General features: G+C 39.2%; 1 protein-coding gene, 1 long non-coding RNA gene and 1 other non-coding gene across 6 annotated transcripts; 1 reads left to right on the top strand and 2 right to left on the bottom strand.

The window, feature by feature from the left end:
* Positions 1-21,082: 21,082 nt before the first annotated feature.
* On the bottom strand, positions 21,083-22,537 carry LOC141601309 (uncharacterized). The gene is made up of 4 exons (XM_074421578.1): positions 22,087-22,537; positions 21,924-22,020; positions 21,491-21,674; positions 21,083-21,316 (listed from the first exon to the last, which is right to left on the bottom strand). The coding sequence occupies exons 1-4, from the start codon at positions 22,535-22,537 to the stop codon at positions 21,083-21,085; spliced, it is 966 nt and encodes a 321-aa protein (XP_074277679.1).
* Positions 22,538-30,065: 7,528 nt separating this feature from the next.
* Positions 30,066-30,172, bottom strand: LOC141603113 (small nucleolar RNA R71). Its single transcript, XR_012525008.1, has one exon. It is a non-coding gene; the product is annotated as a small nucleolar RNA R71 (small nucleolar RNA).
* A 22,499-nt stretch (positions 30,173-52,671) lies between these two features.
* Positions 52,672-56,475, top strand: LOC141599958 (uncharacterized). 4 transcript variants are annotated; one of them, XR_012524056.1, is made up of 5 exons: positions 52,681-53,125; positions 54,109-54,245; positions 54,435-54,491; positions 55,046-55,189; positions 56,144-56,475. It is a non-coding gene; the product is annotated as an uncharacterized LOC141599958 (long non-coding RNA). The 4 variants fall into 4 exon arrangements; XR_012524055.1 differs by having other exon boundaries at positions 52,677-53,125; positions 54,435-55,189; XR_012524057.1 differs by having other exon boundaries at positions 52,672-53,125; positions 53,240-55,189.
* Positions 56,476-72,089: the final 15,614 nt, after the last annotated feature.

Raw genomic sequence — 72,089 nt, 5'->3', positions numbered from 1 at the left:
TACGCACTAAAACCTCAAAACACGAAAGCGGATTGCCCAGAACACACTCGATCGAGTGCCTAAACATACTCGATCGAGTAAGAGGCTACTCGATCGAGTGCCCACCATACTCGATAGAGTGCCCCGACATCAGACCCCAAACAGACCTTCTGACCTCTAACATACTCGATCGAGTAGCCAGGGTACTCGATCGAGCGACCCCCTACTCGATCGTGTGCCATATGTACTCGATCAAGTACCCAAAAACCACCATTCTGGTTATTAAAACGTCAAATACCCACTCCATCGAGTCAGACCCACTCGACCGAGTACCTCACCTACTCGATCGAGTACCCCCTTACTCGATCGAGTCATGCTGACTCGTATATACTGCCCGCATGTTATCTCACATTTCCCAACATACCATGCAACTTTATAAACTCGACATATAATATAGTTAAGCACGCAATTCTACCAAGCTTTTCATATGATCAACAAAACAACTATATCATATTATCAAACGCCACATAGTAAACAACCAACATGCTTTTTTTTTTAAACAACAGTTCTATATACTTCACCAACCTTTCATGCATAAACTCAACCTTCTACGCCAAACATCCAGCAATTACAGCATACATCACCAAAATCGCACACAAACTAACAAACATCACATACGACCTTGACATATACCCCCCCATGTGACCGGTACAAAATTGTAAGGCGAGTTCGCGACTTTAAGACGTCTCCCAAGCCTTTGCATTAGCTCCTACAACCTTTACCCCGGATTCATTTTAATTGACTCCCTATATTCATTAGATTCATTGGTTACAGGTTTCAGGATCGTCGCTATGATACCATTTTGTAACACCCCCATACTCCAAGTGCCTTACCAGGTCCACTCAGGTATAAGGATGCTACCATCTCGGTTACCCAAGGCAATGATAGTCAAATAGACAATAACGAAACAACATTTAAATAGAAATACTTTAGCAAAAGGTTACAATCCAAAACCAAAACCAAAATACGAATACAAGTTCTCAAAACCAACTGTCTACTGAGTTAACTGAAATGTTTATTAAACTACTAAGCTACAGCGGAAGACTTCTATCATTAGACGGTGGCACATCCCAGCTATCCCAGTAACTCGACTCATACCTGCTCAATAACTGCTCACCATCCCCGAATGGATCACCATATTTTTTAAAACATTAAACGGGGTCAGTACTAATCACACAATTTATATATAAACCAACAATACAGTAAACAAACAGCTCAATCATCACAAATATCCTCCGAACTCCAAACCCAACTCCACAATCCTGACTACACACTAAAGTGTGTAGCCCTGCCAGAGTGCCCATCGCAACAGGTCACTCCTCGCCGCCAGTGTGGGACCGCAGCCGTTCCCACCTAAGCCCCGCTCATCTCCATCGAGCGATAAGCCCAAATCCATTAATGTGCACATCCCTTCTGTGGCGGGTTCCACAGAAGGCGAATCATGGGCATGAAGCCACTCCCGCAAGTCACTCCACTCAGCCAGGGACGCACCCCGAAGAACACGGACAGATACAATCAATCACAACTACTATCAGCAACCAAATCCAGCAATCGTCACAATACGAGTATGATAATATTCAACAACCACAAAACACCACAACACATTATGGGACTAATACTGAGTAGGGAAACCCTACCTGGAAAGCACAACACAATCAGACGATCTCACAACTGATATCAAAACACTTCCTCTACGAATCCTCCTACTAACATACAAACATATAATCACTACCAATCACAAAATGCAACAAAAACCCCAAATCCCAATATTAGGGTTTAAACAACTTTAACGAAATACTATAAAAACGGTACATAGATCTTACCCTCGACGCAAGGATTACAACGGTATAGAGATAGGTAAAATCCGACCTTCCAAGCTCCGGGATTTGCCAACAATGCGATTGATGCGAAGAACGTAGTTTGATTTCTCTCTTTGAAAGTAATTAGGTTTTAAAAGTGTTTAAAGAAAAGTGACGGAAGTTATTATATACTTAATCGCATTATTAACAAAACCCGACAAATCAACCCCCGTAAACCGGCTACTCGATCGAGTAGCTGAGGTACTCGATCGAGTGCCCTCTTACTCGATCAAGTATCTACGTTACTCGATCGAGTACCCAACAGGTCAGAAACTATTTTAAAATGCAACTTACCCTTAATCGACAGAGTAAGGCCTACTCGATAGAGTACCCAGAGACTCATAAATCCGTAGTATTACAATACACTTGTGAGACAACTGGTTCAATCATGTTCAATAAATAGCATGCATGTGAATCTCTAGGTTGTCTCATAGCATCATAGATGTTGTATGTGAGTTTCTTTCCATCAAATTCCATAGTGAGGTTCCCATTAGACACATCAATCTTTGTTTCATATGTTTTCATGAAAGGCTCCCCAAAAGGATGGGAGTGGCCCTCGAGTCGGCTTCCATATCAAGAACATAGAAGTCGGTCGGGAAAGTTAAGTGGTCTACCTCTACCAACACATCCTCCACCATCCCCTTTGGGTAAATATTTGAGCGATACGTGAGTTGGATCACTACGTCGGTTTTGTTCAAAGGTTGAAGTCCTAATGTCTCATAAAGTGTGTAGGATATGACATTGATTGATGAACCTAGATCTAACATAGCATGAGTGAAACTCTTCTTCCCTATTAAGCATGGTATAGTGAACATCCCCGGATCGCCACACATTTTGGCAAGTGATCTTTTAAAAATGGCGGAGACATGGTCACATACCCTTACTTTGTGTGTTCTCTTTTTTGTGTTTCTCCTAGGCGTACAAAGTTCCTTGAGAAACTTTGCATACCTCCGGACACCTTTTAAAATATTGAGTAGGGTAGTGTTTACTTCACAAATCCTAAAGGTTTTATAGAGATTTCCGTCTCTTTCAAACCTTTTGGAGTGTGTGAGAGCGTGAGGAAAAGGTACCTCCACGTCATGCTCTTTCACTATCTCCTCAATATGATCATTGTTGTTGTTGTTTGCTTTCCTTCCTTTGTCCTTGTTCAAAGAAGTCTTCAACTCTTCTCCACTATCCTTAGATTTTGAATCCTTTGCTTTGTCTACCACAATCTCTTTTTCCTCTTGTACCTCAATGTCAATGATCCTCTCATTTGAATTTCCCTTTCTCTTCTTCTCTGGGGCAGATGCTAAGGTTCTCCCCTTCCTGAATGTCATGGCACTAGCATTCTCTTTTGGAGGGAATCTGGTGGAAGGGATTGAAGTGGAGTGCTTTTGGTTGCGCTTGGCAATTTCTTGGGAAATTGGCCAAGTTGGATCACAAGGTTCTTCACCCTTGCATCACTTGAGAGCTTATCCGCATCCATTTTGTCAAACCTCTTGGTTGTCTCGGCTTGCCCTTTCACAAGAATCTTCAACATCTCCTTGGTGGATAAATCGTCATCTCCTTGAGAGGAAGAACTCCCTCCTTGAAAATTCTTGTGGTTGACTTGGTGACCGTGGTTACCTTGATTTCCAAATTGGAAAGTGTAGATACCTCATTTCTGCACCTCCCGCCAAACACTCAGTGATCATTGGGCCGCATGTTTAGCATATGTCGCGATTTTATGATGTTTCGTAAATCGGCTAATACACGGTAGCTCATACACATGTGTCTACCCATTGGTTGTCGTCTAGGTGTCATTACAGTAGTTTTGACAGTAATTAGAGTACATTTGGAGTCCGGGTCAAAAACCACTTCATTTTCCTAAAACCGTCATATCTCGATTCAATAGCAATGTGCTTGTCTACCAAAGGTTAGGATGTCAAAAAATGTTATGAGTATATCTCATTTTGAGTCCCATGTCACTTCTTTGGGCTAAACATAAAGTTTACATTACAAAGTTTGCATTTCATTTAGTTAAAATGATACGTACCAAAAAAAAAAATTTAGTTAAAATGACAAACGACATTTAGGCCCGTTTTACGAGGTGATAACAACTTTTTAGGGTCTGTCCGATTTCACGAAAAGTTCTAGATCTTTCTCTTAGCTTTCCAATGCCACCAAAATCACCGTAATCCCAGTCTTGTGGAGAAAGTTATGCCTAAAATACGACAGGCTGTCAAACGCGTTTTCTCGCGCAGAAGAACCCTACCCGAAAATGGACGCGGTAAGTGTTGCGCCTCTTCTAAGGGACGCAGCACCTGCTGCGCCTTTTCTCAGGACTTTATTTTTGTCCAAGTTTCTGTGTTTCAATCTTAGTCGGTTGTTTCTAGATCTTTCCATCCGTATCCTATTCTTACCATAATTCCTCCGTGTGATTAGTATAAATAGAGGCATTCGCCTCACATATTTTTTTTCTCGCGAGTGTCCGCCCTTCTCTTTTCCCTTTGCATTCTAAGACCACGCTCTTGCTTTTCGACGCCTACGTGCTTGATCAATCGACCACGTAAGCTCAGATAATTTTGAGTACCAGTCACGTTTGCATGACCGACCAATTTGACCACTACACCATAATTAATCAATAATTCAATCTTTTAAATTCCTTTTTCAAGGGTACTTTCATATTTGCATAGATCGAGTCGATTTACCACTAAAAACAGATTTAGTTAAATCTCGCGGCGCTAACATGTAAGTCTGAGGGTATTAAATCCCAATTTTATTTATTGCACTTTTTCTTTTGTAATTAATGTACGAGTTTATGTCATAAGCACGTTCAAAACCGTCTTTTAAAAACCATTCTTTTAAAACCGTATTTACAAATCAGTTGAGATCTGACGTCGAGAAGAAACGCAGCAGCAGCTGCGCCTCTTCCAAAGGCTACCGCAGCTCCTGCTCTTCTTCTTCTTCCTCGATCTTTCTGCAACTTTTCTATTCTTCTTATTTCTTTCGTTTCTTTTGTTCGTTTCAGTATATAATCATATTTTATTAATTCCTTTTAAATTATAACGGTTAATTCGACTTAAATCCCTTATAATTAATATTTGCGGGTTTTCGTCATCTTATTCGAACCCGGGTTTAAGAGGCCCGATTCGTTCATATCAAGTCTCTTGAATTCGTCTTTGATACATGTTTTAAATTTGTTTTCTTCACCAATTCGTAATCTTTTGTTTCCACCATTAACTTCGAGTTTGTATATAAACCAGTTTCCGACATCGTTTCAATACTAACCATGTTAAACTGTTGTATTCTCACTTTTAAATCGTTTTATAACAATATTAGTATGTATGTAATCTGTTAATCATTTCAACTTGAGTTCTAATATCAATAATTGACCTTAAAATTACTAACGAGCGTTAACAACCCACGAGTATGACTTTCATAGTCTAATCTCACATGCTAGGATTAAAACGTTGGATGTTGCATTGTATGCATATAATCGACGACATATCAAATATGAATAATTTTCTTAATCATTAGTAGAGGCCGCTTTCGAGGCGTGCGGGATTAGGTGTTCAGTAAAAGGACTACCTAATACATACCCTCACCCCTTACTCCAGATCTCTGTGAACATCCGTGTTCATTGGCATCCACGAGAGTCATTCTAGACATAGAATGCTAAGGGTGACGAGTTCTTAGTGTCTATGTCACTACTTTGTGTCTTGACATGACGCGAAGTATTCGATCGATTTCCAATTTTCCACAATAAATTAGTGGCGACTCCACAAATGCAAACGCTTCTCCCAAGCACCCCCATGGCCCATGTCCATAGTTTGGCGACTCCACTGGGGATGATACACTTACGTGTTACCCAGGGTGAAACTTGAACAAGGTTAGGGAATAGTTTATACGAGACCGTTTTCGGTTTTCATTAGTCGGCCTTCTTAGGTCGTTTTCTTCGGCCTTCTTAGGCCCAACCTAACCCATTCGACCAATCGTCCCGTCTGGACGGTCCTAATTCTTAGCTGGGCCTAAAGATGGATAGTGATTGACGTCAACCATACCGTGGTACATACTCATGTTCGTATCAAGAGCTATCACTACTCGAGGGAATGGACTAGGAACCGATATTACTCATGTTGGGCACGAACCTCTCCACAGACGAAGGTATGATTGCTTGGTATGGAAACCCACCTTTTAAACCAAAACCCTTTAAGTGCACTCAACATACCGTTATAATGCCCATATGTATGTTCGTATCATGTACGTGATCACCAGTTTGTAAACGAAACTATGACGAAATTTTGTAAAAAATAAAATCTTTTCAAAATGTAAATATTTTCGAAAATGGCCTAAAATAGCGCAAAATAAGCCGAAACTCTGTCCAAATGTCGAAACCATTTCAAAACCCGTGCAAAAAAACAAAAAAACATTTTAAATAAGAATTATTTTCAAACCATGTAAATGTAAATATGTAAATTCAATTGGGCTAAGTTAGAGTCAAAATTCAAACTGGCTATGTCCTAGTCGGAACTTTGTTGAGTCATAAACCCGTATTCCTTTACATTTTGTGTCTTTTCAAATTCAAGTCAAGTACTCAGGCATCACGCCGTCATTTTGGACCCCTACCCAAATTCAGTTAGGATCTAGACATTTCTGACACCTCGACTTACACATTCGAGTCAACACGCCAAATTCTCCTGATGACACGTTCGAGACACAGATACGCGAACCTCGAGTCAAGTCTGTCTTAAACACACGTCTTAGAAACACGTGTCATCAATCCCGTCAATAAGGTCAACCATATAAGGGTCACTCCGTCAAACTCAACACTCGAGTTGAAAATTAAAGTCAAACACCGTGAGTCCAAACACGAGAAGTCGCTCACGACATTTCATGAATTCACAAGTCAAGAGTCTAGCTATCTCGTCTAGTCCTCATATATTTTCTTTAATATATCCCTTGTTTGTCGCCTTAGTATGCGTGATCCCATGTTGAATCAAGTTGTAATGCGCTTCATTTTTTCTTCTCGGTAGGAATTCTGCGATTTCCAATGAAAATGATAAAGGACGATTATCTGTCGTCGTCGGAAAACTAAGTACTGCAGTCGTTAAGCTTCAGGCCACCGTCGAAGACTTGAGCGCTCGTGTCATCAATATGGAAAACCAAATGAGCATAATGAAATCATTACCATCTTCTCATACCCCAAGGCCAGGTCATAGCTTCAACACGACTCACCCATCTAAGAAGGCCCATGAAGACAAGGGAGTCAACCTCTTGGAAACTCCACCCAGAAGGCCGGGACGAGCTCATAGGGATTTCATTGACCTCGAAACCACATATGAAGTAGCTCTACAAAGACTTGTTTCCCAGGGAAAACTTCATCCAATTGGTCCAACCCCAGACCCTGGAAAGATATTGCATAGGTGGAAGGGCAATTCATATTGTCAGTACCATCGAGGTAGGGGACATGATACGGAGGAATGATTTTCTTTAAAGGATATTATTCAAGATATGATCGAAGAGGGCAAGCTTCCTGTGCCACCTTCCGTCAATTAATCTAAGAAGATCGGTCCTCCTGGGTCTAATATCATTAAACATGACCATGAAGAGTCATTCCTAGACTGTTCTCACCTCCCCGCTCCTCATGATAGCGAAGAAATCAATGTCCTTGAAGACGACGATATCCAAAGTGGAATGCTCATGATTTCCATTGCCTTCAACAATAAATTTTCCAAAATAGAGAGAGCCGTTGATAATCTAAACTCTCGGCTTTCCAACATGGAGAACCAATTTACCGAAATAGGTAAGAAGCTTGAGGCCCAACCTCTCAAGATGAAAAGTGTCGAGACAAACCCTCAACCTGACAGTCCTAAGGAGAAAGCAAAAAGTGAGTGATCTATCCCTAGTTCTTCTCATCCAAGAATCAAAATCAACAGAGGCAACCTCATGGAGCCTTCTTCAAAGAAACCTAACAACTCTCCAAGGTCATTCACAAAGGCTTCCAGCAAGAAGGATACACCTCCTAGGAAATTTACCTATATTGGTATTACATACGCCGATGCCCTTCAGAGACTCATGGAGCGACAAATGTTGAAGCCTATCAGTCCTACACTAGATCCGGAAAAAAAGTCCAGGTTCTGGGATGAGAATGCCTACTGCAAGTACCATAGAGGCAAAGGGCATGATACAGATAAATGTTTCAAATTAAAACATGTCATTCAGGATATGATCGAAAGCGGGAAGTTGTCCCTCTTAAACTTTAGCCCACAAGGCAGCTTAGGAAATCCTCATGGATATACCACTTATCAAGAAACTCTTCTTGACTGTTATCCTTCCAGTGTTCCCAATGATGAGGATGAGGTGCTCAAATGGGTGAATGCTCAGAGTCAGATGCCGAAGCCAGTTGCTGGAAAAGAAAATGTTCGAGCATGGGCCGATGATTACGAGTCTGGATCTAAGATCAAGTCCGAGTCCGAGTCCTAGGCTTTCTTTCTCGTTATTTTTCTAGTATCTTTCTTCGTGTCCATTTCCATTCCTAATGACAACCTGGGGGTGTCCCACGAGTCGCATGTCTTCTCAAGTCTATGTTAAATATATTCATTATTCATTTCAATAAAAGTACACTTTTCTATATATATATTCTACCATATCTCCTCCTTTGCCCTTTTCCTGTGACAACAAGAATTGATTCGAAACATTTTAAAACGAATAACAACAACACATGACAATCGATGTGAGTGCACTTAGATGATGTTCCATTCTATGTTGTAGAGGACCCGAAACTCCGTGTTCATTTTCCTTACCTATTCCATGTCTGGAAATAGAGACTCTTTGCTGCAACCCTAGTTTAGTACGAGTATATCACAAGATATTCTAGGACGAATCCAGACTGTCTCCCTTGTTAACGATCTATGACGGAAGGCAAGCCCATTTCCCATAATAAACAACCCGTGTTTACTGAAGACCAACCCTGTTTCACACCAATGGTGCTAGTCTGACCCAAATCAATGGTAGCAAGCAAATCCAAGATGATACGAGCCATGATCAAAGACAAAGGCTCAATCAAGAGAAATTGGTGTCAATATTCAAGGCCGCAATTATGCCCTTAATCCAAGACGAAAGAATCAAAAGAGGAAGGCTCAATCAATCAAAGTCAATGTCAATATCCAAAGTCAAAGTTATCTTCAAAAACCTAAATAAAAAATCTGAGTCTGAATTAAGAACAAGCCTGAAAGTCAAATGCTAAACGGAATACTGCTGAAGTCTATAAAGAATCAAGACATCAGTGAAGATGGTCAGCTAGCACCCTCACTTAGCCTTTCACACATCACACACCCTAAGTCCTTCCCGAGACCGTTATGGGGAGATAGTTAGGAATTTTGAGAATCCTGTCAAATTCGTCAAGTATACCCATCCTTTAGGGCCAAGACATGGAAACTTGATCCCACGTCAATTAACCTACCTTCAGGTGCTCAGGCTACATCAAGTGAAGAGACTCCATTTCCAAGCCATATTACAAGCCAAAATCCCATCGAGCCTCAACTCCACAAAATCAAAGCTCCAAAGATTTGTTCATCAAAGCCTCTTTTTTCCGAGCTCCACATTCCAAATATCCAATCCAGTTTCAACTTGACCCAGGCACGGAGTTTTCAAATACTTTGCTACCCGGGACGAGACATACCCAATTCATCCTTAGGGTCCACTTCTAGGTAAGCTCACATGGTAAGGAAATTTTTACAAAATTAGTTATACCTCTTTGGTCTATGATCAGAGGGAGTTATCTCAAATCAATTCTTCGATTCACCAAAGGAATATACTCTCCTGACCCATGCACTTTAAGGTCCTGATAACATAAGCTTAGGCACACACCTGAACTACGAGCATGGTTTGATTTCACCTCTTCAGGTGGATACGTAGGCAGTCCTTTAATACACAAGAAGGATACAACCGCAACTCCCAAACAAAATTAACAAAGCCACACTCAGAACTACGATCTAGTTTGATTTCACTTCACGTGAATACATAGGCTGTCCTCATAGACACAACCATCCTAACCTTCAACTTTCAACCTCAATTACCATGCTAACCATGAACCTTCAACCTCAATTATCGACACCTATGTTACAACCATCCCTTTTCTTTTCATAACCTTCCAATCACAATTTCCATTTTTATCTCTTTACTGGGGGCTCCTTCTTGTCGCCCAGTCTCTTTTTTACCAAGTTCGAGGGTCATCTTCTCATCCTGGGGGCTTCTCTTCCGAGATGCCACCCTTCCTTTATTCCTCTCTTATTTAAGTCGAGCTAGTTCTCGGTCTGGATAATGACAAAGGTCTTAGATCGATTCTCTAAGTTATCGCGCCTCAGGCCTCAAGAAGGGTCTCTTTTATAACAAACGGTGTCAGAGGACGTCCAAGTAGAGAGTTGATCCATGAGTCATGCCTTTCCTTTATGAGTCCCCATCGTTCTGGCAATTCTTGTACCTTAGGAACTGATACGCGTTGTCACCCATACTTGGCTAGGGGTTGCACATACTTAGGCAAAGTTTGTTAGAGTCATCCCCATGTCGTGTCCAACTAGGTCTACGCCCACATCAGTCATGTGTTTAAAGCCCATTTGAATATGCATAACGCATTACAAACGACAAAGTTTCTTTGAGCAAGTTTTAAACAACTTTTATAAAGAAATAAATTTTGCAAAACCTATGTGTTTCCTCATTCGAGGTCCATGTGATAATTGTTTACGTGCATATGTGTTTATGTGCTATTTTTTCCTATTAGATCGCATTCTTGTGTGGCTACTAACCATGAAGGTAAGTATCAGAAGCAGTGCTCGCTCCAACTAGGGGCTTCGCGGAAGTCTTCATTCTCCCCAACGCAACAGTATTTTGCAGTATTGCTCAAATCGTTATATCTAGCGCAGCAGTACTTTGCAGTATTGCTCACTCAAGATTTCTCCCATGACGATCAAGATGTTCCTAGTCGTCAATATATATGTTCTCCACGGCGGCATTTTACAGTAGTGATGCTCAAGGTTTCTTCCATGACGATTAAGATGTTCCTAATCATCGATGTGTTCCCCAGCGAGATTTCGTTGTCGTTTACAGGCCACATATTTATCAGAAGCACTATTCGCTTAAGACCGATGAAAGCAGATTCAACCTCAAGTTTTTGCCAGAGTTCGCTTGAGACCGACACAAGCAGATTCCCCAGCAATTTCTACCGACGTCCTGCTACCCTCAATATTATTGTTTCCTCATGGAGTTGAGCAAAAGTGTCGTTCTCTAGAAGTTCCCAAACCCAAAGTTAGGATTCATACCCTTTGATTCTTAGATCCCAAAATAGCTTCCCTTAGGTTCGTAAACCTGAAAGCTCTCATACCAAATGTCCTTAGGTTCATAAACCCAAAAATCCTTTTGAAGTTCCCATACCATAGAAAGCTTGGATGCGTGTGTCCGAAACCAAAATTAATATCCCAATAGCTCCTAAACTAACCCTTAGGATCCCATCTCCATTTAGGTTCATAAGCCAGTCTTTTAGGTTCATACACCCCAACCTCCGTAGAGTTCATACACTTCTACCCTTAGGATCATAATCCTTTAGGATCACATTTTCTTAGAGTTCCTAAACCCAAACCTTGGTTACCCCTTAGGTTGAACTTATATTTGGCCTCCTTCCTGTTGATGTTTTCCTTTAGGGCCCTACACCCTAGCACAATCCTTAAATATCTTTTAGGTCTTACCCTCAGCTCCTACGCAACTCCGAAAACATCTCGGGAAAAAGTCTCAGGTAGTCTGATGGACTTTAAACGACCCTCCCTGATAGTCAACAGAATCTAAAATGTTCCCGACGACAGGTCCTTGACTCAGAGCCCTTGAGCCGCCTCGCGTCGCCATAGTCGTCAGGTTGTACTCTTCGATTGACCCGAGGGCTACACTTTGACTTTCACCTTGTCCAAGCCACAGTCAAAGTGGGGGCTCTGTAGATACCTCATTTCTGCACCTCCCTCCAAACACTCAATGATGATTGGGCCGCATGTTTAGCATATGTCGCGATTTTATTACGTTTCATAAATCGTTTAATAAACGGTAACTCATACACTTGTGTCTACCTCTTGGTTGTCGTCTAGGTATCATTACGGTCGTTTTGACAGTAATTAGAGTACATTTGGAGTCCGGGTCACAACCCGCTTCATTTTCCTAAAATCGTCAGATCCCGAGTCAAAAGCAATGTGCTTGTCTACCTATGGTTAGGAGGTCATAAAATGTTATGAGTATATCTCATTTTGAGTCCCATGTCACTTCTTTGGGCTAAACTTAAAGTTTACATTACAAAATGTGCATTTCATTTAGTTAAAATGACAAATAACATTTAGGCCCGTTTTATGAGGTGATAACGACTTTTTTGGGTCTGTCCGATTTCACGGAAGGTTCTAGATCTTTCTCTTAGCTTTCCAACGCCACCGAAATCACCTTAATCCCACTCTTGTGGAGAATCTTATGCCTAAAATACGACATGCTATCAAAGGCGTTTTCTCGCGCAGAAGAATCCTACCTGAGAAAGGACGCGGTAAGTGTTGCGCCTCTTCTAAGGGACGCAACACCTGCTGCGCCTTTTCTCAGGACTTTCTTTTTGTCTAAGTTTTTGTGTTTCAACCTTAGTCGGTTGCCTTCCGTATCCTATTCTTACCATAATTCCTCCGTGTGATTAGTATAAACAGAGGCCTTCGCCTCACATATATTTTTCTCGCGAGTGTCCGCCCTTCTCTTCTCTCTTTGCATTCTAAGACCACGCTCTTGCTTTTCAACGCCTACGCGCTTGATCAATCGACCACGTAAGCTCAGATCATTCTGAGTACCAGTCACGTTTGCATGGCCGACAAATTTGATCACTACACCATAATTAATCAATAATTCAATCTTTTTAATTACTTTTTCCAGGGCACTTTCATATTTGCATAGATCGAGTCGAGTTACCACTAAAAACCGATTTAGTAAAATCTCGCGGCGCTAACATCTAAGTCCAGGGTGTAAAATCCCAATTTCATTTATTGTACTTTTTATTTTGTAATTAATGTACGAGTTTATGTCATAAGCACGTTCAAAACCATCTTTAAAAACCATTCTTTTAAAACCGTATTTACAAATCAGTTGAGATCTGACGTCGAGAAGAAACGCAGCAGCAGCTACTCCTCTTCGAAGAGTCGCAGCATATGTTGCGCCTCTTTCAGAGGTTGCCGCTGCTCCTGCTCTTCTTCTTCTTCCTCGATCTTTCTGCAACTTTTCTATTTTTCTTATTTCTTTCGTTTCTTTTGTTCGTTTTAGTATATAATCATATTTTTTTAATTCCTTTCAAATTATAACGGTTAATTCGACTTAAATCCTTTATAATTAATATTTGCGGGTTTTCGTCATCTTATTCAAACCCGGGTTTAAGAGGCCCGATTCGTTCATATCAAGTATCTTGAATTCATCTTTGATATATGTTTTAAATCTGTTTTCTTCACCAATTCGTAATCTTTTGTTTCCACCATTAACTTCTAGTTTGTATATAAACCCGTTTCTGACATCGTATCAATACTAACCATGTTAAGTTGTTGTATTCTCACTTTTAAATCGTTTTATAACAATATTAGTATGTATGTAATCTGTTAATCAGTTCAACTCGAGTTCTAATATCAATAATCGACCTTAAAATTACTAAAGAGCATTAACAACCCACGAGTATGACTTTCACAGTCAGAATCCAACTGGAGAACAGACGCAGAAGTGCTGCGCCTTTTCCAGAGGACGCAGCAGATGCTACGCCTGCTCTAAGTTGGCTTCTGCCTCTGAACTCTTCTCATTTTGACGTAGGGTTTCTAACTAAGATTTTAATTAACTATTATTCTTATTATCACCATAATTCAACATATTTTCCATATAAATCATATTTTTCATATTCTCTATTTTATTTCTTTATTTTTATTTTCCTACTTTTATATTATTTCCTTATTTTCCAATTTTCCTTATTTTTCAATTTTCCTAATTTTCCAAATTTCCTAATTTTTCAAATTTCCTTATTTTCCAAATTTCCTTATTTTCGAAATTTCCCTTATTTTCCAATTTCCTTATTTTTTCCAATTTTCCTTATTTCATTTATTTTTTCTTTTATTTCTAAAACTCTTTTGGGCTTGTTTATGACGCAAATTCAAGTTTATCAGTTGTAATTTATTTCTTTATTTCGTATTTATTTTGTATGATTTATTTACTTGGTTTTCACATGTAAATTAATCTAAATTCCCACTTCGACATAATTAATTACTAAATTCTTTGTTCACCGACATAGTCTAATCTCACATGCTAGGATTAAAACGTTGGATGTTCCATTGCATGCATATAATCGACGACATATCAAATATGAATAATTTCCCTAATCATTAGTAGAGGCCGCTATCGAGGCAGGCGGGATTAGGTGGTTCAGTAAAAAGACTTCCTAATACGTACCCTCAGCCCTTACTCCAGATCTCTTTGAACATCCGTGTTCATTGGCATCCACGAGAGTCATTCTAGACATAGAATGCTAAGGGTGACGAGTTCTTAGTGTCTATGTCACTACTTTGTGTCTTGACATGACGCGAAGTATTCGAACGGTTTCCAATTTTCCACAATAAATTGGTGGCGACTCCACAAAGGCAAACGCTTGTCCCAAGCGCCCCCGTGGCCCATGTCCACAGAAAGAGCCTCCTTTTCCTTGTTGAAAATTTATGTTTCTTTGGCAATTTGGGTTGGGACCTTGTGAATTTTGGTTCCTCAAATGGTTGAATTGCCCATTTTGGAAACTCTTTGAAGTATCCCCTCCCCAACTAAGGTTTGGGTTGTCTCTCGACCCGATATTGTAAGTGTTGCCACTTGGATCGTATTCATTGTATCCTCCCCCGGTGGGATTTCTAGAATTATAGTTACCATGCATCATGGCACTCACATTCTCCTTGCTTATCCCTTGTTCTTCCATTATGGGACAAGACTCCACCGGGTGTGGACCTTGACAATAACTCCACTCTACATTGGATCCTTGCGCTTCACCTTGATTGTTCCATTAATTGAGCTACCATTTTGGCGAGATCATCCACGGTCTTCTCAGGTTTTTGGTTGGAAGGGGAGGGTGTTTCAATTGAGTGGAAAGTCTTAGACCCTCGGCCCCCTCTCCCATAGCTTCTTGTGCTTGCGGATAACCTCTCATGATTTCATTTGCTTCCGCCACGGAGTAGTTGTCAACCCCACCACTTGTAGCGGCATTCACCATTCTTTGGTCTTGTTGAGTGAGACCGTCACAAAAGTTTACCAATAATTCATCATCACTTATCCCATGGTATGGACATTGGGCAACCAACTTCTTGAACCTTTCCCAATACTCATACAAGCTTTCACTTGGATCTTGTTCCGGAGAAGTGATGGCTTTCTTGGCATGGTTGTCTCTTGAATCGGGGTAGAATTTTTCAAGAACTGCCGATTTCATGGCCTTCCAAGTACGAATTGTACCCGGTGGAAGGTAGAATAGCCAATCCTTTGCCGCATCTAGTAAATAGAATGGAAAAGCTCGCAACTTAAATTGATCTTCCGTGATACCATTTGGTATAGCACCTTCACACATCATATGGAATTCGGAGAGATTATGGTTGGGGTTATCCCCCGCATGCCCATGAAACTTAGGTAGATTGTGGATAAAGTAGCCCATCAACTTAATGTTTGCATTAGCCTCCATGGGTGGGTAGGCAATGCATAGAGGTTGAGTATCATAGTTTCTTACCCAGGGCTCCCGGATGGTTCTTGTATCATTAGCCATTGGTGGATATTCTACTTCTATTGGATCAACTTGTTCTTCCCGTTGTGGTCGTCGTTGATACCAAGGATTGGTGAATAACCAAGAATATGCTCCAAATGCGCCTTCTTCGTTTAGAGTGAAATCACTACCTTATTGGGAACTAGGCATAAACCTTCACACTAAACAAGATGGATTAGAACTACCATTTACTTTTAACAATAACATGGAAATAAAAACAACAAAGAATAAATCACAACTCAAGTTCTAGTCACGTTGCCTTCCCCGGCAATGGTGCCAAAATTTGATATATAAAACTAGGTGTCGTAAATGCTAGAATTAACTATCAAATTAACAATTTATAAAGCCAAACTCAACTCTACATTATGCAATTAAGAATAGTAGTATAGCATAAATAAGGGTCGAACCCAAGAGAAAGTCTAACAACCAAAACTTGAATGGTAAACTACTTACGACACTAAGTAAGATTCTACTACTAATTAAGACCCTAATGACAATTTAAACTTAACAAATATAACTAATAACAAATAATGGATATTAACAATGTTCAACTAGTAGGAAACACAAATGGAAAAGGCATGGGTTTAGAAACAAACATGGAAATTGAGTAAAAATGGAGATTTTCTTATTGAGACAATTCAACAAATAACTTGTATGCAAGATTCAATATAAAGGTGAAACTTGGTGTAACATGGTTCAACATCTACTTCCTAAGCACAATGATTCTCTCTTTTCTTCCCTCAACAATTACTCAACAACTTTTGTAAGATGGTGATTACTTGCTCCTAAGCTAGAGTAGTTAATCCTACTTATATGGTCACCCAATTGAAAACCACAACTAGGCTTACACACAAGAGCATTAAGATCGATTCCAAACAAAAGAAGTCAAGATTAATCCTTTAGGAGGCTTAATCCAACTATCCCAAAGATCAACATGCAAAATCCACTCACAAAGATACAAACTTTAATCCAAATTCATAAAGATGCAAGCTTGCTATAAGCATTGCAATAGTAAGATGATTAACATGCAAGGTTGATCATTGCTAACACAATAACATCCAACATAAACATAAATTTTAAGGAAAATGCAATAATTATTGAGGAAAGATCTAAAGAGTCTTATAAAGCTTAAGGAAAGTAGAGTCTATCCAAATTACACCAAGCAAAAGGTCTAGCCTTCCATAACCATAGATGAATCTAAGGTTAATGGAAAGATTGACATCAAAATCCAACAAAAGATTACAATTTTCTCCAAAATACTAAGTTCTCTTCTCATACTAATTTTTGAGATTCAATAATAAGATGATAATCAAGGTCCTCAAAACTTCAACTATATATAGGGCTGCACTCCCATCTAGGTAAAACATGGATTTGGGCTTCCACGAAAATGATTAAGGATGGATGATCCATGCTTCAAGGCCGTATGGGATGCAAGCTGCATCAACCACCGCAGGCCTGCGTCAATTGGCGCAGGCTATGTTTACAGACGCAGGCTGCGTCCTGGACTAAACTCTACTTCAAAGTTGTTCTCTCTTTTATCGATTCTTTCATCACTTAGCCTCCATGCTTTTCACCAAGGGATGTTAATTCCAATATTAGCTCGTATATCGTCGTCTTCTCTTAATTGCTTGCTTATGAGTGTGGCTAGAGGCTCTTGCTCGGGATTCCGAACTCTCCTCTCAAAACAATGCTCCACACATGCATTAAAACTCATTAATCACGATAATCAATGGGACGGGAAGACTAGCTCATTATTCCGACAAAAAGACCCTTAAATTAAACAAACTAGGCCTAAGAAGGCCTTATTGACTCGACACTTTTGACTCTATCACTCCCCCTTAACAACCTGAAAAGCAACCACGTGAATAACCTAGAGCTTACCCTAAAACTAGGAAACCTCCAAAACAAACCCATTCGTCCATAAAACGAAAAACCATTAGACAAGTCTGGGTTCGAAAAGATCTCATCTTTAGGGTAACTAACGTTAAAGGACCCAACCTTGCTTGGGTACCTAGAAACTGTATCTAATCAATTTGTAGGTTATGGTGAAAGAAAATAATCTATGGTACCTTGATAGCGGTTGTTCAAGTCATATGACTGGAGACATAAATCTATTTCTTTCACTTGAGCTCTTTGATGGAGGTAAGGTTACCTTTGGAGATAACAAGAAAGGTAAAGTAGTTGGTATTGGAAAGGTCGGTATTTCTACTTCTCATGCTACTAGTGATGTATATCTCATTAGAGGACTCAAGCATAATCTACTTAGTATCTCTCAATTATGTGACAAGGGAAATAAAGTCGTTTTTCATTCAGATACGTATCGTATAATAATTGAAGGAACAAGTAGTGTTATTCTTGAAGGTCATCGTAAAAGGAATGTCTATATGATCGATTTGAATGCAATTCCTACTAACTCGTTTACATGCATGAAATCTACTTTAGACAATCCATGTTTGTGGCATAAAAGGTTTGCTCACATTAGTTCGACATTACTGAATAAACTCACGAAATGGGATTTGGTTGAAGGGTTGCCATCAATCAAATTTGATCAAGAGACGCTATGTGACTCATGTCCTCGTTGCAAACAAGTGAGATCGTCATTCAAACCTAAGAGAGTAGTAAGCACCAAAGAACCACTAGCACTAGTACATATGGATCTATGTGGCCCAATGAAAGTAAGAAGTAGAGGCGGATCCAGATATGTTTTTGTTCTAGTAAATGATTATTCCAGGTACGTGTGGCCTCTCTTTTTAAATTCAAAAGATGAAACTTTCAATGAGTTTGTGGTTCTAATGAAGCTCGCCCAAAATAAGTATAAATCAAAATTAGTTTCTATACGTACTGATCACGGCACCAAATTTGATAATCATGCTTTTATGGAATTCTGTAGGGAAAATGGTGTAGGACATAATTTTTCTGAAAAACGAACCCCACAGCAAAACGGCGTTGTTTAGCGTTTGAATAGAACACTAGAGGATATGACACGCACTATACTTTTGTGTAGTGGTCTACCTCGTAATTCTTGGGCTGAAGCTATTAGTACTGCATGCTTTGTTCACAATCGAGCTTTGATTAGACCTATCATTAAGAAGAATCCATATGAGCTTCTTAGAGGACTGTGGACATGGGCCACGGGGGGCGCTTGGGACAAGCGTTGCATTTGTAGAGTCGCCACCAATTTTTATGGGAAATTGGAACCGTTCGAATACCTCGTGTCATGTCAAGTGTAACACCCCCATTTATTTAAGGGCCTGAACTAGGACTCCTCAGATAGAGAAGGGTGTTACCATCTCGGGAATCCGAGGCAGTAGATAACAAAGAGAAAGATAAACAGTACTTTAAATTAAAAGTTTATAATGTTTACAACGGAAATAAAACATGTCTTAAATTGAAAATAAAGTCTGACAACTAAACAAAACAAAAGTGGGCTAGCTCTAAGTCAGGTGACCCATGCTCTCTCCCTGCCAGCTCCCAATGTCTCAACAACCTGTCAATCTGCTCCCCATTAAAAGGATCATCACAGGCATACACAAATACACAGGGTCAACCGCGAGGTTGAGTAGGTAATACGATATAATAAAGAATGCAATGCTATGCTCCTCCATTCAACTCCATCACACACATCCCCGGCACGCCCAGCCATACCGATCCCCGATAGACTATATATATCGACCGTAGTCGATCTGCCAGCTCGCAGCAGAGGACACCAGGGGAAGTCCTGTAGAACCCGCCTGGGCCTTAATCACAATAATCTCATCTCCTCCAACTCCAACTCCGATGCAAATGCAATGTATGAAATATATGAAACAATAATGCTCAATAGGATAAATAAGATAATCAGGTATGTCATATAATCACCAAACATGCCAACTCTTTATAATCGTAAGAATTCAATCAGTGTATTCCCCTACCTCAGTACTGCAGTCAAATAGTCGGGTGCTCAGTAATATTCCACAACAAATTCGCCCTCTGAAAGATAAATAAATAATAAACAATTACTTAAACCATTCCCGTTCCCAAAATAGAAAGTTACTAAAAATAGAAACTTCTTAAAATGGAAAGTTTCCTTAAATGGAAACTTTACCGATCTAACAGTTTTCTATTTTACCAACCTGACTCAAACCCGTCTCTAAACATTTAAATAACTCGGGAATTAATTAGCTAAATAAGAGTACGATATAATAAATGATAAAACAAGTTATACGATTAAAGGAATCGAAACAATACTAATTAACTCTATCAACCCGTCTCCTACAACCCGCACCTTCACCCTCTCTCACACCCCTCACGCGCCGCCTCAAACCACCACGATCACCACCAGGCTTGCTCCCCTCTTCGACCCCACCACCAACAACCGACCCCCACCTGGTCGACTGCCGCCGGTGAGTCGAACCAGAGCCGTCATTTGGCCTGGTTCACCACCGTGCCTCACCAAACACCCCCTGTCCTCGACTCACAACCACCGCAGCCATGCCCTACCCTCTGCCAAACCACCACAGCCCTGCTCGCCGTCAGACCACGCACCCAGACACCGTGACACCACCATATCGACCTCCCCCGAGTCCACGGTGGTGCCACCCCAACCTAAGCATCTACAACCCGCCTGAAAACCCCCTGCTAACACCCGTGTGATCTACCCTGTCAACAACACCTCTCGCCGCCAATTCTGCCGCCAAGAACCTCCCTAACCTCCGCCAATAGAGACGACCCAAACCACCCAATACCATATCCCCGACACCAGCCACCAACACCCCCTCCCTGAGTCACGACACCACAAACAAAAACCCGACAGAAAACGAAAACAAAAGAGAAAGTTGCACCCATACCTTTTTCCGCCACCTCAACAACCACCAGGGTTAACTAAGGACGTCGACAACCACCCTAAGGCCCTCCTTGCTGCTCCGACAACGCCCACACTCACTCTCCCTCTCTCGTTTTGTGTGTTTGATGGGAAATGTGCCGCTGAAAATGAAAGGCGGGTGAGGGAGTGGGGTTTTGTAGGGTTAGGGTAGAATTAGGTTAAACTTAGGTTAGTTGGTTAATTGGGTCATGGGTAAACGGGCTTGGGTCAACGGGTAAATGGGTAAGTGTAGTAAAAGAATTAGTTGACGTGACTTCGTTCAATTAAACCCGTCTTAACATGTTTACGATAACTCGATCTTACGATATCAATACGACTAAACAATTAACTCGACTTAATTAGCGATATAAAATACGGAGTATTACAGTCTTCCCCCCTTAAAATGAACTTCGTCCCGAAGTTCACTCATCTAGCAAACCCCCACACGCATCGATGTGGGCCCCAACAGATTCCCTAAGGTAGATGACACATGGATTTAGGTCGGAAACAAAATGTTACATTCTACCCTCCTAAAAAGAAAGTTACGTCCCGGAACATACCTCATGCAAATAGGTGTGGATAGGTTTCCCTCATGGAAGCCTCAGTCTCCCATGTAGCTTCCTCAACATTGTGGTTAGTCCAAAAGACTTTCACCAAAGCTGTCTCCCCATTCCTGGTCTTCCTCATCTTCCTGTCCAGAATCTCCTTGGGTGTCTCCAGATAGGACAACTGCTCATCCACCCCGATCACCTCAGGACTCAACACATGTGATGGATCGCTCAGATACCTTCGCAACTGGGAAACATGAAAGACATTGTGAACTCTGGCTAACGCTGGTGGCAAAGCTAAACGATAGGCCACCTCTCCCACTCTGTCCAAAATCTCATAAGGTCCGATGAATTTCTGACTCAGCTTCCCTCTCTTCCCGAACCTCACAAATCCCTTCATTGGCGACACTTTGAGTAGTACATTCTCTCCCACCTCGAAAGAAATCTCACTTCTCCTAGTGTCAGCATAGCTTTTCTGTCTGTCCTGAGAAGCTCTCATCTTTTGCCTGATAATCTGTACCTGTTCAACCATCTCCTGAATCATCTCTGGCCCCAAAATGACAGCGTCTGATCGATCATCCCAACACATAGGACTCCTGCATTTCCTACCATAAAGTGCATTAAAAGGTGCCATCCCAATGCTAGTATGATAACTGTTGTTGTAAGAAACCTCGATCAATCCCAGCCTGTCCTCCCAAGATCCGCCAAACTCTAGGACACAAGCTCTCAATATATCCTCGAGGGTCTGAATGGTCCTCTCTGTCTGACCGTCAGTAGCAGGATGAAAAGCGGTGCTCATCTTCAGTTGAGTACCCATCAATAACTGCAATTCCTGCCAGAACTTGGATAGAAACCTGGAATCTCTGTCGGAGACGACATCCTTAGGCACACCGTGCAACTTATCTACGTACTGAACATAAGCCTTAGCCAACTCAGCCTTACTCCAAGTATCTTTCATGGGAATAAAGTGAGCTGACTTGGTCAATCTGTCGACGATCACCCAAATCATGTTGTTACCTCTTTGAGTCCGAGGCAACCCGACGATGAAATCCATGGAGATACTCTCCCACTTCCACTCTGCCACGTCTAGTGGCTGAACTTTCCCTTGTGGTCTCTTGTGCTCACTCTTCACCCTCTGGCATGTCAAACATCGAGATACGAACTCGGCGACTTCCTTCTTCATATTAGGCCACCAAAACGTCTTCTTGAGGTCCTTGTATAACTTATCCCCTCCAGGGTGTACAGAATACGGAGTAGCATGTGCTTCCGTGAGAATTTTCTTCTTCAGTTCCTCATTAGCTGGCACACACCACCTCTGCCCAAACCTCAAGCTCCCATTTGAATGGATACTGAATTTAGAGTAAGGCTCCGCACCGGCCTTCTCTACCTCATTGCGCCATTTCTGGATTCTAGCATCCTCTTTCTGTAGCTCTCGGATCTCCTCGTACAACTCCGGCTCAACTGTCATATCTCCAACGGTCTCACCTCGTCGGATCATGTAAATCCCCATCTGACTTAGCTCGCCGAACATTCTCACCCCGGATCCGCACTTTGGTTAGGGCATGGATAGACTTCCGACTTAAAGCATCGGCTACGACATTCGCCTTCCCTTCATGATAGAGTAAGTCCATGTCATAGTCGCCAATCAATTCGATCCATCTCCTTTGTCTCATGTTCAGCTCCTTCTGAGTATAGATATACTTCAGGCTCTTATGGTCAGAAAATACCTTGAAGGTCGCTCCATAGAGATAATGTCGCCACAATTTAAGAGCAAAAACCACGGCCCCCAACTCTAGATCATGGGTAGGGTAATTCTCCTCATAGGTCTTCAGTTGTCGCGAAGCGTACGCGATTACCTTCCCGTTCTGCATCAACACACACCCCAACCCTTTCTTGGAAGCATCAGTATACACTTCGAAGTTATCATTCCCATCTGGCAAAGCAAGGATAGGAGCTGTGGTTAGGCGCTCTTTGAGTGTTAAGAAAGCCTTCTCACAACTCTCGTCCCAAACAAACCGGTTCTCCTTCATCATTAGAGACGTCAATGGTTTTGCTATCTTCGAAAAATCTTTGACAAATCTCCTGTAGTACCCAGCTAGTCCCAAGAAGCTTCGAATTTCGCCCACATTCTTTGGGCTCTGCCATCTAGTCACGGCCTCGATCTTGCTAGGATCCACTGATGCCCCTTCCTTGGAAATCACATGCCCCGGAAAGGCAACTTTCTTCAACCAGAACTCGCACTTACTCAACTTGGCATACAACTGATTCTCTGCCAGAGTTCTTAACACTATCCTGAGATGCTCCTCGTGCTCTTCCTCATTCTTGGAGTAAACCAAAATATCATCGATGAATACAACCACGAACTTGTCCAGGTACGGACTGAACACCCGATTCATCAGGTCCATAAACACAGCTGGCGCATTGGTCAATCCGAAGGGCATGACCACGAATTCATAGTGTCCATATCTGGTTCTGAAAGCAGTCTTAGGGATATCCTCGTTCTTTATCCTCAGTTGATGATAACCCGAGCTCAGGTCGATCTTCGAGAATACTCCAGCCCCACTCAATTGGTCAAACAAATCATCGATCCTTGGCAATGGATATCGGTTCTTGATAGTCACGCTATTCAACTCTCGGTAATCCACACACAGCCTCAAACTCCCATCCTTTTTCTTGACGAATAGGACAGGTGCTCCCCAAGGTGAAACACTGGGTCGAATATAACCCTTCTCAGCCAACTCATCCAATTGCTTCTTTAATTCTTCCATCTCTTTTGGTCCCATACGGTACGGTGGTTTAGAAATAGGTCCAGCTCCCGGCTTTAGATCAATGGAGAAGTCCACGTCGCGCTTAGGTGGTAGCCCAGGGATCTCTTCCGGAAATACCCGCTCAAAGTCTCTCACCACAGGTATGTCAGAAATCCTAGGGGTCTCAGACTCTCTATCCCACATCTGGCACAAGATCAACTGGTCTCCCTTCCTCAGACTCGATTTTAGGGTGTTTACAGAGATAAATTTGACTTTGGGTTTGATCATGTATCCCTTGTAGGTTACACTGACTCCCTTAGGTCCTCTCAGAGATATCTTCTTTTGGTAACAGTCAATGAAAGCTTTGTACTTCCCCAACCAATCCATCCCTAAAATCACCTCGAACCCACCCAAGGGAAACTCCATAAGGTCACAGTGAAAGACAACCTCCCCAATCTGAATAGGTACACGGGTATAGATTCTATCACAAGGCACAGACTCTCCCGAGGGTACTATAACAGAATCGACCACTGTATCATATGTAGTAAGGGTCAAGGCTCTAACATGCTCCCTAGATATGAATGAATGTGTGGCACCAGAATCGAATAACACAAAGGTGGGTTTAGAGTTGACAAGAAATGTACCAGTCACGACATGCGCATCCTCCTTTGCTGCTTCCTTCCCCATGGCAAAGAGCTTGCCACTGGACTTAGCTCCAGACTGACTCGATGAAGCGGTATTGGGTTGCTTGGTCCCCTCGTTCTGGTTCCTCTGGAAATTACCACCCCCGCTGGACTGGTTTTGCTGGCTACGGTTCTGGTAGTTGTTGTAGCTTCCTTGATAATCGTTACTTGCCCCCGGATCGGGCACCTCCTCCATAGCCGTGTTAGGAGTACGGTAGTTGCTTTATATCGATCCCGCTTGTCCGAGACCCACTCGAACCCAGATGTAGGTGTTCGGAATCCCCCATTGGTTTCCTCCGAACTTCGACACTCAAATTTCCCGTGTCCCAACTTCCCACACCCGAAACAAGTGACCCCGGACGCATTACCTCCAATACTAGCACCTCTCGAAACCGCCTCCGCTTTGGTTCCTCATCCCCCCAGAGCACTATTGGTGGAGTATCCACCGAACTTGCCTGACCGGCTTCTTGGCCCCAAATATTATCACTGATAGTTTCCGACTTACTCTTCTCAGCTTTTCCTTTCTTATCCTCCTTGATCTGCTCGGAGAGCCTTTCAGCAGCACCAGCCCTCAGATAGATGTCCTGAACGGTGGTAGGTGGAGTTGCCGTGAGTCTCTTTTTGATATCCACCGTCAATCCCCTCTCAAACCTCATAGCCAGCATGGTCTCGTTCTTTGCAAACTCATCGATATATGAAGCCAACAATCGGAACTTGCTATGGTATGTGTCCACTGTCATGTCCTCTGTCATCTTAAACGTATCGAACTCCTCCCTCAGCTTAGCTTTCCTGAACTCTGGCATGAACTGGTCCATTAATATCACTTGAAACTCTAACCAAGACACATATCCTTCCTCCACATCCCTAGCAACATGTCGAATCTCCGCCTTGTTCCTATTCCACCACTCCCCAACTGTAGCCCTGAGGTAATGTGCAGCTTGGTCTACTTGCAGCTCTTCAGGACAAGCTATCAGCTCGAATAGGTTGGTGAACTCCCGACACCAATCTCCCAGCAAGTGAGGTTCCCCTTCTCCAGTGAAGATGGTAGGGTTATGCCTCGCCACTATTGTACTCATCTTAGCAGGGTTCATTCTTTTAGCCTTTAGGGCCTCATTCTCAGCCAGTAGTCGGTCTAACTCTTCCTGGGTGATGTTTACAGCCGTGTTCCTTTTTGGAGGCATGACTACAAGAGAATTTTAGGAATTAGCTGCAACACAAAATCACCTTGGCAATTCTAGCCAATTCTATCACTCTTATCCTACTTGTCTATCTAGCATGGTTTATGGGTCACATAACCGCATATCACTAGACATAGCCTTCTAACACAACTTTATAGAGGTATAAGTATAAATCAACCTTAAAACATGCAAAGTATTATGCCACAACATCCTACCAACTCTTCATGCAACAATTAACATATCAATCAGTTAACACTTAGGCAACGATATATGAAGTTATGCTCAACATCATGCAGCTTCTCTACCCTTCCTCTCATTTGCACTCAGGGTTCCCGGGTCAAACTGAGAGGGCCAATGGTTCGGTGTGAGGGGGCCCCTAACTCATCCCTTACCTTTAGTGTGCTCCTAACAGTTTTGTCCCGAGGTTCATTTTATTTAGACTCTTCCTATATTCATTGGATTCATTGGTTTAGGCCTGAGGATCGTTCTCTCTGATACCACTTTGTAACACCCCCATTTATTTAAGGGCCTGGACTAGGACTCCTCAGATAAAGAAGGGTGTTACCATCTCGGGAATCCGAGGCAGTAGATAACAAAGAGAAAGATAAACAGTACTTTAAATTAAAAGTTTATAATGTTTACAACGGAAATAAAACATGTCTTAAATTGAAAATAAAGTCTGACAACTAAACAAAACAAAAGTGGGCTAGCTCTAAGTCAGGTGACCCATGCTCTCTCCCTGCCAGCTCCCAATGTCTCAACAACCTGTCAATCTGCTCCCCATTAAAAGGATCATCACAGGCATACACGAATACACAGGGTCAACCGCGAGGTTGAGTAGGTAATACGATATAATAAAGAATGCAATGCTATGCTCCTCCATTCAACTCCATCACACACATCCCCAGCACGCCCAGCCATACCGATCCCCGGTAGACTATATATATCGACCGTAGTCGATCTGCCAGCTCGCAGCTGAGGATACCAGGGCAAGTCCTGCAGAACCTGCCTGGGCCTTAATCACAATAATCTCATCTCCTCCAACTCCAACTCCGATGCAAATGCAATGTATGAAATATATGAAACAATAATGCTCAACAGGATAAATAAGATAATCAGGTATGTCATATAATCACCAAACATGCCAACTCTTTATAATCGTAAGAATTCAATCAGTGTATTCCCCTACCTCAGTACTGCAGTCAAATAGTCGGGTGCTCAGTAATATTCCACAACAAATTCGCCCTCTGAAAGATAAATAAATAATAAACAATTACTTAAACCATTCCCGTTCCCAAAATAGAAAGTTACTAAAAATAGAAACTTCTTAAAATGGAAAGTTTCCTTAAATGGAAACTTTCCCGATCTAACAGTTTTCTATTTTACCAACCCGTCTCTAAACATTTAAATAACTCGGGAATTAATTAGCTAAATAAGAGTACGATATAATAAATGATAAAACAAGTTATACGATTAAAGGAATCGAAACAATACTAATTAACTCTATCAACCCGTCTCCTATAACCCGCACCTTCACCCTCTCTCACACCCCTCACGCGCCGCCTAAAACCACCACGAACACCACCAGGCTTGCTCCCCTCTTCGACCCCACCACTAACAACCGACCCACACCTGGTCGACTGCCGTCGGTGAGTCGAACCAGAGCCGTCATTTGGCTGGTTCACCACCGTGCCACACCAAACACCCCCCTGTCCTCGACTCACAACCACCGCAGCCATGCCCTACCCTCTGCCAAACCACCACAGCCCTGCTCGCCGTCAGACCACGCACCCAGACACCGTGACACCACCATTTCGACCTCCCCCGAGTCCACGGTGGTGCCACCCCAACCTAAGCATCTACAACCCGCCTGAAAACCCCCTGCTAACACCCGTGTGATCTACCCTGTTGATGCGACCATAATTGGCGCATATTTAGCCCCCGAATTACCATTGTTTCCATGCTTTTTAGTGCCTATTTGGGTCATTTCTTATCTTTAGTTCTTTGTTTTGCATATTCTTTGAGAATTTGATCCCTTGGTAGGAAAGGAGTAAGAATCTTGCATTTTCATGGCAAAACGAGGCTAAATTGATCGTATTCAATGACCAAGCATCAAGGAGAGACAAGACTAAAAGGCCTTTGTACATATTATAGTAGAAGAGCATTGTTGAGAAAAGGATCCTTGAGTCCCCAAGGAAGTCCCCAAGGAAATCCCCAAGGAATTCATGAAGAAAAGGGAAGAAAAGAAGAAGAAAACCTGCTGCCAGACAATCCGAACGGATTGTACACAATCCGTCCGTCCGCCCTCACCAATCCGAGCGTCCTTCAAAGGAATCCGCTCGAATTCCCCGTCGCCAATCCGAGCGTCTTGACCAAGAATCCGCTCGGATTCTCCAGCCAAGATCCGGCCGTCCCGACTCCCATCCGCACGGATTTCGAAGACAAAGACGTTTCGTTCTTCAAGCCACGATAAGAGAAGCCCTTCTCTCGGACAATACCGGAGTCTCCTTGCTCAACTTAAAAAGTGTAATTACTAGTTTAGCCCTTAGTTAACCCTAATGCATCCTCCCTAATTTTCACTATAAATACCCCATTAGTCTAATTAGAGGAGCATGTTCTTCTTATCAATAATTAGTGTAGTTAATATCAATCAAATCTCTCTTCAATATTGTAATCAAGTATTAATCAAGTTTTAATCCAAGTTTTAGTTCTTTAATCTCTCTCTTGTTCTTCCTTTATTTTGGGTAATTAGAAGATTATTGGGTTTATTGGGAGATTGACAACCTTCCATCAATCATCAAGTTCTTCTATTATTCTTTGCATCTTTATTATTGGAATCATTAGTAGGTATAATCTCTTAATCCCTTTTTAATTATTGCTAATTACTTTCATTTATTCATCATGTTTCATTATGTTAGTATGATTGACAACCTTTCTAGCATGATCAATATGATAATGAGTGAGTAGTCTCTTAGCTAGGGTTTAATGGGTGATTAGAGGAAACCAACATGGGGAATGATTCATGCTTAAATTAATATGCTTTCATATCTTATTTGCTTGCTTGTTTTGATCTTAATACATGCACATGTTTTATTTGATGAAATGCTAAGCCTATGAATCCTTGCTTTTACTATCATCTTCTATCCTTTCAACTTGACTTGTAAGACATAACCCAACTCGAGTCTTGTTAGACCATGCATGTGTTGAGTAGGAAAGATTAAGTCGACTTGTAGGTGTTGTACAATCTAATCGATTCAGCTCCGGGACCCAAACTTTCCTAGGATTGTAAGATATAACCCAACTCAATCCATCACAACAATAATTGCTTGCTTATAATTTGAGAACATGTTTGTATGATCATATCCCATGAATCCCCTATGAACCCATGACACCCTAGTGCCTTTAATCAATTGTTTACACCCCTTATTTTATTCATCTTGCTAGTTTATTTTCATTGTTATTTTAGTTTAGTAACCTTCTACATCAACACAATTTGTGACACCCCTAGACACTACTAGTTACAATAGAATTCTCATTTCAATACCCGTCCCTTGGGATCCGACCTTTACTTGCCTCTTTACTAATTGTAGAGTTGCTCGTGGAGTATAAATTGTATTTTGTATCGACCATTGACCAACGACCACATATGCTTAATTGTGAACACCAAATGGCTCCGATCAAAAATGGCGCCGTTGCTTGGACGGTGTTTAATTGATTTAAGATTTCTTTTATTGTTTTTAGTTGTGTCTTTTTCACCTTGGGGAAGTAAAACTCCTCAAGGTTTGTTCTAATTTTTTTCGAGTTGTTTGATATTTTGCATGTCTAGAAGGTTACAAAGAAATTTGTTACCTTTTGACCGTGAAATCGAAAGAACCTTGACGAATAATAGGAGACTTGTTAGGAGGAATTTGGGAGGTGTTGGTGAAGTTGTTCAACCCACTAGTGAGTTTGTCAATCCTTTCGCAATAGAAGGAGAAGAGAACCGATTAAACAATACCCCACAAAATCCACCTACAATGCCTAAATTCTCGTCACACTCTATACCCACCGAGGAGGATTTACCAAATGGTACTCCTACCCCACAACATCTTACCGGAAACTTTATTGCCAAGTCCGCCTTCATCCAACTAGTTGAGAGGAGCCAATTCGGGGGAATGCCTAGTGAGGACCCTCATTCTCACATGGAAACCTTTTGCGATTATTGTGAAGCTATCTCTCAAACGGGCGTGACTCAAGACCAAATAAGATGGGTCTTATTTCCTTTTTCGTTAATCGGCACCGCAAAGCAATGGTTGAAGGGCCTTGATAAGGCCACCCTTGGAATAGATTCTTGGAAGAAGTTAGCTCTAGCTTTCTACAAAAAATTCTACCCACCGGAAAAGACTAACATGCTAAGAGCTCAAATTACGGGTTTTAAGCAAAGGGATGAAAAATCTTTGTATGAAGCTTGGGAGCGGTTCAAAGGTATTTGTCGCTCATGTCCTCACCATGGACTTAGCGAATGGTTTTTAGTGCAACAATTTTGGAATGGTTTATATGAAGATTCAAGGAACATTCTCAATATGGGATCAAATGGAATGTTCACCGAAGTTGATGACAATCAAACATGGAACAAGATTGAGGAAATGGCGGTCCATAATTCACAATATAGTAGGCCTCGCAAGGCTACTAGAGGAGGAAAGTATGAAGTGGACACCGTTACTCAATTAGGTGCTCAACTTAGTGCTCACATTGACACAATCAACTTGAAGTTTGAACAAGCTATTGCTAGGCTTGAGGAAAAATCAAAAACATCAAAGCATCATGTCAATGCCATGACGGCATCCTCATCAATCCCAAGCGGGATATGTGAGAATTGTGGAACTTTGGGTCATGACTCAAGTGAATGTAGGGGAACAACCGAACAAGTTAATGCTTTCCAAGCTTACAAAAGTGGTACCCCTTATTCAAATTTTTACAATGAAAACACCAAGTTCCATCCAAATCTCTCATACAAAAGCCAAAATGTTCAAAACCCTCAAACAACATACACTCCACCACCCATGAGAAATCAAAATCAAAGACCCTTTTACAATCAAAACCAAGGTTACCAAAATCAAAATCCATACAATCACCAAAATGACCAAGGTTTTGATGTCCAAAAAGCGGTCCTCCAAATGCAAAAGAATCAACAAGAATTTTTCACTCAAATGCAAAAAGATAGCCAAGCAAAAGATACCACCATCAACAACATTCTAGCTCACACCAAGATGTTGGAAACACAATTGACTCAACTAGCATCTTCAAGCTCACAAAGACAAAAGGGGCAATTACCACCTCAAAGTAATCCCCTAGACATGAAACGGTTAGTGCCATTCACTTGAGAAGTGGTACAAGATATGAAGCACCAAAGGAGCAAGTTGAGAATGAAGTTGTAAAAGCTAGTGAGAAGGAAGAAATTGTGCAAAGTCCCAAAGAAGGGGAATCATCAAAAGAAGAAAGTTCAAAGAAAAATGAAGACAAAGCCAAAGAGAAGGAGCCCATTGTGGTTAGACTTCCTTTTCCAAGTCGTCAAGCCAAGCCCAAATTTGATGATCAACTTGGAAAGTTCATGGAAATTGTGAAGAACTTAGAAGTCTCAATTCCTTTCACGGAATTAATCAATCACGTTTCGGCCTATGCAAAGTACATGAAAGATATCCTCACAAAGAAGAAGTCGATCCGGAAACTTGAGACTATCGCTTTCACTAAGGTGAGTAGTGCAATACTTCAAGGGAGTTCACCTCCAAAGTTAAAGGATCCGGGAAGCTTCTCAATACCGTGTACCATTGGCGACACAACGATCAACAAAGCCTTATGTGATCTAGGGGCTAGTGTGAGTGTCATGCCGTACTCGGTGAGTAAAAGGTTGGGAATGGGAGAGCTTAAATGCACCAAAATCACTCTTCAAATGGCCGATAGATCGACGAAGACACCATTAGGGATATGGGAAGATGTCCCCGTGCGAATTGGGAAGTTTTTCATCCCGGTGGACTTTGTCATTGTTGATATGGAGGAAGATTCCAACATTCCAATAATCTTAGGAAGACCTTTCCTACACACCGCGGGTGCGGTGATTGATGTGAAACATGGAGAGATCACTCTAGAAGTGGGAGATGAAAGCATAACTTTTAATCTTGACAAGACCATGAGAGCTCCTCGTTTGCATGAGCCATGTTTCATGATTGATCATTATAGCCGGAAAGATGAAAGGAAGAAATCGGAACTCCAATGGAGGAAGAAAGTTGAAGATGCTCCATTCAAAGAGCAAGTGAATTATGACAAGGAGAGCTTGCAAAACTCATCAAAATCAACCAAGGAAGAAGATGATGGCCTCATTGGCCAAGAGAAGAAATTGGGAGAGTTGTCTCCATCTAAGCAAGAGATTTTCAATGATCAACTCAATGAAGTTTGTGGTCTTTGGGACGACGAATTTGAAGGGATCTTTAATCCCTACATTGGGCATGCCATCGATCATGATCAACAACAAGGGCCACGGTCTATTGAGGACCTCTACCACAACAATGAACAAGCTTTTGATTACTTCTTCAAGGTGTTGAGCAACATCAACAACACCTTGAACATGCCCCCTTGACATCTCATCAAGAATGAGAGTTTGGTGGAGTCCTCCCTAAACCACCACTTGTAAATATTTCTAACTCCCTAACTTGCTTTTCAATTTTTGTATTGCATTTTTGTCATTTTTGGATTTTATTTACTTTGATCAAAATAATTGTCATGAAAAGAGAGAAGTGAGGGAGGGATTAACAATTTTAATTGATGTGTAGTGCTTTATATTAGTGTGGGGATGGCAATTGCCTAGGCTATTCATACCTTAGTAGTGCCCCCACAATGAAGAACACAAGAGTTGAAAGAAAGAAAGAAAGAATGATAAGGGAATGCGTTTGTGCACGGATGGAACTGAATCCGTGTACACAAGGACCAATCCGAGCGGATTCCTGAGAATCCGCCCGTCTGATGAAGATCCGAGCGTCCTGCTGAGAAGACGCCCGTCTTGGGCTGAGCTGAATTTGCAAAATTCTTGACTGTCAAAGAATCCGAGCGGATTTCTGGAAAGACGCCCGTCTCACAGAATCTGTCCGTCTTGTGAACAATCCGCCCGTCTTGCAGCTGAGAAAAACAAGGAAAAATCTCTGGATAGAAATCCGTCCGTCCTGCACGAAATCCGCCCGTCCCACAAAAAGAATCCGAGCGGATTCCCCAGAATCCGCCCGTCTCTAGGCGGGATTTTGAAAATTTTGAAGCTGAAGAATCCGCACGGATTGCGCCCAATCCGCACGAATTGCCCCTGCGTTTTGAAAAATCTCGAGCTCTTTAAATACCCATCCCACCTTCTTTCATTCATTCATTCATTCATAAACACTACCCATAACATCAAAACCCTCATCCTCTCCATCTCAAAAACAAAAACCCTCAACAAAACTCACCAAAATCAAATCAAACCATCCTTCAAACAACAAATCAATCACTCCATCTTCAATAACAATCAAAACCAAGAACAAAATCTTCACCTTTGAGTCGATTTTTGATTTCATAAAGGCAAAGCCTTTCACCTCCAAATCGATTTGGGCATTCTACAAATTGAAGATTTTTGACTCTTTACTTGGTTAGTTCATCAAATGGCAAGAACAAAGGGAGCAACAAAGGAAGCAAAGGCTCTCTCTCAAAGGCAAAAAGCTCTACAAACAAAGAAAGCTTTGGCAATGGTGGTAGCAACACCAAGCTTGGAAGTGCAACAACAACAAATTTCTATGGGAGCATCACCTTCTACTCCGGTAATCGATCAACTCTTACATTATCCGGAGGTAACTTTCATCTCCGATACCCATAGGAATACATTTGTCAAGTTTGCTATGAAACAAATCCAATCCACCAAATTCATATGTCAAGATGCTTTAGAGAAGTTAGGTGTTCTTGAACAAACAAGAGTCTTTTTCAATGCCATGGGTTTGAAGAAATTGTTTGAAATGAAGGAAGTAACATACCCCTCCCTTGTCTTGGAATTCTTAAGTTCTTTAAAAGTGACAAAAGTTGAGAATAGGGAAAATATTGAGTTTCGTCTAGCTAACACTAGTAGACGCATTACCTTTCCGGAATTGGGTGGAATTTTGGGTCTTAGTGATGAACATAAATATTATAAGCAATATGGTAAGTATGACCCCGAGCCTCTTTGGGAGGCAATCTCCGGGAAGAAATTTGAAGATTTTCATGCTTGTCGTTCTCTTTTGGTCCATCATCCGGGCATAAGAGTATGGCACAAAGTTGTGGGAAATACCATAATTGCTAGGAAAGACACCAATCATTTCACGGGGCTCGATTTTATTCTCCTTGAATCAACTTTGAATATTGGAAGAATTCACACCAAGCCTTACAATTCTTTGAGGCTATTGGTTGATAGATGGCTCCATGTAGATAGTGGGAAGAAGGGTCAAACCGTTATTGTTAATGGCGGCCTTGTCACGGTCCTAGCCAAGCACTTTGATCCTAATTTAAATAAGGATAGCAAGTACAAGGCAAAGGAAGGTGGCCATCTTATTGATATGTCCATCATGATTAACAAGTTTAAGTGGGTTGCTCACAATCCCCTTGACAACAAGTATGGGTGGCTTACTAGTGAGGCTCGATCATTCACTTTACCCGCCAAGATTTGCCGTCTTAGTGTCCACCGGGCCAACTATTTACTTCCCCTATCCAAGGAAGCCGAGTACATCATTCAACAACAAAAGGGTGATCATGAGACTCCCTCCTCTTCCATTGTTATACCGCCTTACCCCTATGAATATGAAGAGTTCAAACCGCAAGGAGTTGAAATTGGAAAAGACTATGTCACTCTTCTTATGCAAGCCATGCACAAGCAAGCTTATGAAGATCGGAAGAATGCTTATTTGGCTCAATATCCTCCCCTCTTACATCTAGCTAGGCAAGGACTCCTTGATCCATCTTGTCCTTTGCCTAGTTGGGCGGATAAAGAAGCCTTATTTCCGGGTGCATCTAGGGACGTGGTGGAAGACAATGAGGTTGTTGGAAATGGTGAAGAATTTGATGATAACATTGAGGAAGAAGCAAGTGGAGATGAAGAAGGAGATGGTGAAGATGATGATGAGGAAAGTGATGAAGAAAGTGCCAAGGAAAGTGGCAATGTGACCACTTCTCATGAGGGAAGTGGTGATGATGATAGCATGATGGAAGACTAGCCTTGGAGACTCCTACACTCCCATGGTTTGTCTATATCTCTTTGTATTTTATTTCATTTTGATCATTGTTGTTTTAGTCCTAGCAACATCAAAGGACTCACACCTCGGTACCATTGAGGTGTTCTTTATTGTTCCTATTTTTGAAAATCCAAAATGACAATCTAGTTTCATGCATAGCATAGTGTGTGCATGAACTACCCCAATGCTTTGACATTAGCAATAGTGTCTCATTTGGTTTGGGGAAGTTAATGCATACACAACGGGAGGTAATCTAAATTATCCTCTCCGTCATAACAAAAACCATGCATCATGTAGTGTAGCTTAGTGTAGAATTGCATTTAGTATAGAAATCATGCATTATTTTGCATAATTTCCATCATTTTGGCCATTGAGGACAATGCCCATATTAGTGTGGGGATGGGAATTCTAACACTTAACTTTTATTCAAAACCCATAAAAATTGAAAATTTTCAAAAAATCAAAAAAATCAAAAAAATTGAAAAACCAAAAACAAGTTCATTTCCTTTGTATATATTGTATTGTATATATTGTGTACGTTTATCCTTGTTCACTTTGATCGACTACGCCACATCCGAGACATGAGGATATTGAAGACCGCATGGTATGATCTTTCCAATCTCCTTTTTCCTCTTTATGTTAATGACTATGTGGCTTTATTTTGATTGATGCGGTAAAAACAATGTGAACCTAGGACTTGCATTTAGTCTATATGTCATACTAGTTGGTAGAAGCATATGCATTAGGATGTTTATATGTTAGTTGCATCATGGCATGTAGTTTGCATGTTAGAAAAATTTTGCGAAACCGTCTACTTGGGAAGCTTGACAAGTGTATATAGGCCCTAGTAGATGCTTTATATTCTTAAGACTTTGCTTGTTAGAATACTTGTAAAACACCCTAGGATGTGTCATGCTAGTATCCTTTGACCCATGGTTTAAGGCCTAGTCAAGAGTACCTTGTGGTGTGATAACTCCTTGGCTACCGTTTATTCCAAGGTGACCCTTGAAACCATGCATACTTCCATCATTCATCCATGTTCTACCACATTTTTGTCATCAAAGGGAATGGGCACAAAAAGAAATCAATTTGAGTTCAATGAAATGAAAAGTGAAAGAAAGTTTGCAAAAATGCATCAAATGAAAAGAGGAGCAAAAATAGAACTCCTATGCTTCAAATACAAGGCACCCTCGTTACTAATTGGGGTGACTTTGAAAATGTTCAAAAAGAAATGCAAAAAGTTGTCAAGTATTGAAATGCCAAAAATCAAAAGAAATGGCAAAGAAAGTGTTCTCAAATGTCAAATGCCACAAGAAATTGGGGGGAAAAACAAAAATAAAAGCAAACTCCCAAAATGAAACTCAATTACTATCGATCCCTTTATCCATCATATCCATTTTTATGCATGGTAGAGAGGGGACGACCCTTCTTCTTGTCTAGGCAAGAGGGGGAATTCCGCGATCCTCCAGTGTTTCTAACACCATAGGGAGTCTACTCTTGACAAAAGCATTTAACGATTGAGGACAAAGGTACCCTAGCTTGACACCTTTTGGAGGTGATTTATTGGTATCCTTCTAGGCTTAGTAGTTTGAACAAATTGTATCTATGAAGGATTGTGTACCCTTGAATTGCTTCCCTAGTAGATAATTTCCGCCACTTAGATGAGGAAAGTGGCTATTCTTTTTGTAGATGCATCCATTATATGTTTTTGTGTGCTTAATGTTTGGATGTGTCGCCATTTTGGCAAGACCCACCTTGCCTTGCAAGAAGGCATCCTACCTCATGGTTGTCTTGTTGTGAGTTGAAGGGGCGGAGTGAGACCCGCTAATTGTCTCATATCGGCTATTATTATTAGGTTAGGTTAGTATTGGTCCTAGTCTTTGTCACCTCTTTACTCGGGACGAGCAACGGTTCGGTTTGGGGATATTTGATGCGACCATAATTGGCGCATATTTAGCCCCCGAATTACCATTGTTTCCATGCTTTTTAGTGCCTATTTGGGTCATTTCTTATCTTTAGTTCTTTGTTTTGCATATTCTTTGAGATTTTGATCCCTTGGTAGGAAAGGAGTAAGAATCTTGCATTTTCATGGCAAAACGAGGCTAAATTGATCGTATTCAATGACCAAGCATCAAGGAGAGACAAGACTAGAAGGCCTTTGTACATATTATAGTAGAAGAGCATTGTTGAGAAAAGGATCCTTGAGTCCCCAAGGAAGTCCCCAAGGAAATCCCCAAGGAATTCATGAAGAAAAGGGAAGAAAAGAAGAAGAAAAGCTGCTGCCAGACAATCCGAACGGATTGTACACAATCCGTCCGTCCGCCCTCGCCAATCCGAGCGTCCTTCAAAGGAATCCGCTCGGATTCCCCGTCGCCAATCCGAGCGTCTTGACCAAGAATCCGCTCGGATTCTCCAGCCAAGATCCGGCCGTCCCGACTTTCCCATCCGCACGGATTTCGATGACAAAGACGTTTTCGTTCTTCAAGCCACGATAAGAGAAGCCCTTCTCTCGGACAATACCGGAGTCTCCTTGCTCAACTTAAAAAGTGTAATTACTAGTTTAGCCCTTAGTTAACCCTAATGCATCCTCCCTAATTTTCACTATAAATACCCCATTAGTCTAATTAGAGGAGCATGTTCTTCTTATCAATAATTAGTGTAGTTAATATCAATCAAATCTCTCTTCAATATTGTAATCAAGTATTAATCAAGTTTTAATCCAAGTTTTAGTTCTTTAATCTCTCTCTTGTTCTTCCTTTATTTTGGGTAATTAGAAGATTATTGGGTTTATTGGGAGATTGACAACCTTCCATCAATCATCAAGTTCTTCTATTATTCTTTGCATCTTTATTATTGGAATCATTAGTAGGTATAATCTCTTAATCCCTTTTTAATTATTGCTAATTACTTTCATTTATTCATCATGTTTCATTATGTTAGTATGATTGACAACCTTTCTAGCATGATCAATATGATAATGAGTGAGTAGTCTCTTAGCTAGGGTTTAATGGGTGATTAGGGGAAACCAACATGGGGAATGATTCATGCTTAAATTAATATGCTTTCATATCTTATTTGCTTGCTTGTTTTGATCTTAATACATGCACATGTTATATTTGATGAAATGCTAAGCCTATGAATCCTTGCATTTACTATCATCTTCTATCCTTTCAACTTGACTTGTAAGACATAACCCAACTCGAGTCTTGTTAGACCATGCATGTGTTGAGTAGGAAAGATTAAGTCGACTTGTAGGTGTTGTACAATCAAAACGATTCGGCTCCGGGACCCAAACTTTCCTAGGATTGTAAGATATAACCCAACTCAATCCATCACAACAATAATTGCTTGCTTATAATTTGAGAACATGTTTGTATGATCATATCCCATGAATCCCCTATGAACCCATGACACCCTAGTGCCTTTAATCAATTGTTTACACCCCTTATTTTATTCATCTTGCTAGTTTATTTTCATTGTTATTTTAGTTTAGTAACCTTCTACATCAACCCAATTTGTGACACCCCTAGACACTACTAGTTACAATAGAATTCTCATTTCAATACCCGTCCCTTGGGATCCGACCTTTACTTGCCTATTTACTAATTGTAGAGTTGCTCGTGGAGTATAAATTGTGTTTTGTATCGACCATTGACCAACGACCACATATGCTTAATTGTGAACACCAAATGGCTCCGATCACCTGTCAACAACACCTCTCGCCGCCAATTCTGCCGCCAAGAACCTCCCTAACCTCCGCCAATAGAGACGACCCAAACCACCCAATACCATATCCCCGACACCAGCCACCAACACCCCCTCCCTGAGTCACGACACCACAAACAAAAACCCGACAGAAAACGAAAACAAAAGAGAAAGTTGCACCCATAGCTTTTTCCGCCACCTCAACAGCCACCAGGGTTAACTAAGGACGTCGACAACCACCCTAAGGCCCTCCTTGCTGCTCCGACAACACCCACACTCACTCTCCCTCTCTCGTTTTGTGTGTTTGTTGGGAAATGTGCCGCTGAAAATGATAGGCGGGTGAGGGAGTGGGGTTTTGTAGGGTTAGGGTAGAATTAGGTTAAACTTAGGTTAGTTGGTTAATTGGGTCATGGGTAAACGGGCTTGGGTCAACGGGTAAATGGGTAAGTGTAGTAAAAGAATTAGTTGACGTGACTTCGTTCAATTAAACCCGTCTTAACATGTTTACGATAACTCGATCTTACGATATCTATACGACTAAACAATTAACTCGACTCAATTAGCGATATAAAATACGGAGTATTACATCAAGACACAATGTAGTGACATGAACACTAAGAACTCGTTATCCTTAGCATTTTATGTCTAGAATGACTCTCGTGGATGCCAATGAACAAGGATGTTCACAGAGATCCGAAGTCAGGGGTGAGGGTACGTATAAGGAAGTCCTTTTACTGAACACCTAATCTCGCCCGCCTCGATAGCGGCCTGTACTAATGATTGGAGAAATCATTAATATTTGATATGTCGTCGATTATATGCATGCAATGCAACAAACAACTTTTTAATCCTAGTATGTGAAATAGACTATATCGGTGAACACGTAATTTAGCACTTAATTGGGTCGAAATAGATGTTAGATTAAATTACATCTGAAAACCAAGTAAATAAATCATGCATAATAATAATGAAATAAAGAAATAAATTACAATTGATAAACTACGTGTTCACTGATATAGTAGTTGATTAGAATCCTAATTAGAAAAACTATGTCAAAACGAAAAGAGTTCAGGGGCAGAAACCACCCCAGAATAGGCGCAGCACTGCTGCGTCCCTTGGAAGAGGTGCGGCTATCACTGCGTCTGTTCCTGGGTTGAGCTCTGAATGTGAAGTCAGAACTGCGGGTTTGTTAATATTTGTTTGTATGTTTTATGATTGATTATCGATATTCGACTCAAGTGAAAGTGATTTAATATTTTAATTACATACGAAACCGTCATAAAAGCGTTAAACAAGAATCAAAACGGATCGAAACGAGTTAGAAACGAATTATAAACGGATTAAAACGAATTAGGTTTATTTACGAAGACGGAAAGTAACTCGAAAGAACGTAATAAACTGGAAAGAAGAAATGGAAGCTTGTACAATGGTTGAATTCCAGAAGCTTGACATGAACAAATCGAGTTTCTAAAATCCGGGTTTGATTTAATGACGAACACCCGCAAATATTGATTATAAGGGATTAAGTCTTACATAAAACGTGATAATTTGAAAGATAAACATTAAAATTTATTTTATAAACAAAGAAAAGAAAGAAAGTAAGAATCAAAACAAAAGGAACGAAACAAGAGAAAAAACCGTGGAAGAAGAAGACAAGCAGAAGTAGCGGTAGCCTCTGGAAGAGGCGCAACAGATGCTGCGACCCTTCAAAGAGGCGCAGCAGCTGCTGCGTTACTTCTCGACGTCTGGTTGCTGCTGATCCGTAAAAACGATTTGATAAAAGGGTTTTTAGAAGTCGGTTTTGAATATATTTTTGACGTAAATCTTACAATAATGAGTACAAAAATAAAATACAATAAAAATATGGGATTTACACCCTTAGACTTAAATGATTGACGAAACGAGATTGCCTAAGTAAATGTTTAGTGATTGCTCGACTCGAATGTATGAAGAAAGTGCCCTCATTAGAGGATTTAGATTAAGTTGATTGATGAGTAGTGATCAAATTGGTCAGTCATGCAACGTGACTGGAACTCAGAATGATCTGAGCTTGCGTGGTCGATTGATCAAGCATGTAGGCGTCGAAAGCTTGCAGCATGGTCTTAGAATGCAAAGGGAGAAGAGAAGGGCGGACACTCGTGTGAAAAATATGTGGAACGAAGGTCCTTCTTTGTACTAAAAAATGTGAAAAGTTATGGAATAACTCAAACTTTGAAAACAAATCACGGAAAAATCTGAAAACAGGCATAAACGAGCTGGAGAAGGGGCGCAGCAGCTGCTGCGATCCTTCCAAGAGGCGCAGCATCTGTTGCGTCATTTCCCCAGTGGTTTCCTCCTGCGGAAGAAAGATTTCCGCGTTTCTTTTATGGAATTGCGGTGGATCTCTACTTCCTTATTCCTCAAAATATAATTTACGATATATATTTTACCAAAAGACATAAAATTAATTTATGGAATAAATATCCGGATTATTCTAGATCATTTCGACTAGGCATTTTAAAAGGTTTCTTAGAAAATGAAGCGGTTTTTGACCCGGACTCCTAATGAACTCTAATCACTGTCAAAATGATCGTATCGGCGCGTAGATGACGACCAAGGGGTAGACACAACTATTTGAGCTATCTCTTGACGATAAACTTACGGACTGTCATAAATTATTCCGCGTACCAAACATGCGGCCTAATCATCACTGGGTGGTTGGCGGGAGGTGTAGAAATGAGGTATCTACAGAGCCCCCTCTTTGACTGAGGCTTGGTCAAGGCGAAAGGCAAAGTATAGCCATCAGGTCAATTGATGATTACAACCTGACGACCATGGCGACGCGAGGTGGCTCAAGGGGTCTGAGCCAAGGACTTGTCGTCGGGAACAATTTAGAGATTGTCGACTATTGGGGAGGGTTGTTTAAAGTTCATTAGACTACCTAAGGAGGCTCGCCAGCGATAAGAAGAAATCATAACTGGGGAACCTGCCTGTCTTTGTCCTCAAGCAAACTCTCATTGGGGAACGTATTGATGACTCTAGGAATCTGCTTGTCTTTGTCCTTAAGTAAACTCTCGTTGGGTGAAAAATATCCATGACTCTGGGAATCTGCCTGTCTCTGTCCTCAAGCAAACTCTCGTTGGTTGAGCAATACTGCAAATTATTGCTGCGCTGGAGAGAAATGACGATTAGCAACATCTTGATCGTCATGGAAAAAACCTTGGGTGAGCAATACTGCAAAATACTATTGCGCTGGATATAACGATTTGAGCAATACTGCAAAATACTGCTGCGCTGGGGAGAATGAAGAATTGAGCAATACTACAAAAATACTGTTGCGCTGTCGAGAAATGAATACTCGAGCGAAGCCCCTAGTTGGAGTGATAGCTAAAAGACTAGGTGATGTAATACTTGAATTAACTACCAAATTAACAATTTATAAGCCAAACTATACTCTAGATTACTCTAATGGATAAAGCAATATAGTGCAACTAAGGGTCGATCCCAAGAGAAGGACTTTTAAACTAAAGACTTGAATTGTAAACTATTGAATACTAATTAAGACTCTAACTACCAATTAAGACACTAATGACAATTTGAACTCAACAATTTGAACTAGTCACAAACAATGGATATTAACAATGTTCAACTTGTAGTAAACATAAAAGGATAATTCTTTGGTTGGAAAAACAACATGAGAAAGAGTAACAATGGAAACTTTGCTATTGTGGCAATACAACAAACACTTAATAGGAAACAATCAATAATGTGAGAGAACTTGGTGTAATCTCTTCTTAGTAACTAACAAATGATAAAGCTTGACTCTCCTTTACTCTCTTAATGTTATCCACCCAATACCACAATATCAAGATAATAGCACACACAAATTAAACCATCTATGTGTCCCCTTCAAGTTTAGTCAACAATTCATTAAATCATGAATGACAACTAAACATGAGCATTAAGAACTTTACCAAGATATTCAAGCTAGGATCGATTCTCACAAGATTAAATCATAAAAATGAGAAAAAGACATAAACTTTCCTACTTATTATGTGAATCCATTAAACCAAATCAACACACAACAAGTTTGCTTCAAACAATCCTAGATAGATTAAACCATTTCTCTAGAATTTTTAATAGTCAAGTAAGCAAGATGCAAGGGTGATCAAACCATGCAGTCATTCACTTAACATAAGAAATTAAGCACAAGAAAAGAGTATTTGGTAACATTAAAAGACATTAGAGAGAACTTTGAATGAAATTACACCAAGAGGAAAGATTTGGCGTTGCATCGATACGAGGTCTAGAACTCTAGATATTCTCGTTTGAAGTTGACCCTTGTGAAACCGAGTTTTGAATTCTTCATTTTGGCTCTTGTTTGCGCATTCCAAGGCTTCATCTTCCTTTTGTTTGCTTCTCTTGACTTTGCACTTATTCTCTTGGCTTACTCTTGGCTCTCCTTCTTCACTTTGGTTGACCGTGACTCGGGTTTGACCCCTAATTCGGCTTGTACAAAAACGATTTCTTCACCTCAACTTATCATCATGAAACACTTCAAATACCCTTGAGATTAAAATGCCAAAAACAAGTTCAATTGACCCAAGTTACAACCAAAGTGGATTGGCCGGTAAATAAAACGATTAACACTCAAAACTGGCTTTGTGACAAGTTTATTCACTTTAAATTACCTAATTAGACGGACACTATTTGACTCTATTAAATACCCCCACACTTAGACTTTTGCTCGTCCCGAGCAAAACCCAAGACAAACAATTGAACAAGTCTACAAGCGAGCATGAGTGTAAATGATCACTCTTCCTTAACCTCTTCCTTCTTATACCTCCCTCTTGACAAACCACCAATAAAAGAGAAAATCTAGACTGAAAGTTGACACAAACTCTTCTCTCACTCACCCTCCTTATACCATCCCTCACACAAGACACGACACAACTCCAACACCGATTCATCACGCAACTCCACCCTTCTTTTATCACCAAAGAAGTACTAATGGTCACTCTTGCCTTATCCCATGGAAATAGCAAAGTGACCCATCAAAATCCTCCTATCAATCACAACTCATCACTACTTATAACACCCCCTTATCACTCCATACAAATGCAAGTCATGGTTACTAAGTTGGACAACACCACAACATTCACAACCTAGCAACCCAAGAAGAAACCACCAATATGGGATATATTTTTGTGACTCAAAAAGAAATTAAGTCCTAAAGCTAACCTTCTTCCAAGACCCTCCTTATCACTCCCTTCTTATCCCTCCATCTTTTTGGTGTTACATTTTTTAATTTTTCAATTTTTTTTTTTCCGAAAATCCCTCATTTTGCCTAAGGTACCCTTTCGGGTTTTCACCTTAGCTTTTTCCTTACCTCTCATGGTGGCTCCCACTCGTTTCTTCATTTTGCCCGGAATGCCCTTTCGGGTTTTCATTCCATCCTCGGCCACCTTCCCAATCTTGCCTTAGGTGCCCACCCTTGTGTGTTTTCACCTAGCCGGGATTTTCGTTTTTTTTTTCTTTATTTTCTTTTTTATTTTTTTTTTCAAAAATATGCATCAAAACATGAAATAAAGCTTACATATGTTACAACCAAGCTCCTCCCCCATACTTAGTTTCCACATTGTCCTCAATGTGGAGGAGAGTACTAAAAATGCAAAGGAGAGTAAAGAAATGTGAAAGGAGTACAGGTTGCCTCCCGTAAAGCGCTTTTGGTTTTCGTCTTTTGCTCGACGCCTTTTCAACATTTTTCTTCTTCAAGAATCAAGAGCAGAACAACGCAACGCTCTTAGTAACTTGTCATACACACTAGCCCATAAACAAGAAGCATGACCATAGCATAGATCGCCCACATAGCAAGCATAAGTAAGGAAATAGTAAACACAAGACAAGTGTCTGAAGTTTTCATGGTTAATCAATGGTTTCTTGTCACGATATGGTTCCTTTAAGGATGGAATGGACTTGATGAAAACCAAGCAAGAGTGAGGTGGCTCGTGAGCTTCTTTGGGGAATAAATTGGATGGCACTTCAAATAAAATTTGAGAAGGTTCCTCCTTAAGGGGGTACACCTCTACAAACTCATTTTTCGTTTCTTCTTTAAAATCTTCCTTGACCCCCACACTTACAAGTTTCATAGGTTTTGGAGGTTCCCAAATCACGTCTTCAAGAGCCTTCACCTTCTCTTTTTCTATCCCAACCATCTCAAAAATCATTGCTCCTTGGTCATTCTTCTCAAACACTTCACTCCCCGATTCTTTAAAGGTCAATTTCGGGCAAGAGTTACTACGAACCAAAGAGTTGTTTCCAGGATGTGAGTCGTCAACTTCGGTACAAGGAATGTGAATAGGGATCTCAATGGATGGCAAGGCCAAAGAAGGTTTCAAGTCACACATATCATCTTCCTCATTAAATAGACCCTCAAAATAAGAGTTGTCAAATGTGCAAACAACCTCTTCCTCAACCTTACTTCCCTCATGTTCATATTTTTCAACAATATGACCCAATGACTCCTCACACGACAATCCCTTACCAAGGCCACTAAGGACCGAGGAGTTGTCCTCATCCACATGACTATTACTCGAGTAACCATCATCACTAGTGCACAAGGTGTCGGTAGATAGCACAACGGGGGAGTGGCATGGAAGTGTGGTGAAAACATAAGCATCCATCTCATCATCCCAAAAACAATACTCTTCATAAGAGTAGCTCGTATCAAGATTAAGGGGAGGAGGGTTTTCAACCTAAAGATCATTCTCTTAATCATAGGAACCATCATCAACACACTCATTGTCTAAAGTGTGAATAACCTCTTTATGTTCTACTTCATTAACTAATTCACTCAACGATCTCTCAAGAGTAGAATGCTCACTCACATAACTAAGAATCGGAGAATCATCACAAGGAGGGTCACTAGAAACACAAGTGGGTTGTAAGGGAGGTGAAGTAGTCAAGTCACAACTATAACTCTTACCCATGGGGCACCAGTCATCCTCAATTTGAGGCTCCTCACTATGAATAGCCTCACATGCTACACTAAGGGGTGAATTTCTCAACTCCAATTGTTTACACGCAAGAGCCAACATAAGGAAAAATTTCCACTTCTCTTCATAGTTATAGGTATTGCCAAAAAAATCTTGATTAGTCAATTTATCGGTAAGGAACAAAGTTTCTTTATTCAACCCATTATATACCACATTACAAAGCTTTCTCGTCTCATAAGGGTATTCACGTAGAGAGTTAAACTCTTTCATTCTATTAAAAAACTTGTAAAATGGTTCACCATGAGTTTGGAGACAATAACGAGTAGCCATCAAATCAAAGAAGTAAACTAACTAAGGCAAGTAAAGGAGCCCTATATTTACAAAGAATAACTACACTAATTAAAGACCAATAGTTCAAAAACAAGCTTTAGCTATGTTGCCTTCCCCGGCAACCGCGCCAAAATTTGATAGCTAAAAGACTAGGTGACGTAATACTAGAATTAACTACCAAATTAACAATTTATAAGCCAAACTATACTCTAGATTACTCTAATGGATAAAACAATATAGTGCAAGTAAAGGTCGATAACAAGAGAAGGACTTTTAAACTATAGACTTGAATTGTAAACTATTGAATACTAATTAAGACTCTAACTACCAATTAAGACACTAAAGAAAATTTGAACTCAACAATTTGAACTAGTCACAAACAATGGATATTAACAATGTTCAACTTGTAGTAAACATAAAAGGAGAATTCTTTGGTTGGAAAAACAACATGAGAAAGAGTAACAATGGAAACTTTGCTATTGTGGCAATACAACAAACACTTAATAGGCAACAATCAATAATGAGAAAGAACTTGGTGTAATCTCTTCTTAGTAACCAACAAATGATAAAGCTTGACTCTCTTTTACTCTCTTAATGTTATCCACCCAATACCACAATATCAAGATATTAGCACACACAAATTAAACCATCTATGTGTCCCCTTAAAGTTTGGTCAACAATTCATAAAATCATGAAACACAACTAAACATGAGCATTAAGAACTTTACCAAAATATTCAAGCTAGGATCAATTCTCATAAGATTAAATCATAAAAATGAGAAAAAGACATAAACTTTTCTACTTATTATGTGAATCCTTTAAACCAAATCAACACACAACAAGTTTGCTTCAAACAATCCTAGATAGATTAAACCATTTCTCTAGAATTTTCAATAGTCAAGTAAGCAAGATGCAATGGTGATCAATGTTGGAATATATGTCCTCCGACAATAATGCGATCACGACTGTTGATCATGACGATCACATGTTTAAGTCTCATTAAAATGAATGCAATTGGGAAGTAATATTGTTACTGTCAACTGGTCAACATATATCGGTAATGATTGGCTGACTAGAGTTTGACATTATTCTTGTCGTGTGACGACGGTGGTGATCAGTTGACCCCTAGGTCATACCTAAAGGGCAATACTCTTAATTGATTATTTAATTAATCGTATAACGTTACGAGTTAATTAAATTACTTGAAAATTGACGGACGATTTTGGAAGTAAAATTTACGTATCATATTGAAATGTGATTAAATGAGATACGGTCTGAGTAATCGAATTGTTTCATTACTCGAATGAAATTATTGTTTAAGGAAACAATCGGAATTGAATGAATTTTTGTAAATGCGATTTATAAATTGGTAAAAATATTTCGGCACAAGTAATTATGAAATTACTAAATCGATTTTTGTATATGACGTATTTTTATTAATACGTTGATTTTTAATATGTTAAAAATACATAACAAATTATGTTATATGTGACATGTTACATATTGAGAAATTGACAAAAATAATATGGACACCATATTATGATTATACCGAAATAATGGGGTATTGGGTTAATATTGTGTTGATTAATTTATTAAGTAAACATAATAATTACCTAATGGTCTAGCCATGCAAGCCTATGAACATTGTTAAGAGCAACAACTTCATGCATTGGCTCACCCAAAAGCCCCCCCTACCACCCGGTTTTTGAGAAGAGAAAACCATGATGGTTTTCTCATATTTTTACCTAATTATATACAAAATGTTTTGTATCATATTCATTCACTTGTTCTTCCAAAAATAACAATCCTAGAGAGAATAAATCCTCCTAATCATCTCTCATAAAAACCGAAAATATTCAAGTGTTACAATTTATTTTTGGTTCAATTTTCTACCTAGATTAATATTATACTAGCTCAAAATAATATTAATTAGATTAAGAGAAAGCCTTGGGTATAAAGCTTAGGGAGAGATCTTATACTTAGATCTTGTTCATCCATAAGGAAAGCTCAAGAACAAAAGAAAAGGAGATTTCTTTTGTGCCCAATAAAACCGAAACATCAATGTAAGGATGTGATTTCTCTTCTATTTATATTTTGTTTGCATGCATAAAATCCGTTTTAATTTTATGACAAATTAATTAGACATATATGAGTATGTTAGTATGTATATGAATCTACATTTCCTTCAATCGGTATCAAGAGTCACGGTTATTTGCATGCAAATTGGTTAAAAGTTTTTCCGAGTTATAAGAATAACAAATAAAACTTGTAAAATTTGTGTTATTATGATATACCACGAAATTATTACATGCATGTTAATATTTCTGGTCCTAAAATTTTTTAGGATATTTTGGTTAATTTTTCGGATTTTTATTGTTCATAATTTACAATAATGGCATTTAAATGTGATTTTATGAGTAAAAATGTCAATTTTGGTCTAAAAATAGCTATACTTCGAATTTTCACTTGGTTTTTTGATATGTTGTCGCATATATTATTTTGAGATAACCTGTAAATTTTCATAATTTTTGGACTTGTTATGCTCGAAAATTGAATTTTTCTTTATTAATTTCGGATTTAAGTAAAAAATAGTTTAATATGAGTTAAATTTCGAATCTGGTCATAGAAAATTAATATGTTGTCACATGCAATTTTACAAGATGTGTGTAAAATAATTGGCTATAAAGAAGTCTTTTTGCATGATTTATGGATTTTTGAAGAAAAATAGCATAAATAGTGACATTATTAGTTGAAAATTAATAAAACATAATCTATGACTTAGGAAAAACGTCTAATGTTGCATTTTATTATATTTTTCAGATCTAAAATTGAAAAGTTAATGAAAATAATTTTTCCATGTTTTTATGATTATTTTATTAAAATCTATAAACCGCAACATTGTTTTTCCGGAAAATTTTCGAACTTTTTTTTTAACCTAAGATTTTGAACATTATGAGTGTCATGGAATTTTTCCAGAATGTTCATGAGTTTAAATTTCAAATTTTGAATTTATTTGAAATTTTGTGATTTATTTGAAGTTTAATAGCTTATTTTTGTAATTTTTAGTCCATTTATGAACAATTTTATAAAATATGGGTTAATTATGATCAAATTATTAGTGAAGACTAAATTTTGAGTCCTAAGAGGTTAGGGTAATTAACTTATGCATAAATATGAGTTTATGTATTTTTGTGATTGTAAAATGTTGAAATCACGCAAATCTGTAAAAACCGAGTAATATACGATATTGGCAATTTAAAGGCGATTTAGCATAAATTGAGCATGTTCATACATATTATAATGCTGCATTTTCTTTATGATTGTCATAATTTTAATTTATGTAATTTTTGAATTATGTAATTTTACTTAGTATGGCCTTAGATTTAATTGGTATTTCCCGAAATGTATGGGAATATCGATTCGGTTGTAATTTTTATTGTGATCTCGTATCATCGTTTTGTAATTTAATAGATTTATTTTATTTTAGTTACAAATGTATAATAGGAAATTATGTAATTTGTTTTGTAATTTTAATCCTTCCGGAGTTCCAAAAGACGGATTTCTTCAAGAATGGCGATACATAAAGACGGTGTTACCTCGAGATGTGTGCCACAACCGAAGTTCAAGGGACCAATGGAGTTGGTTTCCGAATATGTAATAGTTAAATAGTTTTTCTATTTTAGGAAGGCCATACTAGGATTTATTTATCTTTTTGCTTGCATTTTATTTTATGTCACATGCATCGCTAAATCGCCATAACTAAACATGCATTGTCTTTTTATCGAGTTTATCGACCGTGTCAATTAGAATTATCGTAGTTCACCGCTTTAGTTCACTTAAAACGTGATAGATAATAAATTGACATGACCTCTCGCTAAAACTATCAATTGAGACATAGCCTTACCAAATAGTAGAAACCATGAAAACCTATTTCGTGAGGGAGTGCACTCGGCCACACCGGGGTACAAACCTTGTTACGTAGGGGAAGTGGGTGATGAATGTTAATCCACCGAATTCATGTTGATGAGGGATGTATCGGCCCCACCGTGCCCAAGTTAATGTGGGTTTGGATCATGGACACATTTATTCGAAATTTGGATTGAACTCAACAAAAGTATTTGATAAGGGATGTATCGGCCCCACCGTGCCCTTGTCGATGTGTTTTGGGCTATAGATAATTGTTAATGTAATATTATCGACAAAGAGTTCTAAAAGTAGAATCGATTAAACGTTAATCCACCGAGTTATATTGATAAAGGATGTATCGGCCCCACCGTGCCTAAGTCGATATGAATTTGGGTCTTGGAATCATTTATTATAGTTGGGTAGAGGTCACTATATAAATGTTCATATCTTGTTAATATTTTACAAGTATGATTTTTAAAAGACAAATGTTAATATTTCCTTTTCCTCCATATTTGTAGTTCTAAAACAATGAATCCATCAAATGCTACCGCACCAATTACTATTGATTCTTATCACAATGTTCTTGACGACATTTGCTCCAACAACGATTTCGATACAACTAGAGAACTTCATTTCGGGATAGGTTCGGATGGAAACCTTAATTTCATCACCTCTTCTAAACCACCCACTACTACTAGACCTCGTGTGAGTCCGTCTCAGGAAGACTACCTCATGCAAGCTATAGGGTCTTTGTCTCTGGAAGATAAAGATACCAAAGCTAGTGGGAGCTCTAGCAATCAAGTTCTTGCTACAAAGGGCAAGAGGTTCAAGAAGAAAGGAAAGAAAATCAAAAACTTCAAACAAGTTAATGATGAGTGCCATTATTGCTATGGCATGGGACATTGGCTTAGGAATTGCCCTATGTATTTGCGAAATATAAGGGAAGGACTCATTACTCCAAAAGGTACAATTCCTAAAGAAATTTATGTTATTGATATAAATTATACTTCCACTACGACATGGGTACTAGATACCGGTTGTGGTTCTCACCTTTGTAATCATTTACAGGGTTTAAGAGATGTGGAGAGGCTTAGCAAGGGAGATGTGGATCTACGCCTTGGAAATGGAGCTCGGGTAGCGGCCGAATCCAAGGGAACTTATGTTTTAGCTTTGCCAAGTGGATTTGAGTTGTATTTGCATAATTGTTTTTATGTACCTACACTCTCTAAAAATATTATTTCAATCGCCATGCTAGACATGGACGGTTTTTGTTTTGCCATTAAGAACAATTGTTGTACTATTTCTAGGAATGATTTGGTTATTGGCCAAGCTACTTCCATCAATGGCATTTACATTTTAGAGACCTCAAATCCGACAAAAGATATTTATAACATTCAATCAAAGAAACTCAAAACAAGTGACCCAAGTGAAGCGTTCATTTGGCATTGTCGATTAGGTCACATAAACGAGAATCGCATCAAAAGATTAATTTCAACTAATGTGATTACACCATTTGATTATCAATCATATGGTACATGCGAATATTGCCTAATTGGCAAAATGACTCGTAATCCTTTTAGTGGTAAAGGGACACGAGCTAGTGAGCTATTGGGACTCATACACACCGATGTATGTGGACCATTGACTATCACCGCTCGTGGTAATTATGACTACTTCATAACCTTCACCGATGATTTAAGTAGATATGGGTATATCTATTTAATTAAACATAAGAGTGAAGCGTTTGAGAAATTCAAGGAATTTCAAAACGAAGTAGAGAACCAATTGAATAAAAGGATTAAGGCACTACGATCCGATCGTGGTGGGGAATACCTTAGCCTTGAATTTGATTCACACTTGAAAAGTCGTGGTATTATATCACAACTTTCTCCACCCGGAACACCTCAACTTAATGGTGTTGCCGAAAGGAGAAATCGAACCTTACTTGATATGGTTCGATCCATGATGAGTCAAACCGAGTTACCGAACTCGTTTTGGGGATTTGCGATACAAACCGCAATTCGATCTTTGAATAATAGTCCCACAAAGTCCACCGAAAAGACTCCGTGTGAGATGTGGACGGGTAAGATCCCAAATATATCCTATATGAAGATTTGGGGATGTGATGCTTACGTCAAAACTAAGAACGACAACAAGCTTGCCCCAAGATCCGAAAAATGCACCTTTGTAGGTTACCCCTCGACCTCTCGAGGATATTACTTCTACAAACCTCAAGATCATAAAGTGTTTGTGTCTTGCGAGGCTGTCTTCTTAGAAAAAGAATTTATTTCTAAGAGACAGAGTGGGAGAAATTTTGAACTTGATGAAGTTCAAGAGCCACAAACCGAGGTAGAGACGCAAGAAGATGTTCCTTCGTCCTCTAACGCGGTTGTACCTCCTCCACTAAGAAGGACGGGCCGAGTAATTCGCCATCCCGATCGATATGTGGGACTTATCGAGGAAGATGGAACACTCGATGTGTTGCTTATGGAAAGTGACGAGCCCGCCACCTACAAGGCCGCAATCTCTAGTCCTAATTCCACCTTATGGCTTGAAGCCATGAAGTCCGAAATGGATTCTATGCTTGAAAACCAAGTTTGGGACTTGGTAGAATTGCCTAAAGGGGCAAGACCCCTCCAATGCAAATGGATATTCAAGGTCAAAAATGGCATAGAAGGACATGACGATGTCTACAAAGCTAGGCTAGTGGCAAAAGGATTTACCCAAGTCCAAGGTCTCCATTATGATGAGACCTTCGCCCCCGTAGCCATGCTAAGATCCATACGGACACTACTACAAATCCCTTGTATTTATGACGTTTCACTATTGACGCTTTAATAGAGTGTCAACCACATAATTAGGCGCAATTATTAAAAAATTGAAAATTCACCAAAATTCCTTGCGCCTAGGATATTCCGCCTAAATTAATTTGCTTGTTCAATAATGTTCATCTTCTTCTAGCCGTCTCCCATTTTCTATTTTCATTGAACAAAACCCTTAATAAATTAATGCAACACAATAACCAAAACACTCTCAGCAATAACCAAAAATTTATCTTCTCAACAATAATAAAAAATCTCCCAACAATAATCGATTAGAAACATAAATTGAAATTGAAATTGAAAGATTGAAACCCTAGAAAATCCAGGATAATGTCGGAATCCGCGACTTCAATGGAGGTCGAACAATCATCTGATAAGAGCAAAATCACGCCATGGGTAGAAAAATACCGTCCTCACTCTCTCGCCGACGCCAAGGCGCACCGCGACATTATCGACACTAGTAAGTATTCAATTCAATTCAGTTCAATTTCGTATGTTTAATTCAAATTAAGTAGTAAATTGATGGCGATATGACATGTTGGATGTAAACGACTAATGTAAATGTGTGGCGTAGTTGATAGGCTGACTAGTGAGAACAGGCTGCCACATGTACTACTTTATGGTCCTCCTGGGAGAATTCTGGCACCAAATATGGGTTTTTGAGCACGTATTGATTCGGTTGCGTCTCTTATACTAGTACGCTATCGGTCTCATTTTTTTCCCTTTCAATTAATCTATGAAACTGTGAGTTAACTTTGTCATATACGGATAGCAAATCTGGAGTAGTAACTGAACTATAATCATTCGTTAAAATTAACAGAACTGTGGTGTTTGGGATTTCATAGTCTGTTTTTTTTTCTTTTTTTCCTTCTAACGAATCCCGCTTCCTTTGCAAGTGAGCTTAATTTAGAGTGCTTCTTCCCTCCAAGCAAATGTGTCAAAATCTCAAGTAAGGAACCACTTTGTAATTCCGATGCTTTATCATCTAACTTAACATATTTTCCATCTTTTAAGATGACAACAGAAGCGATTTTTTCTTTTCGATTGTCAACTGATTTTAGTTTAATATGAATTTGTTTTTCTTATTTTCATGTGGACGATTGTTGGAATTAATCCATGGTTCCAGTTTTTGTTGTAAAAAAGTTTTTGATTGTTTTTGTTTTGGTTCTATGTTTTTCTACAATTAATCCATGATTTGTGTGTGGTTATTATCAACTTTGGATCCAAAAGCGGGGGTTTTGTTATCTTCTGATTCATGAACATTGTCATCTTTTAAACAATATGTGATTCCATAAATGGTGTGGGTTTATCAGTTAATATCCCATCTATGCCGTGGTATCTATAGTGTGGAGTTGATTCATTTATTCAAGGGTTGTTTTTGTCTTAATTGACATGAGAATAATTCTTAACAGTTTTAGTTTTTTGGTTGTTTGTGATGTGAAGATCGATTAATTCATGCGAGAAGATGATTTTTGGGTGGAATATCATAGCATTCCATAGGTAAATTACTAAATTGGCTCTACTGGTAGAAAAATGAGTGCTTTTTCGGTGTAGGACTCGAGTTTTTAGAGTGAAGTCAGGTAATAACTCTTTCCTAATCATTTGTTTACCTTTAATTAAATTACTTCTCATAAAGAACTAGTGAGGTAAACGAAATGACTTAAGACAAATGGAGTTTTTAACTGCGTTTAATTGTAAAAGTTTGGCGTTAATTGTATAAGTTTGGGAGTACAATATGACTATATTGTTTGCCTCTGAATCTATGATAGGCAAACGGGTCAGCAAGAATCAAGATACGAGAAACTGATGTTATTGCAAGTGTGAAGGTAGCGTATATTACTTTTCTTTGGGACTCCCTCCCTCCGTCGAAATCATTTGTTTGACTTAGGTGTCGGCATCAAGGTATTACTCACTTGCCTTTCTACTGATGCACTAGATTCTGCCACCCTCTGTCAGATTTTGGCATTTCGGTTTCTCACACTGTATGTCAGACAAAGCCTTTTATCAATTTGGCCATGTTTTAGGGGCTTGTGTAGAAATGGTTATAATTGTAAAAGTCTTTAGGTGATTTAATTCCAAAAATTGTTCTGTTTCTCAAACCGCTATCCTCGTATCCCACTCCTACGGTGACGTAATACTGATTTGCTTCTAGTTGATAACCAACTCTTTTTTTGTCAGTCTGTCTTTTCCACTATCTCAGACCTCAAGTTTTCACTATTTAGATGCATGGTAGGTTGGGAACTAGAATTATTATACAATGTGCCGAATCCAATGCAGTTGTCATTGTGAAACTAATCCTAACACTATTGTTACACATCTAGTCAAGTATTAGATCTTAGTGGAGCATCTGCTTACAGATTGAACTTCGGTGTTTGTGCAGACAGCTCTGAGCGGTACAGGAGTACCATGAGTTCAGGTGACGCTAGTTCTTCAATTGATCAGCCGACAATTGATGTCAGTGATGAATAATTTCTACAGTCTTGACACATCCGCAGTCCCTGCCATGATTATTACATTGACTAAGGTACGCTTAATTTTTTTACTACTCTGTTTTATTTGATAGGGGGTTTATTACTTGTGTCATCTATTTCTATTTTCCTGTTTGGTGCTGGATTGATGCTCTGATGAGTTTCGTTTCAGATGACATGTTGAGTATTAAATCACAGTTCTATTGTCAGGTTCTAAGATGGAAAAAATGTAGTTTTATTTTCTTTTCTTGTAGCGCTGGACCAATATTCAGTAACTAACTTAGAAAATGACGAGTATTGTTGTGCAGTTAAGACTATAATGTGGTTGTTTTGAATTTCTGCTGGTTAATGAGATTTTTGACGAATGCCAATTTACGGGTAGTGCTGCCATTTCTGATTTGATGAGATGTCAATTTTGTATACTTATATTGCTGTGTAGTTAAGAGTATAATGTGGTTGTTTTGGATTTTCTGCTGGTTAATGAGATTTTTTAATGTGTATTATCAGTGGAGTAGAGCCTAATTATGGGTAGTACTGCCATTAAGAGTTATGTGTAGCTTTGCATAATGATTGTTAGACGTGAGACTCGAGATTCGACTAGTACAGCACTTGAGCTTCAGGTTTAGTTTACCAAATGCCTTTAGTCCATAGCTTAATACTACCTTACTTGTCAAATGATAATAGTGGAGTATGATGATGAAACATCAGTTTTCTTTCTTGTTATGAATCATACGGATGTATATCAATGCATTAGGTAAATGAGTTGATTTCTATATGTTTGTATGTCTAATAGCATCATAAACCCAAAGTCCTAGCAATAGTAGCATCATAAACCCAAAATCTTTAAACATTTACTTTTGCTTCCATCAGAGTTGGGTTTTCCTGCTGGAATTTTGATGTAAATCAAATATATTCATGTAAATTATTGTTTTATGTTATTCCTGGCTTCAGTGTATATGTACTAATCAAATATATATTCATATAAATTATATTTTGTTTGCCCGTTATAGGTTTCAAATTCGCAAGATGGTGACGATGCGCCTTCATATGTTGATTGAAGCCCCTTTTGACATTGCGCCTATACGATTGAAGCCCCTACGACATTCAAACTACCAAGCGTCCTTGTCTAGCTAGTTACATAGAATTTTTATAATTTTTTTGGACAACTTTATGTTAGATTTTACTATCAACCGGATCCCTATTACTATTTTTGATTTTGCCGTACTACAGAGTACTAGTTTATATTAATTAAATTGTCAATTCTAGTATTTGTGATGGAGACGATATATGTATCAGACGTATGATTATTTATAAAAGTACGTGGGTACTACTTCATTATATATATTGCATTATGTTTGTTCATGATTTAGTAATAGCGCTAGTAGTACTACTACATTATAGGTCTATTTAATCTCTACGATTTTATCAGGAAATTAAATTCTTTAAAATCTAAAAGTCGAAATTATACTGTGACAATAAGAAGCGTCAATATATAAATAGTTGACGCCTAATTCTGTCTCATCAGGTGACACATAAAAGCGTCAATAATCACTGTAGACGCTTAAAAGCGTCAAATTTGTTGACAAAAGAAAGCGTCAATAATCACTGAAGACGCTTAAAAGCGTCAAATTTGTTGACAAAAGAAAGCGTCAATAATCACTGTAGACGCTTAAAAGCGTCAAATTTGTTGACAATAAAAAACGTCAATAATGACTGAAGACGCTTAAAAGCGTCAAATTTGTTGACAAAAAAAAGCGTATAAAAAAACTGACGGCCCAAAAATTGACGCTTTTGTAAAGCGTCGATAAACAAAAAACTGACGCATTAAAGCGTCAAAAAACGCTTGAAAAAGCGTCATCAATGTAAGGGATTTGTAGTAGTGGGATTTTGTTAGCGATCGCCGCATTTCATGATTATGAAATATGGCAAATGGATGTCAAAACCGCTTTTCTAAATGGGCATTTAGAAAAGGAGGTGTACATGATACAACCCGAAGGTTTTGTTGATTCTAAAAATCCTAACAAAGTGTGCAAGCTTAAGAGATCCATATATGGTCTTAAGCAAGCATCTAGAAGTTGGAATCATCGATTCAATCATGTTATAAAGGAAAATGGTTTCACTCGAAATATTGAGGAACCATGTTTATACATGAAATTCAGTGGGAGCAATGTTGTGTTCCTAATCTTGTATGTCGATGACATACTACTCATTGGAAATGATATTCCAATGTTATCTTCTGTTAAGAAGTGGTTAGGTAACCACTTCCAAATGAAGGATTTAGGAGAGGCACAACGCATATTAGGTATCCGGATCTATAGAGATAGATCCAAGAGGATATTGGCACTAAGTCAAGAGTCTTATGTTGATAAGATTCTTCGACGATTCAAAGATGGACAAATCCAAAAGGGGTTTGGTACCTATGGTAACCGGGACGATATTGAGCAAGACTCAATGTCCCTCCGAACCCCATGATGTTGAACGCATGAAGTTGATCCCTTACGCTTCCGCTGTTGGATCAATCATGTATGCCATGATATGCACGCGTCCTGATGTCTCGTATTCCTTGAGCATGACGAGTAGATATCAAGGAAATCCGGTGAGAGTCAACTGGATTCTTTGTCAAGAACATCCTTAAGTACTTAAGAAGAACTAAGGACTCTATCCTTGTGTTTGGAGGAGACACCGAGTTGCGTGTTAATGGATACACGGACTCAAGTTTTCAAACAGATAGAGATGACATGAAATCACAAGTCGGTTTTGTTTTCATGCTCAATGGTGGTGCCGTAAATGGAGAAGCTTCAAGGAAGTCAGAATCATGCGGATTCTACTACGGTGGTGAGTACATAGCAAAGATCGAAGTCGCCAAGGAAGCTATGTGGATCAAGCAATTCACGGAAGGTCTAAAAGTAGTACCTACCGCCGATGATCCCATCACTCTCTATTGTGATAATAGTGGGACGATCTTCCAAGCTAAGGAGCCAAAGTCTAGTAATAGATCTAGACATGTACTTAGAAAGTATCATGTAATAAGAGATTTCATTGAAAGAAAGGAAATTGTGATTTGTAAGGTTGGGACGGATGACAACATAGCCGATCCGCTAACCAAGCCTTTATCGCAGGCTAAGCATGATGGACATGTTACGTCCATGGGACTTAAACGTGTCCCAAATTTTTGTTAGATTTGAAATGAAATAAAAGTGTTGTTTTTGTTCATGTTCATAATCACATTTGTCTTTTATCTTTAATTTATACTTTGTTACATCCAAACGGGTTGTAGAGACAATTGAACCCCGTTAAAGTGAACACGGATTAACATAGTATTTGCCCATAGTCACTTGTATGAGGTGACGTCTCGAAGTGACTAGAGTGTGAGGCGATTGATGGCAAGTTCAAGTGCCATAGAGTCATATGAGATGACTAGTCGATCACATAGGCAATCTGTTAGGAACACTTTGTCGGGCCTTATGACCGCTTATAGAGTTCGGCAAATTTATATAGCCTGGTCGTGGCGAGAGCTACTATAGTATTCAAATGAGTCGATTCTTTTGACTAAAGACTATTCTCCTAAGATGGCACAGTTTCAGATTAACTTTGATTTGTGTTACTACGACCTTCGTAGATGGGGTCAAATGGGCATATTTTGGGTTATGATGGCTGTGGCTAGTCGAAGGGAATGAGTGCGATAGGAATTGTCCATCCCTATTCAGGGTTATAACAATATCTCAGGGCCACTCGAGGAGTAATGAACTGGAAATGCGTGGCCACGCTCGGAAAGTATCTATGATAGATAAGTCCGGTCAATCAGTTATTCTCCAGATCGAGGAAACCACTCTCGATATGATCACTTGCAAGTACGACCTGAAAGACACCTTGCATTGAGTGGGAGATAGTAATAGGACAAGAGAATTGGTGACGCACACTTGTCGAGGACAAGTGGGAGATTGTTGGAATATATGTCCTCCGACAATAATGCGATCACGACTGTTGATCATGACGATCACATGTTTAAGTCTCATTAAAATGAATGCAATTGGGAAGTAATATTGTTATTCACAAATCGGTCAACATATATCGGTAATGATTGGTGACTAGAGTTTGACATTAACTTGTCGTGTGACGGTGGTGATCATTGACCCCTAGGTCATTCCTAAAGGGCAATACTCTTAATTGATTATTTAATTAATCGTATAACGTTACGAGTTAATTAAATTACTTGAAAATTGACGGACGATTTTGGAAGTAAAATTTACGTATCATATTGAAATGTGATTAAATGAGATACGGTCTGAGTAATCGAATTGTTTCATTACTCGGATGAAATTATTGTTTAAGGAAACAATCGGAATTGAATGAATTTTTGTAAATGCGATTTATAAATTGGTAAAAATATTTCGGCACAAGTAATTATGAAATTACTAAATCGATTTTTGTATATGACGTATTTTTATTAATACGTTGATTTTTAATATGTTAAAAATACATAACAAATTATGTTACATGTGACATGTTACATATTGAGAAATTGACAAAAATAATATGGACACCATATTATGATTATACCGAAATAATGGGGTATTGGGTTAATATTGTGTTGATTAATTTATTAAGTAAACATAATAATTACCTAATGGTCTAGCCATGCAAGCCTATGAACATTGTTAAGAGCAACAACTTCATGCATTGGCTCACCCAAAAGCCCCCCCTACCACCCGGTTTTTGAGAAGAGAAAACCATGATGGTTTTCTCATATTTTTACCTAATTATATACAAAATGTTTTGTATCATATTCATTCACTTGTTCTTCCAAAAATAACAATCCTAGAAAGAATAAATCCTCCTAATCTTCTCTCATAAAAACCGAAAATATTCAAGTGTTACAATTTATTTTTGGTTCAATTTTCTACCTAGATTAATATTATACTAGCTCAAAATAATATTAATTAGATTAAGAGAAAGCCTTGGGTATAAAGCTTAGGGAGAGATCTTATACTTAGATCTTGTTCATCCATAAGGAAAGCTCAAGAACAAAAGAAAAGGAGATTTCTTTTGTGCCCAATAAAACCGAAACATCAATGTAAGGATGTGATGTCTCTTCTATTTATATTTTGTTTGCATGCATAAAATCCGTTTTAATTTTATGACAAATTAATTAGACATGTATGAGTATGTTAGTATGTATATGAATCTACATTTCCTTCAATCAAACCACACATTCATTCACTTAACATAAGAAATTAAGCACAAGAAAAGAGTATTTGGTAACTTTAAAAGAGATTAGAGAGTATTATAATACCAAAGTTGAGAACTTTGAATGAAATTACACCAAGAGGAAAGACTTAGCCAACCATAGTTTGATTACAACCCAAAACATTAAGAGAAATCAACATGGAAATTGAAAGATTAAGTCTTGAATTATTGGATGATAGATGATGTTAATTGGTGGTATGGAGGTGGTTTTTAGATCTCAAAACATGTGGGTATTTATACCCTTGAGCCTCCTTTTTAGGTCACAAACAAATGGGTTTTCGAAAATAGGAAAAAAGGAAAACTCGTCGTAATGATCAGGGGAAAACCGCAGGCTCCGGTGTGGGCTGCGGGCTCTGGTTTCAGCCTGCACCACAATCTTACGAAAGCCATATCTGTCTCGTTTCTTGGTCAAATACGTCAAGTGACCTACCGTTGGAAAGCTAAAATCAAAAGCTTTAACCTTCACTTGGCGTTGCATCGATACAAGGGCTAGAACTCTAGATATTCTCGTTTGAAGTTGACCCTTGTGAAACCGAGTTTTGAATTCTTCATTTTGGCTCTTGTTTGCGCATTCCAAGGCTTCATCTTCCTGTTGTTTGCTTCTCTTGACTTTGCACTTATTCTCTTGGCTTACTCTTGGCTCTCCTTCTTCACCTTGGTTGACCGTGACTTGGGTTTGACCCCTAATTCGGCTTGTACAAAAACAATTTCTTCACCTCAACTTATCATCATGAAACACTTCAACTACCCTTGGGATGCAAATGCCAAAAACAAATTCAATTGACCCAAGTTACAACCAAAGTGGATTGGCCGGTAAATAAAACGATTAACACTCAAAACCGGCTTTGTGACAAGTTTATTCACTTTAAATTACCTATTTAGACGGACACTATTTGACTCTATCATGGAGTGAGCCCTGCTTCTGACACTTACCTGCATGGTTAGTAGCCACAAAATAATGCGATCTAATAGGAAAAAAATAGCACATACACACATATGCACGTAATAAATTATGACATGGACCTTGAATGAGGAAACACATAGGGTTTGCAAAAGTTGTTTCTTTATAAAAGTTGTTTAAAACATTCTCAAAGAAATTTGTCGTTTGTAATGCGTTATACATATTCAAATGGGCTTTAAACACGTGACTTACGCGGACGTAGGCCTACTAGGATGCGACACGGGGATGACTCCGCAACGACGCATGGATAACTTTGCCTAAATATGCATAACCTCAAGCCAAGCATGGGCGACAACGCGTATCAGTTCCCAAGGTAGAAGAATTATTGCAAGAATGATGGGGACATATAAAGGCAAGGCATGAGCCATGGATCAACTGTCTACTTGGACACCCTTTACCGCCGCTTGCTGTAAAAGAGACCCCTCTTGAGGCACGATAACTTGGAGAATCGATCTAAGACCTTTGTCAGTGTCCAGACCGAGCACTAGCTTAACTCAAATGAGAAAAGAGGATGAAGGAAGGGTGGCATCTCGGAAGAGAAGCCCCCAGGATGAGAAGATGACTCTAGACTTTGGTAAAAAGGAGACTGGGCGACAAGAAGGAGCCCCCAGTAAAGAGGTAGAAATGGAAATTGTGGTTAGAAAGTTCTGAAATAGAAAGGGATGGTTGTAAAATGGGTGCCGATAATTGAGGTTGATGGTTGGTGGTTGTGTCGTTGAGGACTGTCTACGTATTCACGTGAAGTGAAATCAGACAAGATCGTAGTTCTGAGGTGGTGTGGGAATTTTTTTTTTTTTTTTTTTTTTTTTTGCAAAAAAATTAATCATTTCATTCATATAAAAAGAAATTACAAGAGGAATTTTTGCAAAGACTATCCACTAGACAAAAAAAAAGATCATAAGCTAGCTACAATTAGCTGATAATGCTTGTGATGTGACCACATTAGCATGCGCGTAGATACAAGAAATTTAATCTTACAAACCATATTCGTAACTGTAGCCTTCCTGCCACAGAATAGACGAGAATTACGCTCAGTCCAGATCTGGTGCACAGCAGCCGCTAGAGAAGTACAAAACCAGGCCATCTTCCAATTATGTTTGCTTCCTGTACCTGCCAGTTCCAGTTCAGCTAGTAAACAAGTACCAGCTCGAGTAAAACCCATCCACTGCAGAAGTTGATCCTAAAGTTCCTTAGAAAAGGAACAAGTGAAGAACAAATGTGTATGATCCTCAAGAGTAGCCTCACAAAGAGAACATCTATTCACCATATGAAATCCTCTATGCCGCATATTATCCACAGTGGACAACTTCTTTTGAACTGCCAGAGAGCAAATAATTCTATGACTAGGGACAATGCGAGGGTGAACCAAAGCTTTAGCCCAATGACCAGCCATTACATCACATCTTAAATAGCTATATGCTGCTTTAACACTAAATTTACCATGAGAATACCAACTGTTTAACAGAAACATGGCATTAGTAACATTGCCAGCAAGAGCAACCAACATATCTCTCACAGTCAAGATTCCCTTAAGACTAGAGCAGAAACTATCATGGGATTGCATTAACAAGTTTGATGCTGCAGGACATAAGCATGGTGCCAGGTAGCCCAGCTCCCCGCATTAGCATGAGACAACAGATGAATCCATCTGCACTGTAGAGCAGCATTCCAAGTTGAGAGGTCCTTAATGTTGAAACCTCCTGCATCCCAGGGCAAACAAATATCCTGCCATTTTTTAAACACCAGTCTCCTACCTTCAAAAGGAATGCCCCAAAAATTCTTTACAAAGTTTGTTGATCTTTTTCAGAACCTCTTGAGGTAAAAGAGTACATGAGCACAAAAATGTTTCAATACCAAAGATCATAGAGTTAATCAACTGTACCCTACCAGTATAGGTAAGAAGATTAGTGGACCAATGCTGAATGGCACGTTTAATCTTGAGAATTAGGGAATCAAACATAGTAACTAAAATTCTAGAGGTGGATAATGGTACTCCTAGATATCTGAAGGGAAACTGGCCATCAGAAAATCCTGTAGCAGCTAAAATAGCCTCCTTCACATCGGGATGATCCCCCCAAAAAAAAAAAAAAATTAAAAATAAATGTTGGTCTTCTCAATATTAGCATGAAGACCAGAAAGCCCAGCAAAGTGACTAAGGATGAGTTTAACAGCTTCAACAGAGGGAACATCCCCCTGGTAAAAATCGTCAAATCATCAGCAAAGATCAGATGATTAAGATTGAGCCTAGAGCACTTAGGGTTATAGGAGACAATAGGCTCATCACAAAGTTTTCTGAGATATCTAGATAAGACTTCCATGCTGAGAACAAATAAGTAAGGGGAAAGGGGATCACCTTGCCTGATCCCACTATGCCCTTGAAACAAACCAGACAACTCACCATTGATTTTCAAAGAATACCAAGGACTTTGAATGCAGCCTAGCCCCCAACCAATAAATTGTTGAGGAAAGCCTAAACCAACTAATATATTAGCGACAAAATCCCATTGGAGAGAATCAAAAGCCTTCCTTATGTCCACTTTGATCATGCATCTAGGGGAAATATTAGCCCTATTATATCCTTTAACCAATGTTTGAGATAACATAATATTTTCAAAGATACTTCTACCTTTGATAAAAGCAGCTTGTCCAGCACCAACAATAGAAGGGAGGATACTTTGGAGCCTGTTAGCTAAAATCTTACTAACTGTCTTATAGAAGACAGTACAACAAGAAATGGGTCTGTAGTCAATGATAGCATTAGCAATGGCCTTCTTGGGAATTAAAGAGATAATAGTAGAGTTATCTTGCTTTGACATATGACCAGAGTGAAAAAACTAATTCACAGCTTTGCAGAAATCCTAGGCAATAATTTGCCAGACAGATTTAAAAAAACCAGCAGAAAATCCATCAGTACCAAGACTGCTGTTAGAATCCATACCAAAGAGGGCATCTCTGATTTCAGTAGGTGTAATCTCTCTAGTCAGGAAGATGCTATAAGAAGGATTGACCATAGCACCAGTAAAAATAAAAGTAGTATCTAAAGTAGTAGGTTTGGAAAATTTTGTTTGGGTGTTGTGGTTGTATCCTTCTTGTGTAAGAAAGGACTGCCTACGTATCCACCTGAAGAGGTGAAATCAAACCATGCTCGTAGTTCAGGTGATGTGCCTAAGCTATGTTGTCAGGGCCTTAATGTGCATGGGTCATGAGGGTAATATTCCTCTGGTGACTCAAAGAATCGATTTGAGATAACCCCCTCTGATCATAGACCAAAGAGGTGTAATTAAGTTTGTAAAAATTTCCTTGTCGTGTGAGCACACCTAAAAGTAGACCCTAAGGATGATATGGTTATGTTCTGTCCTAGGTAGCAAAGAATATGAAGACTCCGTGCCTGGGTCAAGTTGAAACTGGATTGGATATTTGGAATGTGGAGATCGAAAATAAGAGGCTTTGATGAACAAATCTCTGGAGCTTGATTTTGTGGTGATAAGGCTTTTTGGGGTTATGGCTTGTAATATGGCTTGGAAATGGAGTCTCCTGGCTTAATGTAGCCTGAGCATATAAAGGTAGGTGAATTGATGCGGGATCAAGTTTCCATGTCTTGGCCCTAAAGGATGGGTATGCTCGACGAGTTTGCGAGGTTCCTCAAAATTCCTAACTATCTCCCTGCAACGGTCTCGAGAAGGACTTAGGGTATGTGAAGCGTAAAAGGCTAAGTGAGGGGTGCTAGCTGAACATCTTCATTGATGTCTTGATTCTATATAGAGTTCAGCAGTATTCCGTAGTTGATTTTAGGCTTATTGTTGATTCAGACTTAGATTCTTGGTCTAGAATATATCTAGGATTTTGCTCAGACTCTTGATTCAGGTTTTTGAAGATAACTTTGACTTTGGATATTGACATGGACTGGATTGAGCCTTCTTCTTTTGACTCTTTTGTCTTGGATTATGGTCATAACTGCGGCCTTGGATATTGATCTTGATCATTTCTCTTGATTGAACCTTTGTCTTTGATCATGGCTCGTATCGTCTTGGATTTGCTTGCTACCATGGATTTGGGTCAGACTAGCACATTTGGGTGTGAAATGGGTTTTTCTTTAGTAACACGGGTTATTTATTGTGGGGAATGGGCTTGCCTTCCGTCACGGATTGTTAACAAGGGAGATGGTTTGGATTCGTCCTAAAATCTCTTTAGATAGGCTCGTCCTAAACTAGAGTTATAGCAAGGTTTCTATTGCCAGACATGGAATAGGTAAGGAAAGAACACGGAGTTCCAGGTCCTCTAAAACTTGGAATGGAACATCATTTAAGCGCACTCATATGAACTGACATGTGTTGTTGTTCATTTGAAAATATCTCAAATCCACTCTTGTTGTCACAGGAAAAGGATAAAGGATAAGATAGAATAATATGTGGATTGAGAATTGTACTTTTATTCAAATGAATAATAAATGTATTAGCAAAGACTCGAGAAGACGTGTGACTCGTGGGACAGCCCCCAGGTTGTCACTAGAAATGGAAATGGATGCAAAGAAAGATACTAGAAAATAATTATGGGATAGAAAGTCTAGGACTCGGACTCGGACTCGATCTTAGATCCAGACTCGTAATCATCGGCCCACGCTTGAACATTTTCTATTCCAGCAACTGGCTTCGGCATCTAACTTTGAGCATTCACCCATTTGAGCACCTCGTCCTCATCATTGGTAACACTAGAAGGATAACAGTCAAGAAGAGTTTCCTGATAAGTGGCATATCCATGAGGATTGACTAACTTGCCATGTGGGTTAAATTTGAGAGGGACAACTTCCCGCTTTCGATCATATCTTGAACCACATGCTTGAGCTTATAACACATCTTAGTATCGTGTCCTTTGCCCCTGTGATACTAGCAATGGATGTTCTCATCCCAGAATTTAGATCTTCTTTCCGGGTCTGGTGTAGGACCGATAGGCTTCAACATTCATCGTTATATGAGTCTCTGAAGGGCATCGGTGTATGTAATACCAATGTTGGTAAATTTCCTAGGAGGTGTATCCTTCTTGTCGGAAGCCTTTGTGAGTGACCTTGGAGAGTTGTTAGGTTTCTTTGACGAAGGCTCCATGAGGTTGCCTTTGTTGATTTTGATTCTTGGATGAGAAGAACTAGGAATAGATCTGTAACACCCCGTATTTTATTAAGTTGGATAAAATTCTTTTAATTGCTATTTTGAATTTAATTACATCATTTAACGATTTATATATATATATGCTTAGCTAATTAATTAATTTCATCATAATTCGATACGTTAATTTTAATAATCATTAATAAGTTTATTTAAAGTTAGTTCGAGTTTATTGAAATTAGTTCGAGTTTATTTATTTAATAATTTCTGTTTCTTTACGAGTCCTTATGAAAGTTGTTTTAAGTGAACCCGAGATGGATTTTGGGAACAAAACCGTCCAATTAGCTATTTTGAGCCTATTTCACTAAATTAGCAATTTTTTTATTAATATCCGTTAGTTTCGTAAAAATCGCTAGTAATTCCGTTTCAAGCCGATTTCTTATTATTTACGTTAACTAGCTGAGTTTATTTTATTTTCACTCATTAAATTTATTTATTATTGATTCCGTTTTATTACTGAAACTTTTACTTAAATCGGTTAAATTTAACTCGAAACGGTTTTAATAACGATCGAAGTTTCTTAACGACGAAGAAACGTACGTATAATAAATAGCAGTGTGCAAGTCGCTCCCTCATTTCTCACGCAAATTCTTTCTTCTCCCTTCCTTTTTCTTCTTTTCGCTTCGTTTGATTTTTTTTTATTTTAAATTGATCCCGCCACTCCGTTTGTCATCCGTTATCAATGATTTTCGTTCCATATTGCTGCTCCCATCGTTCCTGTCAATCCGTTGTAAGTAAAATTCATTTTCGTTACGTATTTTTACAAACCCAATTTAAGTTTTCAGCTTTATTTATTATAAGACGGTTGTAGGTGCTAAGATAGACGGTCTGGTAGAAGATTTGTTAGTCATAAATGATTAGTTCAATCGGAAAAAGGTAACAATTATAGATTATTCGATATTACTTACAAAATATGTTTATTTCGAATGCTGGTTAGTCTGTTTTATAGTTGAGACGGTGTATAATTATATATAGGGATCATTATGGATGTTAATTAGTCCGTTGTATAGTTGAGACGGTGTATACTTATATGTGGAGATGATTGAGACGGTGTATACTGACCTCTAGGGATCATTTGGGATGCTAGCTAGTAAGTGGTATATTTAAGACGGTGTATGCTGACATGTATGGATTGTTTTGGGTGATAATTGGTGTGTTTTATAGTTGAGACGGTGTATCTTTGACATGTAGGGATTGTTTTGGACCGATTTGGACTCGTGTTGGGGCGATTTTTGTAGTCTTTAGGACCGTTTTTGAGTTGCTTCATACTTGTGGATTTCCGCTCTAAAACCGTTTTAAATGCTGACTTAGTTGGCTCGGCTAGGACTGTTTTTAGGCGCGGGAATGGAGTCTTAAGGGGACGATTGGTACTGTTTTGGGCGGGGGAGAGCCGTCATCATCGTGGGTTTTCACTTTGCATTTGAGGACTGGAGTTGGGGTCGAACTTAGGCATCTTTTGGGTTCTGTTTTGGACTGATTTTTGGGTCGGAGTTATGAAGTAGGGTGAAGGGTGGCTATGGGTAGTCGGGTGGTGGTCGTGTCGGACTCCCGGTGGCCTAGCGTGGCCCGGTCGTGGCCTAGCTAAGTCACGAGTTTGAGGCCATGTGTAGTTGGTGGTTAGGCCGAGTTTGAGGTTATCATAATAACTTTTGAGCCGTGTCTATAAATTGTTTTGACACTAGTTTGGTTTATTTAAAATATAATTAAATTAATTTCCGTCTCATATTTTATATAAAGATAATTCGTTAATATCGTCCTTTCACATAATTATTTTAGGTGGCTCATATGTGGTTGAAGATGAAGAGTAATTTTGGGTTTTAGAAGCTTTCTCAAGTTCTTACTTGTCTCTTTGCTAGCGTAAGGTAACTATTCCGAGTTACTCGACGAATTAATGTCACATTAAGTAGTTAATGTTGTGCCTGTTGTTTGTTAAGTGTTTAGGTGATTGATAATGTGTTACTTTCGTTTCTCACATGATAGAAATTAGAAATAGCATGAGAATTATATTGTGATAAATTTTATGATTTGGGCCAAAGTAGGCAAAGACTCGAGTGGGGCAGTTTGCCGAACGAGTTTGGTCAAACTAGGTTTAAACCGGTCAGCCTCGATTTGACCGATGACCCGTCGCGGGACTCGGGTCGAGGGTTTGTCTTTGAGGTGAGATTGGTTGTTATTGGAAATTTTATGTTATGTCTTGATATTTGTAATTATCATTTCACATGTTGGTTGTTGGATGAATTGGCTGCCTTATACTTCAGTCTTGTTGCCTCTTTGCCATTTTAGCTTGTTCTCATGAATTATGAAATTAACGGTTAGCTGGAATTTGGATTATTATTGATATTGGAGATATTGTTGGATTGTCAGCTGAATTGGGTATCCTACTTGTATTGTGTGGTGTGGGTTAAAGTATTCAAGCTGGGACTAGGTCCTAGGTGAGTATTTCGGCCTTCATCACAGATAGGCCATTATAGTCTTTGACGAGTATATGTTCACTGCTTGATAGCCTCTGTGTTCCTGACTTGGTGGGATTATATCCAAGTTGGGGCATGACCTCGTTACTTATTTTGATAGTAAGTGGTCAGCTTAAGTACTAGCCAACCCTTTGGTGGACTCCTTAGGGTACTCATGTGGTTTTATCATGGGTCTTGGGTGCGGTGGTGTGTGTATCCGCATGTCTAGGTCTCTGCAGATTTTAGGCTAGGGTTGTGTTGTGTCTTGGCCATGTTTTGATAGAACCTCTGAGCCAAGATACCGGTTCGATTACCTTCCCTACCTCGTGGTATAGACTCGAGTTACAGAGTGACTATTGACGGTGCTAAGAACTTATGCCTGTCTTTGATATATTGCCCTTTCTTGTATGGTGATTCTATGAATCATAGAAGGTGAGATGCAAGCTGGCTATGGTTGATAGAGTTTGGATTCCTGGATGTTATGTGATTCACATGATAGTGTAGTATGAGTCGGTCTAGTATTCACATGCTAGGACTATGTGTTGTTATATTGTTGTTCACATGATAAGCACGACTGTCTAGCATCTATATGCTAAGGCATTGTGTGATTCGTATTCATATTCTTATGTTTACATGTTATATTAATTATGACATTTCGTGGCTGGGAGAACTCGGAGTTACTCCCCACTGACTGTGGCTTTCGTATTTGTATAAAATGCGAATGACAGGTAGGTGATGCATATATGGGGTACATGGACGAGCTAGCGAGCAAAGTAACCTTGGAACCTAGATTGACTTTATTATATTGTGACCCTTAAATACTTTTTATGTCATATACTTTTTAGGGACATATGTCTCCCTTTCTCATATTTGGTTTGTATAACTTTGTTTCGCGACTTTAGCGATGTTTCATTCATGAGATTTATTTTAGACCTTGTATGTTTGACACCTTCCAATTTGGATATCTTTATAACAGGTTCAGGTTTTAAAAATTACAGGTTTTTACCCAAATGAACCTATTACAAACATATCCATGCAGTTTTATTCTAGAATTACGTGTTTATTTTTCCGCAATAATTGAGGGTGTCACAGTTGGTATCAGAGCATATTTGCTCCCGACGCACGTTTGTGCACCCCAATATAAATAACTTGACCTTAAAATAATAAACTTGAGAGATGGGTAAGATGGGTAGACTTAGGACCTTATGTTGTAGTCTCTTTGTGTTTGCTCTTTGTTAGGTACTAACCTGTTTGTTGATTGTCATTTAATAATTGTTGCGTTCTTGGATCAATAACCGTGAGCTTATCTATAGCTAATGGAGTTATTACCCTTATTATAAAAAAAAAATTGAACTAAAGGTTTTGAAAATATTTTAATGTTTTTCACTGGTTTTAACGTCAATTAGTGTTAAAGCTTGTTATTGGAGACGTCTGATAATTAGTTTTATCATTTGTTGGTGTAAAAATGTATTTTTATGTCTTTGAATTGGAATATTGATGTTCTTGAGTGATCGCCAAGAGTATCTCCGTTCCATTGAAAGGACACTTATATTTTATGAAGATCAAGATTTAGTGCCGATTGCTGAGGATTGAAGATTTGTTCAACCTTTGAAGAATGCTTCTACTTCCTTGAAGATGTTTCTCGTTCTTTTTGTATCTCGCCTTATTCTTAATCTCTTGGTGCTTATCCTCCTTCTAAACTCTCTTCTGTTTTACTTTAAAAGCTACGCTTGTACTCCTAACTTGTCCTTTGTTCTTTGCTTATCCTCCCTGAACGCCATTAGATAGTACTTTTTCTTGTGAGGAATGTTGACCTTGGTTGGAAAATTCGACTTTTGAGGAGATTGTTTGTGTCTGACCCTTAACCCTGGTTTTGAGGGGATGTGATGTTAGAAAGACTTAGGTAATGTAATGAGACATACTTAGTGATTCTTATACCTAGTTCCTTGACAAAGTGAGTATAATTGATTGGTAGATTCTTTGTGTTAGGAATGAGTTGCCTATGTGATTAAAGTTATAGAACTTGGCTTTGTTGTTTATGTTTGGGATTTGAAAGCTTAGTAGGTTGAGAGTCGTCACCTTAGGAGTAAACATGAGATAAGTTTAGAATATGAATTTGGAAGAAAGCCTATTTTTTTAGATGTTAACAATCCCGTATAGTTTGGGAATGTGATTTGGTGTTAGTTGTTCCTTGAGAACTTTGTTGAGAAGTCTTTATCAATTCATTCTTTGGTTTTTAAAACATTGAGGTTGTGTCGAGTGCTTGAGATAAAGAGATGCTTTTATACTTGAGTGGTAGATTTGATTTAGGGAAATCCTAATATGTGATAAGATAGGTGGAAGAAGTATCTAACCGATTTATCACCCCTTAAGCGAGCGTTTATTTTACCTTGACCCTTGTTTGGGATTTGGTCGTTTTGTCATGAAGGTACAATACCCTAATAGGCGTGACCTTGTTAGAGAGAACCTTAAGTTTTAGGAAGCGTATGGTTTAAGCCTTAAAATCCTCTTTCATACCTTTAATCGTTTTCCTCCCTTTTGTTCATACCTTGGTTGGATTTGATTCTTAAGTATAAAAGTTTACTCGTTATTTTCTTGTCTTGAATACCTCCCTAATTCTAATATCTCTTACTGGTTGTTAACTAGTTATCTTTATGATTCAACTCTTTTAGTATCACATCTTGACATATTCATATATCCCTTTTTAAATTTCCTATCATTTCCTGACCTGGTTATTACCCTTTGTTTCCTTAGTGGAGTGATGACATTGTTGTTTGAGATTTGAGTATCTGGCGTTTCCTTGTTGTCTAATTTTCCTTTCTCCTTGATCATAAGCGTTACCGTTCATACCTCTTTTTCTCGCTTCATCTTGCTCCTCCTTTAAGTTTGACACTCGTATCTTGTGAAACTCTATCTTTGACATCCTTGTAATTTTGACTTCAATTTCTACCCTATGAAATTCATTATAGCTCTCTTGTTGCTTAAGTTTGAGCTCTCTTAACATACTTTGTTTCTATGCTATCTAAGTTACTTTCCTTTTTGTACAACTTCTAAACTTTCAAGCTACCAGTTTCGATTCATTCTTAAAAGTTTATGTCACTTCTGCAAACCTAACCTATTTTTAAGGATTTGAAAATAA

The sequence above is a fragment of the Silene latifolia genome, chromosome 9, assembly GCF_048544455.1.
Source record: "Silene latifolia isolate original U9 population chromosome 9, ASM4854445v1, whole genome shotgun sequence".
Taxonomy (NCBI): domain Eukaryota; kingdom Viridiplantae; phylum Streptophyta; class Magnoliopsida; order Caryophyllales; family Caryophyllaceae; genus Silene; species Silene latifolia.
The sequence above is the reverse complement of the archived record's forward strand: the minus strand, read 5'-3'. Positions and strand labels throughout refer to the sequence as shown.

Coding starts and splice junctions, on each gene's coding strand:
- LOC141601309 (XM_074421578.1), bottom strand. CDS start 22,537: ATGACAGTTGAGCCGGAGTTGTACGAGGAGATCCGAGAGCTACAGAAA. Junction 22,021..22,086: donor GTTGCCTCGGACTCAAAGAG/GTAACAACATGA, acceptor TTCCCATGAAAG/ATACTTGGAGTAAGGCTGAG. Junction 21,675..21,923: donor GTCTCCGACAGAGATTCCAG/GTTTCTATCCAA, acceptor ACTTTATGGTAG/GAAATGCAGGAGTCCTATGT.